Genomic DNA, 71,405 nt, shown 5'->3' with positions numbered 1-71,405 from the left:
AGTTTGGGTATAAAGGTCAACCACTGGTCAACATGACCGTTCGCCAACAGTAACCTTATCTCTTTCGAAAAAATTGGAAACCGTCAAGCGATAACTGAGGGGTTTCAAAAATGGAATATTCCCTATTAATTTCACCTCTCAATTAACTGTGCCACGATTATAAATAATGGAGGAATTCATCCCTTCCGTTTCACCCGAACCATTCTACCCTTTTATCTGCCTCACTGTAGCCCTAGCGCCGCCACTTATGATCTTTGAGCTCGAGGGCCACCCTCCCCCACCACTTAGCCCCGAGCACATGCACAAGAAGACCCTCGTGGCAGCACGAATGGGGATGAAAGCGACATCCAGTAAGGCGGCGGAGACCAAGAATAGGAAGGTTGTGAAGAAGAAGGAGATCCTATTGCTGGCACCAAAGTATGGCAAGACGAACCAGACGGCTCTGCCAAACCAAGCTTGTGCCTAGAAGAAGTACGTCATGAAGGAGGCGGACATCCAAGCATATGTAGATGCCAGGCTTCTCCAGGAGCAGGACTTCATCGACTGGAGGGTGGCCTTGAGCAACCCCTGGCCTCTGGAGAACTACACCCATGAGATGGTGGTCTTCATGCACTTCATTGAGCAAGGTCTGGCTCTCCCCACATTCGATTTCTTTCGGGGGTTGTTGAGTTACTACAAATTGGAATTAGTCCACCTTAACCCCAACTCGATTTTGCACATAGCCATATTTGTGCACTTGTGCATTTGTGCACTTCCAGCTCTTTCGGAAGCTATTCGGAATAAAGCCCCACCCCAAATTGGAACACATCGAAGTAGTCATGGGGAGGGGGCAGGAATCCAAGTGTAGGAGAAGATCATGGGCTCTTACTTGCATTACAAGCTTATTGACTCCCACTCGGGTTGGAAGGATAAGTGGTTTTACATTAGAAATCATGAGCCATGACTTCCCAAGGTGACTGGCCACCGCCTAGTGTGGAATAACCGGTGGTTGGATGAGCCGACTCATGGGGACAGCCTTTAGATTCCCGAGCTCCTAGAGAAGATCGTTGTACTCAATTTCATGTAGAGCAGGGGCTAACAGGAGTTGGCGTGGCCTTCAATTTCATGTAGAGGCGAGTCCAACCACTGCAGTGTGGTGGAACCACCCAGATTAACCCGGCTAAAGTGTACTCAACCTCACCTCAAATGCGAATGGACACTTTAATCGAATTAAAGTGGTAGTCCGTTGGGTTTCACCCGATAAAACCACGTGTTCCGGATCGAAACAAAGCATACTCGCACGAAGACGAGTCCGGAGATTACAACAATCTAGATAAATTATTACAGGTCCCAAATTTAGTTATTACAACTCGAGAGTTCAAAAGCATAAAATAAAGTTTTCAGAGTTCAAAAGCAGCGGAAAAGTAAATGATAGTCTAACGTCGATGTACAATACCATGGCGAAGCCTGCCATGATATCAATCACCATGATCCTCACCGACCGAGGATGGGTCTCACTTTTTAGCTGAGGGGTTTGTTTTGCCAAAAGCATCTAAAGTAGATCCTTACTTTCAAGTTTCAGCATCAGGTTCTAGTTAATTATCCATTCTAGGTAAGCACCTATTCTAAGCAAGCATGTGATCAAGCAAATTAATTAAGCATCAATATTAAATAATCATCCTTTGTTCCACTTCTTACTCAGTGCAGCACAGTGATCAAGCAGTCTCAAACTGTGAGAGGTAGACGATTCGAATCGAGTTTTTAAACCTTGCAAGGTGAACCTAACCCCACGACATCTGTGTACCACGACGAGTCCACTTCACTTGTCAGCCGTCCCTATCAATCCCCAGGTACGTATTAGGGCCACTTCCCTTGGATACAATGCCCCACGGTTCTGGATGACGCCGTACCGTGACTGCACTTGTACCCACATGCGGCCGTAGGGGAGCCAGGTTCCAGAGAGAGTGGGACGATCTGCTCATTTCCTGGTTCAATTAGGTACTAGGGTTCCCTATCCCATACTAGGTATGAGATTAGTACTTTCAAATACTTGACCATAAACACCGACACATTTCGCCCTTACTAGACAGACGGGGCAATCCACCAATCTAGAACATATAGTCCAGCCCCGCCCATCATCCTTATGGTTTCAACATAAGTAAATAGGAAACTCCTATAACTCGCGAGTGACGGGAAATCACTCGACTTTTACTGTGTCCCAATTTAGCATAGTGTAACACCCAAAATTTTAAACAATTCAAATTCATTAAAATTTGCTCAAATTAGGGTGTCATTTAAATTCTAGGCATTTAAATTCATTTTCTTTAATTTAATTAAATTCATCATAGGAGTTAATTGTGCATTCATGCTGGTGCATTTATTTTGATTGCTTGAGTTTGAATCAAAATTTGAATCTCCAAATTTGAATTTGATTTCCCAAAACTTTTTCCTTTCTCCCTCTCTTTTATTTTCTCTTTTACTCTCCTGGGCCGCATCCACCTTTCCTCCTCTTTCTTCTTCTTCTTTCGGCCCGGCCCCTTTGCTTCACCTTCCGCGCGGCCCAGCCGCAGCTGCCTCGCCGGCCCCCTCCTCTTTTTCCTCCTGGCCGGCCCAGCTCCCCACCACCGCGGCCCGCCGCTTCACCCCCTCCTCTTTTCTTCTGCCGACCCAGCTCTCCACCTCCGGCCTGCCGCTCGCCCGACGCCTCACGGCCCGCGAACGCGTGCGCCGGCCCACGACGCCGCTCCGGCCTGCTTGCCACCCGCGTCCGCTGACGGGTGGGCCTCACCCGTCATCTCCCTCCTCCGGCCGTATCCGGCTGGGACTCCCGCAACCGCCGCGCCGCCGATTCCGCAACCGGCCGCCTCCGCTCCGACTCCTTCGGGGAGTTTAAACCCGGGGCGCCCTATCTCTAAGCCCTCCGCCCTATATAAGCTGCCGCCCCTTCCGGTCTCCTCTGCCCGCATCCGCAGCACCCGAACCCTAGCGCCCCAGAGCTCCAAGCGCCGCCGCCTCTTCCCCGCCGTCAAGCGCCGCCTCCGATGAGCTCCGGTCGCCAAGGACCCCCAAAACGAGTTCGCCGTGTTCTCCTCTCTCTCCTGGTGCAATCCGCGCACCAAACCGTGACCCGGAGCGCCGATTCGGTTTACTCCGGCAACTCCGCCGCCGCTCGCCGCCGCTCGCCGCCGCTCTCTGCCGCTCGCCGCCGCCGCCGCCGCTGCGATGTCGCGGATCACCGCGACCGTCAGATCTTGATCCGACGGCCGGTCGCGAGTCAATCCAGCCGCGTACCGGTCAACCAAGCCGCGCCACGCCGCTTTTGCTCTTAAGCCCCCGCCTTTTCCGCAAATCAACCCGCGGTCCAGATCGCGTTGAAAAATATTTACAGATCTGCCCTCGCACTTTTCGGTTTAACCATTGATCTTTCCAGAAATCAACCCGCCGTTCGGATTTGAGTTTTTACGCATCAGACCTTCGGTTTATACGCGTAATTACGTATAAGCCCTCGGTTTTCGCGGATAGGCCCTAAAAGTTTTGTTTTTCTCACAGAAAAGTCCCTGGATCTTGTTTTGATCATATATTTTGCATTTTAACTCCGTTTTACGCGTTCTTTATATCCACGTGTTTGTTTTAAAGCGAAGATCAACTTTTCAAGCTTGTTTGCTCTGTTTAACTATGTTTGGTGTACTGTTTTCTTACTTTTTGCCCATGTTTGCTTGTATGTGCTCGTGTGACGCGTGTAGACGTCCCGCAGTTCGAGGGAGTTGCAGATCAAGCCTTCAAGGAGTACGAACAGAAGGAGCAAGGCCAAGAAGGCAAGTCGTTTCCTTGATCACTACCTTTTTGTCCTATACACCTTTACTTTCTCGTACTCAACATTTATGCTATGCACATGTTAAGATTAAATTGATGGGTCCCAATTAAGGTTCGCCTAGATTGATTTACCTTTGCCTTGACCAACCGGTTTACTTTATGTTGGGTAGCTTATGCTTAGTGCTTACTTGGTACATGGTGGTTTAACTAAACACAATGCTTAATCTTGCTTTACTTCTGTTATACCTTTCATTAAGACAAGATCATTATTTGGTTAATCGGAACATGGAGAACCACCCAGGAAAACAGTGCTACCACAAGACTAAATGGCTCTGGTCTTGGCTGATTAATTAGAAACCTTAGTCTGGGGTGACCTTACTCGTGTTGAGGCAAGAGGGGGGACTGAGTCGTTGCATTTTGCCTGGGATGGGTGGTGCACGCCAGACACCGAAACCTTAGCGGGTTGCCACTGACTAATGAATCTTTGTAAAGGCCTCGTAGCGTCCCTATGCAATCACACCTTGGAAGTGTGGTATGGTGCCTTGCAAACACCGCATGGTTGGGTCCAAAGTTCTTTTGAACTTTTACGCGACTTGTGGGTAAAGATGTGCCACCTCTGCAGAGTGTAAAACTGATCGATCAGCCGTGCTCACGGTTAGGAGCGGCCTGGACCCTCACATGATAATATTATCGGAAGATGGATTTAACTTGTTATCATTTCATGCATATGTTGCTTACTTTATTTATATTCATGTTTAATTTCGGGTGGTATGAACTTATACTTAATTAATTACTAATAAAACTTGACCAACTTAATTAAAAGCGAATGCTAATTATGCCTTAGCCATACCTTGAATTAGCCTTACACTACACTATTCCCCACGACTTGTTGAGTACCAACCATAAGTGTACTCACCCTTGTAAAACCGCTGTTCAGACCAAGCTAATTGGGACGAGGAGTATCTACACGACTTTGAGGAGTTCTAGGCGTACGTTTCTTCAGTCAGCTGCCTGTGGAGTCGTCGTCGTCTTTGGAGTTCCGCTGCGTAATAATTAGACTTTGTGTTTTATTGAGACTTTCGGTCATGTAATAATGGTTAATACTCTCTTTATTCGATTTAGCACAGTCTTTGTTATTCACTATTGTCGTACATGTGTGTAACTTGATCCTGGCGCACATGTATTTAATGCACTCGATTTTGTCCTTAAAAATCGGGTGTGACAAAAGTGGTACCAGAGCCGTGTTGACTGTAGGACGTTAGCCTAGTTAGAAAATGGTCATATTTAAGGATTATAATAATCTAGTAGCCATTCCTACCTTTCTTAATTTAAATCTACTTAATTATTCTTAAACTTGATTTGTCTCATCCTTGTTGCTATTTTAATCTTTTATTTTATTACCTTGGTTCGTTCAATATTTTATTCTAAAATTTTCTTCTTTCTGTTAGATGGCTCGCACCCGGTTGACTGCATGCAAGAGCACCCGTCCCCCGCGTCATGGCATCGCGTCGTCGTACGTTCCCATGGAGCCTAGGGACGAGGAGGAAGAGGAAGAATACTTCCAGCATCCGGGGGATGACACTGACGAGGATGCCGTGACCGTGGAGCAGGAGACCACACCGTCACCAGCACCGGCGCCAGCACCGGCACCAGCTCCTACACCAGCTCCGGCGCCCGCACCGGTCGTCGACTTGACGGATGAAGAGCCCGAAGCAGATCCCGAGCCCGAGAGATGGATCAAATGGGTGAAGGAAGATTATGGCCAAGGAGTGCACATGGCCGACATACTCAGGTGGACTTGTCATCACTTGGGGTACAGCATGAGGCCAATCTACAAGTGTGCTCGGTTCACCCACCCTCGCTATCCCACTTTTTGGGAGGTGAAGGTTGTCCTTCGTGAGGAGCACGAAGGAGGATGGGAGGTGAAGGCTGTTCACCATGATGTGACAACAAGGAGGACCATGGAGTCCGGCATTGCTGAGGCAGCTAGGTGGGCACTTGAGGTCCTCTCCCACAAGGAACGGCCGCGACTACAGCACACTTACCATCGGTTCCTTCCATCCCGAGCTAGTGGAGAAGCAAGAACCTTCATCGCTACTAATGATGGGGTTGACATGGCTACGGATTTCCTCCGCAAGTACACGTCGGCAGCTCTCACCGCATTGAATGAAGCAAACAACCACATCTATGAGCTTCAACGGGAGCTTCATGAAGTCCGGTGGGGGAGAGATGTGTATGTGGCTTCCGCGACGGGGGCACCGCCGCCGCAGGAGTATGCTGATTATCCCGCTTCGTCGCCGGCACCTAAGCGTCCCCGCTACGACTCGCCCAGTGCCGCCGCAGAAGACCTCTAGGAGTTAGGAGTGTTTTAGTTTAAATTCTTGTAATCGTTAGATGTCGCTCGAGTGTGTTAGGTAAAGTGTGCTTAGATGCTTGGTTTTGTGTTACATGTTTGAGTTGGATCTTTGTAATGAGTGCGGTATGTGGGGCAATTGCCACACGATACTGGTCTTAATAATAAAGTGCTTAGTTGGGTTTTATTTCTGTTCTAAATCAGCTTCTAATCTTTCTTAATCATGATCTACCATCTGTCTAAATCTATCTATCATGCAAGCTAAGCGACATTCAATTCTGTTCTCGATATTAACTGACACGCCAGTACTGTTTTATTTATATCTCGAGCTACAGAAGTCCAAATGACATGAAATCAGTGGGGTTAGTTTCAGAATTTCGTGGAGTAGTTTCTGTAAATTGTTCAGAATTTTTGGAGAATCTGTCTGGGAGATGTATGCGAATTAGCAAAGCACTCAGAATCTGAAACTGTCGACCGACACTGTCAGCTTGTTAATTTTGTAACTCAAGATCCAGAAGTCCGATTGAGGTGATTCCAGTTGGGTTGGTTTACAAATTTAATAAGTTACGACTGGGTAATTTTTCAGTATTTATGGACACTTCTTCTGACGGCCACACCTAATTAATTGGAGCTAACAGAATCTGTTTTACTTTTATATCCTGTCGCTTTATCTTTCTCAGTTATTCTTTCACACACCTATCTAAATCTATTGTCTCTAACGCTCAGATGGTAAACACCAGGTCCGGATCAGGAGTTGACCGTCCCGCAGTGCCTCGCTACAGGGACAACAGCAGCAATCCCAACACCGCTCCGCAACAGAACCAGCAAGCACCTGCAGGGATGGAGCAGTTTCTAGCAGCCCAGACTCAGCTTCTCGCCGGGCTGACCAACACCGTGGCGGCCTTACAAGCTCAGCTGAACAACAACAACAACAACAGCAACAACCAGCAGCAGCCGCCGCCAAGGGACAGGCACAGGGAGTTCATGAGCCACAAGCCCCCGACGTTTTCACATTCTCCGGATCCGTTAGATGCTGATGATTGGTTGAAAACCGTGGAGAAGATGCTAAATATCACCCAGTGTACTGACAGGGAGAAGGTCCTGTATGCTTCAGGACGCCTGGAAGGGCCAGCTGCTGATTGGTGGGATGCTTACACCGCCACCCATGCCAATGCTAATGGCATTACCTGGGAGGAATTCAAAACTAGCTTCAGAAGTCATCATATTCTTTCCGGATTGATGAAGCTCAAAAAGAAGGAGTTCCTTGCTCTTAAGCAGGGTAACATGACAGTGGCTGAGTACAGGCACAAGTTTGTCCAGTTGTCCCGTTATGCTCCTGAAGATGTTGCTGATGATGAGCAGAAGCAGGAGCTGTTCTTGGATGGGTTGATTGGACCACTCCAATATCAGCTGATGTCGCACACCTTCCCCAGTTTCCAGAAGATGCTAGACAAGGCAATTGGCCTGGAACACAAGAGGAATGAGCTTGGGGAGATGAAGAGGAAATTTAACTCCCAGTCGTCATCAGGAAGCAACACTCGCCCTCGCTTTGCTCCACAGCAAGGGACACCGCTCCGCGCAGGGGGTCCGAGTGGGAATTTTGGGCAGCCGTCATTCCAGCGCCCCACTCAGCAGTCATTCCAGCGCCCCAGCCCTCAGTTCCAGCGTCCAGGGATGCAGACTATGCAGACTCCGCGCCCCAGCTTTTCGCAGAATCGCCAGATGACCCCCACTGGCACTCCAGCAAGGCCCAATGCTCCAGTAGGCCCTACTTGCTTCAAGTGTGGCGAGGTTGGTCACTATGCCAGCTCTTGTCCTAAGAGAGGTGGGCCAACTACCCCCGTGCAGAACAGCAGTGCCCCTCGGCAGAATCAGATACAGCAACCGAGGAATGGGAACCAGACCCCACAAGGCAATCAGGGGCAGCAAAGCTTTGTTCGTGGCAAGGTGAATCACGTGGAAGCCGAGACTGCTCAGGAGGCTCCAGATGTAGTGCTCGGTATGTTCTTTGTCAACTCTGCCCCCGCATCAGTTTTATTTGACTCTGGAGCATCGCATTCTTTTGTCACTAGTCATTATGTAGCAAAGCATAATTTACCCATGCATACCATGAGGCGTCATATGCTAGTGAGTTCACCTGGTGGGTCAATGAAGGCTCAATACATCTGTCCACAAGTTAAGCTGAGAATAATGGGTATAGAATTTCCGGCTGATCTTATCGTCCTTGAGTCCGGTGGAATCGATGTAATTCTGGGAATGAGATGGTTAGCCGCTTTTGATGCAACAATTCAGTGTGCCAAGAGGACAGTTCTGCTAACAGGTCCTGATGGAGAGAAAGTAGAGTTTGTAGCTACTCTACCCTCAGCAGCAGATTGTGCAGTTAATCAGTTGGCTGTAAGACCTTTGCAAGATATCAAAGTGGTGTGTGACTACCCGGATGTGTTCCCCGAGGATTTACCAGGTATGCCACCTGACCACGAAATTGAATTTGCTATTGATCTTTTACCTGGTACTGCACCTATCTCCAAACGTCCTTATAGAATGTCTGTTGAGCAATTAAAAGAATTGAAACAACAACTAGAGGAATTATCAGCAAAACAGTTTATTCGGCCTAGTTCATCACCATGGGGAGCACCGGTTATCTTTGTGCCAAAGAAGGACGGTACTCAGAGGATGTGTGTGTATTATAGAGCACTGAACGAGGTAACCGTCAAGAACAAGTACCCATTGCCTCGCATTGAGGATTTGTTCGATCAGATGAGAGGAGCCAAGGTATTCTCCAAGATCGACTTGCGATCAGGTTATCATCAGTTGAAGATCAGGCCGTCCGACATACCCAAGACCGCTTTTACCTCCAGATATGGTCTCTTCGAGTACATGGTAATGTCGTTCGGGCTGACAAATGCTCCAGCTTACTTCATGTATCTGATGAATAAGGTATTTATGGAGTACCTAGATAAGTTTGTCGTGGTGTTCATTGATGATATCATGATTTACTCCAAGAGTGAGGAAGAACATGAGGAACACTTGAGGTTAGTGCTTCAGAAGTTGAGGGAACATCAGTTGTATGCAAAATTCAGTAAGTGTGAGTTCTGGTTAAAGGAAGTCTCTTTCCTTGGTCATATAATCTCCGACGGTGGAATTGCAGTGGATCCAGGCAAGGTCAGGGATGTCTTGAAGTGGAATCCGCCGCAGACAGTAACTGAGATCAGGAGTTTTCTCGGACTTGCAGGCTATTACCGCAGGTTCATTGAAAGATTCTCCAAGATAGTGAAGCCCCTCACTACGCTACTAGAAAAAGGAAGGGAATTCAAAAGGACAGAGGCATGTCAGGCAAGTTTTGAGGAACTGAAGAAGAGGTTGACCACAGCTCCAGTATTGGTAATGCCAGATCTGCATAAAGGATTCGACATATATTGTGATGCATCTCGACAGGGTTTAGGCTGTGTTCTGATGCAGGAAGGTCATGTGATCGCCTATGCTTCTAGGCAATTGAGGAAACATGAGCAGAATTACCCGACTCATGATTTGGAGTTAGCCGCAGTGGTTCATGCTTTGAAGATTTGGAGACACTACATTTTGGGGACTAAGTGTCAGATCTATACTGATCACAAGAGTCTTAAGTATATCTTCACTCAGAAGGACCTTAATCTGAGACAGCGACGATGGTTAGAGCTTATCAATGACTATGATCTGGAGATTCACTATCATCCTGGTAAGGCTAATCTGGTTGTAGACGCTTTGAGTCGAAAGGGTCATGCTAACTTAGCCTTAGGATTTGTAACACCCAAAATTTTCAACAATTCAAATTCATTAAAATTTGCTCAAATTAGGGTGTCATTTAAATTCTAGGCATTTAAATTCATTTTCTTTAATTTAATTAAATTCATCATAGGAGTTAATTGTGCATTCATGCTGGTGCATTTATTTTGATTGCTTGAGTTTGAATCAAAATTTGAATCTCCAAATTTGAATTTGATTTCCCAAAACTTTTTCCTTTCTCCCTCTCTTTTATTTTCTCTTTTACTCTCCTGGGCCGCATCCACCTTTCCTCCTCTTTCTTCTTCTTCTTTCAGCCCGGCCCTTTTGCTTCACCTTCCGCGCGGCCCAGCCGCAGCTGCCTCGCCGGCCCCCTCCTTTTTTTCCTCCTGGCCAGCCCAGCTCCCCACCGCCGCGGCCCGTCGCTTCACCCCTTCCTCTTTTCTTCTGCCAGCCCAACTCTCCGCCTCCGGCCTGCCGCTCGCCCGACGCCTCACGGCCCGCGAACGCGTGCGCCGGCCCACGATGCCGCTCCGGCCTGCCTGCCGCCCGCGTCCGCAGACGGGTGGGCCCCACCTGTCATCTCCCTCCTCCGGCCGTATCCGGCTGGGACTCCCGCAACCGCCGCGCCGCCGATTCCGCAACCGGCCGCCTCCGCTCCGACTCCTTCGGGGAGTTTAAACCCGGGGCGCCCTATCTCTAAGCCTTCCGCCCTATATAAGCCGCCGCCCCTCCCGGTCTCCTCCGCCCGCACCCGCAGCACCCGAACCCTAGCGCCCCAGAGCTCCAAGCGCCGCCGCCTCTTCCCCGCCGTCAAGGGCCGCCTCCGGTGAGCTCCGGTCGCCAAGGACCCCCAAAACGAGTTTGCCGTGTTCTCCTCTCTCTCCTGGTGCAATCCGCGCGCCAAACCGTGACCCGGAGCGCCGATTCGGTTTACTCCGGCGACCCCGCCGCCGCTCGCCGCTGCTCGCCGCCGCTCTCTGCCGCTCGCCGCCGCCGCCGCGATGTCGCAGATCACCGCAACCGTCAGATCTTGATCCGACGGCCGGTCGCGAGTCAATCCGGCCGCGTACCGGTCAACCAAGACGCGCCGCGCCGCTTTTGCTCTTAAGCCCCCGCCTTTTCCGCAAATCAACCCGCGGTCCAGATCGCGTTGAAAAATATTTACAGATCTGCCCTCGCACTTTTCGGTTTAACCCTTGATCTTTCCAGAAATCAACCCGCCGTCCGGATTTGAGTTTTTACGCATCAGACCTTCGGTTTATACGCGTAATTACGTATAAGCCCTCAGTTTTCGCGGATAGGCCCTAAAAGTTTTGTTTTTCTCACAGAAAAGTCCCTGGATCTTGTTTTGATCATATCTTTTGCATTTTAACTCCGTTTTACGCGTTCTTTATATCCACGTGTTTGTTTTAAAGCGAAGATCAACTTTTCAAGCTTTTTTTCTCTGTTTAACTATGTTTGGTGTACTGTTTTCTTACTTTTTGCCCATGTTTGCTTGTATGTGCTCGTGTGACGCGTGTAGACGTCCCGCAGTTCGAGGGAGTTGCAGATCAAGCCTTCGAGGAGTACGAACAGCAGGAGCAAGGCCAAGAAGGCAATTCGTGTCCTTGATCACTACCTTTTTGTCCTATACACCTTTACTTTCTCGTACTCAACATTTATGCTATGCACATGTTAAGATTAAATTGATGGGTCCCAATTAAGGTTCGCCTAGATTGATTTACCTTTGCCTTGACCAACCGGTTTACTTTATGTTGGGTAGCTTATGCTTAGTGCTTACTTGGTACATGGTGGTTTAACTAAACACAATGCTTAATCTTGCTTTACTTCTGTTATACCTTTCTTTAAGACAAGATCATTATTTGGTTAATCGGAACATGGAGAACCACCCAGGAAAACAGTGCTACCACAAGACTTATACTTAATTAATTGCTAATAAAACTTGACCAACTTAATTAAAAGCGAATGCTAATTATGCCTTAGCCATACCTTGAATTAGCCTTACACTACACTATTCCCCACGACTTCTTGAGTACCAACCATAAGTGTACTCACCCTTGCAAAACCGCTGTTCAAACCAAGCTAATTGGGACGAGGAGTATCTACACGACTTTGAGGAGTTCTAGGCGTATGTTTCTTCAGTCAGCTGCCTGTGGAGTCGTCGTCGTCTTTGGAGTTCCGCTGCGTAATAATTAGACTTTGTGTTTTATTGAGACTTTCGGTCATGTAATAATGGTTAATACTCTCTTTATTCGATTTAGCACAGTCTTTGTTATTCACTATTGTCGTACATGTGTGTAACTTGATCCTGGCGCACATGTATTTAATGCACTCGATTTTGTCCTTAAAAATTGGGTGTGACACATAGCAGCTACACGACTTAACAAACTAGTATTCAACACATAGGTACCTATGATCATGCAACTAGGGTTTCAAGCAACTCCTATGAACTTAAGTGCACAAACATAAGCAACATAAGTAGTGCATAAATTTAGAAAAATGGTTTATACTTTGGGCTTGCCTTCTTGCCCTAACTCAGCCTTGGGCTCTTCCGAACTTGGTTCGAGCCTTGATTTGCCTAGATCACGTTCAGCTCAATAGGAGGGCGTCTGTCTTCGCGTTCTAGGCCGAGCTCGTACGTTCCGTCAACGAGGTTAGCTTCTACACGAGATGCATATGCAAGATTTCAGTTACATGCTTTTATGCATAGGTTTCATCTTGTTAATTATTGCACAAGCATATGGTGTATTTTGGACCACATTCACTTAGACAAGTTTATAACATTTCTTTCCTTTTAGCCACATTCTCCTAGACAAGGTTGTAACCATTTGTTTTCTTGTAAAGTAAGGTGTGATGTGAATAAAACTCGTGGCTTACTTTGATGGTGATCGTGTACACATATAAGGTTTTAATAGCTTATAAATCATAAAAGAAAGGTGGGGTCATTTTAGGGTTGCTCAACATGTATTTGGAAAGTTATCGTGTTTCTGAATTTTAAACTACATTATCTTAGCATTTACCATTTTACCCTTCCCTAGTCACAAATGTTATGAGTGCAAATTGTCATTAATGCATGGGGGGAAAAAAAAGAAATCAATTGTTAACAGAACCATCTAGCCATCAACAAAGTAAAACCGTTCAAGAATGGCAACGGAACCTATTTTGCACACTAAGCCAAGCAAGCATGAAATGGCAGATTAAAAAAGAATCATCTGTTGAGAAATGATCATGAAATAAATGGCACTAACAGAAGATAACAATACAAAAGCTATGAGAGTTGGATTCACCTCAAAGTCAATATTTAATGTGGAAAATATAGATTAAACTACCATTAAGCACATTAAATCTAAAAAGGCTTGTAAATCAACTAGACAAGAATCAACTACACTTTACCTAGATTCTATGTGGAACACAAAGGCTAATAGAGGTGGTTTCATCATTTTATCAATTTTCCACTATTTATCATGCAATTAACAATATTAAGATAGCAATTAAGCATTTAAATCTAAAATAGTATGAACCTCATGGATGCATGTTACAAGGAAGCTACCAAAAGTGGTTTCACAATTTTTAAAGCACTATGTGATTTATAAAGCATTTAATGGTTTTCACAAAAAATAAATCATAGCACCTACCACATAAGAGTAACATGCACAAAAATCTTTTTTGAAATAAACTAGATCTCACAAGGAATCCAACAAAGTAAGATTCACATTTTTATCATTTTTCTACAAGTTTGTATGTATTTTGCAAGCTTGCAACCATTTAAATCCATTAAATAAAACAAAATCGAAACTATCTTCACATCTACCCCCGGAAAAACTTTCTCCTTCACAGATCTGCCCTTCTTTCACAACTAAGCCCCTGCACTTCGCGCTCAAGCCCCTGGGAAGATTCCCACCTCACACATTACTCCTATCATTTATCCCATAACCCCGTGCGTTTCTTTTTCCTTCACAACCATACCCTCACCCTTCTTCGACCTCTGGATCAGGGGCGCACGCACACAGGCGGGTCGCCTAGGCCGGCGGTGGCACACCCACGCTGGCGCAGTGGTGCCGATCCCCTCCCCAACGACTTACCCAAAACGCTCCCCACTCCCTGGCGCACCCCCTCCCCCTCTCAACTCGGCGTTCCCCAAACCCTAGCCCCTAGCGCGATGGGCCATGGTGCACGGCCGATGACACCTCCAGGAACGCGCGCGGCAACTCGATGAAAATAGGAAATGGACATGAGCACGAGCTTCAGGGCATCACCTTAGGTCGATTTGAGGCGCTAGACGAGGACGACGGCGGCCGGAAGATGGGGCGCCATGGTGGGGTAGAGGCGGCGGCGGGTGGAGTTCCTGGAGTTAGGGAAAACTTCAATTGCCGGCGGCTCCATGGACAGCGCACGGCGAGGAGTGGTTGAGGACGGAGCCAAGGAAGTAGAGTAGCTCTGCGCGAGAGGAATTTGGTGGAGGTGGAGGGAGATAGCTGGATTTTCGCCGGAGGTCGGAGGAGCTCAAGAACTAGACCATGGGGAAAGCTCCTGGAGTTTTGAGGTTTGGGAGGCTCTGGCTTGGAGGAGGGGCTGATTTAAAGGGCCAGGCGTGAGGAGATAAGGTCGGACGTGAAGATAAGGATCCCACAGCGTTGCTGCTCGTCCATTGGTGGCAAGGGGTGTTGCCGGAGTTTGTTGCCTACCTGGCTGCCATGCCATGCAGACGGGGCACTACCCAATCCATGGTGAGGAGAGGTGTAGGATACAAGGGGAAGGCACATGGGCGAGGTCGGGCGACCAATCGGTGAGGAGAAGCCCTGTTGGCGCAGTCGGAGTTGCCCAATGACGATCCTCGGCGTCTGTGCTGCGAACCAAGAGCGCACAGGTGCAGGCAAGGGAGGAAGATGGTGACTGACTTGTGGGCCCGCGAGAAAATAAAACGTGTCAACTTTGCTCCCTTATTTGACCCAGCTACACTTGTCCAAAAATTTCCCAAAAACACTCGTTGAAAAGACAAAATCACAAAGAATACAGTGTAACAAAAATCACTGCAAGAGTGGTTCTAGTTTTCACACAATTGACAAAACAAAATAGCTAAAATTGAACTTATAAATGAATTTTCAGCACAAGCAAACATCTCTGAAAAATTTGGTAAAAATATTGTAAACTCACTAAAGTGTATGTAGTATTTAAATAAAATAATAGGAGGCATAGTTGTATAGCAAAAATTGGGGTTGCTTCACAAACTTGGTTTTTCACAATAAACAACAAATTTCTGGGAACTTAAACAAAGCATGGCCACAATGTTCATTTATGCACAAGAGGATGTTCATGATGCTCAATGATGCACAAAAGGATGTTCATGATGCTCAAATATGCACAATGATGCTTGTGATGTGTGTCGTGCGAAGGTATCATGTTTAACGTGTGTTTTCTCACCGAATTTGAACTACGCAGTTGAATTTCCAAAAGTGAAAGTTGGAGTTTGAGGTATCTACTATCACCTTTATAAAGGCCAACAGGTGAAAACTCGACGAAATTGGAGACAGGATGGTAGGAGCTTTGGTGGAACGTCGGTCAAAGCTATTTTGAATTTGATTTGAAATTTTACCGAACTTCTTATCGATTTTGGAACATCCTCTACTCAAAATTAGAAGAAGTGCTATTTATGAAGGTTGTTTAAATGGAAAAGTTCTACCACTTTTATATTGGCTAAAATTTAAGTTCTTATATAAAATTTGTTTTTATTTGTTTCACAATTGATTCTCAACAGGAGGGAGTTTTAACACTTGGTTCTAAATCTGAGGTATTTTTGGACCTTAACTCTTAGCAATTTGGAGTTAGCTATAATCTATTCCTTAACCCCTCTGTTGATTCTTTGATTTAGTTTTTGAATTACCAGGGTTGTTGTCGGGACTACTCCCCAGACCCACGAGTAGGCCTCGGACGGCCCACTAAGGGATGTACTCGGACATGATCAGAACAAGGATGGGCGTACTCTACTCGGACTAGTCTTGTATGTTTATGGAAAACTACTCGGGCCGATACCGAGTAGAACTCTGTAATAGTACCCGACTAGGTCTCAGACTTGTAACCCTGCCCTCCCACGTATATAAGGCCGGGCAGGGACCCCCCTCAAACAACAATCTCAGGACCAGAACATACATCAATACAAATCAACACACAGGACGTAGGGTATTACACGATCTAGCGGCCCGAACCTGTCTAAATCGTGTTCCTTGCGTCACCATTGATTCCTTGATTCTTGACGACCTTTACCGCACAAAAGACCACCTAGGGTACCCCTAGGCGGGTTGCCGGTCTAAAACACCGACAGCTGGCGTGCCAGGTAGGGGAACTCGTCGAGTTTCTCAGCGCGAACTCAATGGTGAAAGTCATCATCAGGCCCGTCTTCTTCATCGAAGCTGGCGCCACCTTCATTTTCAGATCCTGGCTCTGCGTCGCCGAAGGCTCAGGATCATTCCGGCGCTAGATCGTCGACACTCAGGAGACAAAACCAGAAGAAGTGACCGGAAAAAATCAAGATTTCAAAGTCAACAGGCTCAAGTTCGACTACGCGTTGGATTCGACTTCGCCTCAGACTATGCCAACGTCTCGCTCAAGGGTTGGGCTCCGCTGACCCCAGCACTCAGGTTCGGACGAGGCGGAGCTACCCTTCCATAGGGTCGGGCTTCGCCGACCCCAGGCCTCGGGGTCGGGCAAGGCGGAACTACCCTCCCACAGGGTCGGGCTCTCCCGACCCCAAGCCTCGGGGTCGGGCGAGGCGGAGTCTCACTCAGGGGTCCGGCGCTCCCGACCCCAGGACTCGGGGTCGGGCGAGGCGGACTTCCACTCGGGGTCGAGCGAGGCGGAGCTACTCCCTCACAGGGTCGGGCTCAGCCGACCCCTGGACTCAGGGTCGGACTCGCTTCGGATTCGGCGGCCCCAGTCAGCATCCAAATCGGTCTCGACTTCAAAGCGGTTCCCGCACGGACTCCGCAACGCGACAAGAGTCTACCAAGATTTTCTTGCTCGAACCCGAGTTGAACTCGGGCATGACGAGGACGTTGACTCCAACTCATCTTACTCACCAGAAATACCATTATCTTGCCCAGCCCAAGGGTTGGTAATAACTTCGACACCACAAGGCAGATTCGTCCACTAGCCGGGATTGCGACCATCTTTCCTCGATCGTGACTACGACTCGCGCCTCGTCACCCATATAGACAACCTGCCATATCAAGAGGGTGTTCCACTCACGTCCAACCACGAAGGAAGCTACACAGAGATTGCTACATCAAGTTCCGGAAGCTACTACCCGGACAGGGAGATACTTGTTATTACTCCAATTAACAACCCAGGTACTAGCCAGAATAGAACCCCCAGGTGACTAGCACAAGTCGACAACATCTCTGACGATGAGTCTACAGCCGACAATGAAACTCCCAAACAGCGCAACCAACGAAGGGGGCGCAATGCCACTCGAGCTGAGCGTCGACAGTCGATGGCTACAAATATCCCTATTACAAATCTTGAACGGGATTTCAACGCAGTCTAGGCTCAGGAGCACAATACTCCACTCGCGGCTATCGCCTCAATCAACATTTTGACAACTCTGATGCCTCAAGATAAGGATAACCCAGCCACAGCTCAACTCGTGCAGGGGCAACGGACTAATCGCACAACTCGCGGAGCAAGCTTACAAGCTCCTCGACAAAGAATCACCAATCCCGTCCGTTCCTCGCATTACAGACGGAAGCAGGGGGGCTGCAGATAAAAATGTCGCCCCACGAAACGATGATGCAGTCAACCAACCCCGGCAACACAGCCAAGGTCCAAGCAAGTATAAAGCTCCTACTCAACAGAAGGATGTGGGTGAAGCCAGCTGCACCAACTCGGTTAAAAGTGTTTGCCCTACTCGGAAGAACCGCGAGTTATCCAACATCAGCGATCTACGAGAAATCCTCAACAGTCGGCGCGAACGGGAAGTCGACAGCTACAACCACTTTCCTGCTTTTACAAATCGGGTAATGAAAACAAAATTACTCGAAAAGTTCAAACCGACCGGCATTACCAAGTACGATGGCAAGCAATATCCAGTTCAATGGCTCCGCTGTTACTCGCTAGCCGTCCAAGCAGCCGGAGGCAACAACGACACCAAAGTCATTCATTTCCCCATATGCATGGAACCCGCACCACTGACCTGGCTCGAGTTACTCAAACCCAAGTCTATCGACTCCTGGGCTGACTTGACAAAGGCTTTTACCAACAACTTCGCCGGCTCCATGGCTAGACCAGGCAACAAGATTGACTTACAACAAGTTAAGCAGAAAGAGGGCGAGACCCTTCGCGACTACCTGAGATGGTTCTTTGAAAAGACGGCTACCATCGTGGACATTTCCAAAGCCGGCGTCATTGAGTGCTTCCAAAACGGACCCTACGATCGACGAACATACCAAGACTTCGGTCGCCGACGGCCAGCCGATGTCAAAGAACTCAAACTCATGGTGCAACAGTGGGTCGATAAAGAAGACAAAGAACGCGAACGGTTCGGTTCCCACCGTAACCGCGGACGCGACAACACCCACAACAATGACACAGATAAAACTCGTCATAACGATGCTCGGAATTCCTATCCAGATAATAATAATCGCAAAAGGAAGCCCAACAACACTGTTGCTGCCATGACCAGCTTCGGGAAAAAGGGACAGCGCAGAAATGATGACGGACCAACCTTCACGGAGCTACTCAAAAAGCAGTGCCCATGGCACCCGACTAGTAAGCACTCCGCATTGGACTGTTACAGCATGCACCGAGTCATGTAAGACTTGCCAGCACCACCAACTCCTGAAGAGTATGCCAAAAACAGAGACAAGGGTAAAAACAAAGCCTGCAACGATGAAGATGAAGACGGCGATTTCCAACCAGCCTCAAAAACTGTCAACGTCATTTTTGGTGGCATCCCTAGCACGGCATCCAAGCGAGCCAACAAACTCGTACTCAGGGAGATCATGGCTATCGAGTCGACGGACTCCACACCGCTAAAGTGGTCGGAAGTTCCAATTTCTTTCAGCAGAAAAGATCAATGGACAAAGTTTTTAGAACCCGGCCGTTTTCCACTAGTCTTGGATCCAGTTGTGGCGGGTTCAAAGTTAACCAAAGTACTCATCGATGGCGGGAGCGGCCTCAACGTTATCTTCGCCAAAACATTAAGGAAAATGTGCCTCGATGTCACAGACATGCTTACTCCAACGGATTCACCTTTCTACAGCATTGTGCCTGGAAACGCAGCCGTACCACTGGGGCAAGTTGTCCTCCCAGTCACCTTCGGAACTAAGGAACATTACCGCACCGAGTACATCAGATTCGAGGTCGCCGACTTCGAGACTTCTTATCACGCCATACTCGGACGGCCAGCACTAGCCAAGTTTATGGCCATACCACATTATGTCTACTTGGTACTCAAGATGCCCGGTCCCAAAGGCGAGCTCATGCTACGGGGAGATCTCCGGAGATCCTACGAGTGCGACACCGAGGCCGTGGAAATTGCTGTGACTACTCAATCTCCTAGTCCCATGCAGCAAGTCTTCACAGCTTCAAAGAAACTCCATCCATCTGAACTCGAGATCCCGGAAAACAAGTCGGGCTCCACAAAGGTGAAACCCGCCAGCGAGCAAGACTTCAAATCGATCGACCTCCAGACCGGTGATCCTTCCAAGACAGCCCTGATCGGAACAGGGCTGGATCCTAAATAGGAATTCGCGCTCGTCAGTTTCCTTCGGGCTAACCACGATATCTTCGCTTGGAAGCCGGCCGACATGCCAGGTGTGCCCAAGGAACTGATCGAGCATTCCCTCAATGTTGATCCCAAAGCTACTCCAAAACGGCAACGACTACGCCGGTTCGCTCAGGACAGACGCGACGCCATCAAAAAAGAGTTAGCCAAGCTACTCGCGGCAGGATTCATCAAGGAAGTCTTCCATCCTGACTGGCTCGCCAATCCTGTACTCATTCGTAAGAAAAACAACGAATGGAGAATGTGTGTCGACTACACCGACCTCAACAAACACTACCCGAAAGATCCTTTTGGGCTACCCCGGATTGATCAAGTGGTTGACTCCACCGCCGGGTGCGCCTTATTATGCTTCCTTGATTGCTACTCCGGCTATCATCAAATAAGCCTCAAAGAGGAAGATCAAGCCAAAACAATGTTCATCACGCCCTTTGGAGCTTTCTGCTACAAAACAATGTCCTTCGGACTCAAGAACGCAGGAGCAACTTACCAAAGGGCTATACAGATGTGCTTTGAAAAACAACTTCATCGCAACGTCGAAGCTTATGTTGACGACGTCGTCGTGAAAACAAGACACCGAGAGGAACTCATCGCCGACTTGGAGGAAAGTTTCTCCAGTCTCCGCGCTTTCCGATGGAAACTCAATCCTACTAAGTGCGTCTTCGGAGTACCTTCTGGCAAATTACTCGGGTTCATCATTAGCCATCGCGGCATTGAGGCCAACCTGAGAAGATATCTGCCATCACAAACATGCAGGCTCCAGCCAGCATTAAGGATGTGCAGAAACTCACCGGCTGCATGGCTGCTCTCAACCGGTTCATCTCGAGACTTGGAGAACGGGGTCTACCCTTCTTCAAGCTTCTCAAACGCCAGGACAAGTTCAAATGGACGGAAGAGGCAGATAAGGCTTTCACACAACTCAAAGACTTTCTGTCAAAGCCTCCTGTACTCACCGCTCCCTCGCCGAACGAGGACTTGCTCCTATACATCTCCGCTACTACTCATGTCGTCAGCACGGCAATAGTAGTCGAACGGTCCGAACCGGGCCATGCTTACAAGGTCCAACGACCTGTCTACTTCGTCAGTGAAGTACTCTCGGACTCTAAAACTCGGTATTCACCGATACAAAAGCTATTATATGCTATTCTGCTCACCTCCCGGAAGCTCCGCCATTACTTCCAAGAGCACAACATCACAGTCATCTCCGACTTCCCGCTTGGCGAAATCCTCCATAACAGAGACGCCACGGGTAGAATCTCCAAATGGGCAGTCGAACTTGGAGCTCTTATTTTGAGCTTCAAGCCAAGGATTACCATCAAGTCTCAAGCTTTGGTCGACTTCATAGCCAAGTGGACCGAAAATCAAGTTCCGACTCCAGTCGAACGACCAGAGCATTGGGTAATGTACTTCGACGGATCCCTCAAACCTGAAGGGGCCGGCGCAGGCGTCTTACTCATCTCCCCCAAGGGAGACCAACTCAAGTACGTGCTGCAGATATTCTGGGAAGCATCCAATAACGAAGCCGAGTACGAAGCACTGCTACACAGCCTTCGCCTTGCAATCTCCCTCAGCATCAAACGACTACTGGTGTACGGCGACTCCCTAGTCGTCATAAACCAGGTCAATGACGAGTGGGACCGAAACAAGGACAGCATGGACGCTTACTGCAAAGAAGTCCATAAACTGGAGAACAAATTCTCCGGCTTGGAGTTCCATCACATCGTCCACGACAACAACGTTGCCGCCGACGTCTTATCCAAAATGGGCTCAACTCGTGCAGAAGTTCTAGCAGGAATCTTCGTGCACGAGCTACGCAAGCCATCCATACCTGAACAGGTCACACCGCCAGTAGTCCCGACTACTGACGCCTCTCGAGAGATCATGATGATAGAAGTCGACTGGAGGACACCCTTCATCGACTACATCAAAGATCACCAGCTACCATCCGACAAGAATAAAGCCGAGCAAATCTCCCGACGAGTAAAGAATTACGTTCTAGTCGGAGACAAGCTCTACAGGAAAGGTGCATCATCTGGAGTACTCATGAAGTGCGTCACCAGAGAAGATGGCCAAGAAATCCTAGAAGAAATTCACAGAGGAATCTGCGGCAACCACGCCTCTTCGAGGACACTAGTTGGCAAGGCTTTCAGAGCAGGGTTCTACTGGCCAATGGCTCTGGCCGACGCCAAGCAACTCGTCCAGAAGTGCAAAGGTTGTCAATTCTTCACAAAACAGCAACATGTGCCGGCTTACAAGTTAGTCACAATACCTCCAACATGGCCATTTGCCTGCTGGGGGCTCGACATGATTGGCCCGTTACCAACTGCGCCAGGAGGATTCAACAGAGTACTCGTGGCAATTGACAAGTTCACCAAGTGGATCGAGGTCAAACCGGTCACTTGCCCCAAGGCAGACCGAGTCCTCGACTTCTTGGATGAAATCGTACACCGCTATGGTTTTCCCAACAGGATTATCACAGATCTCGGGTCAAACTTCAATAATCACGACTTCTGGGAATATTGCGAGAACAGCGGCATCGATGTTCGCTATGTCTCGGTTGCTCATCCGCGAGCCAATGGTCAAGTCGAGCGTGCCAATGGCATGATACTCGATGCTCTGAAGAAGCGACTACATGACGTCGGCAACACCAAAGGCGGCCGATGGCTCAAAGAGTTACCCAATGCCTTGTGGGGCCTACGTACCCAACCATGCAAGACTACAGGGGTATCACCTTACTTTCTGGTATATGGCTCAGAAGCCATACTACCCGCCGACATCATGTGGCAATCACCGTCCGTTGAACAATACGACGAAGAGCTTGCAATAGAAACGCGGCGAACGGATATCGACAGTTTGGAAGAAACAAGATGCGCAGCACTAGTGCAATCTGCCAGATACCTTGACGGTTTAAGGCGTTATCACGATCGCAACGTCAAGGAAAGATCTTTCAACTTGGGCGATATGGTCCTTAAGCGTATCCAAGACACGTCAGGATTACATAAACTCAATTCACCATGGGAAGGTCCTTATATCGTATCAAAGGTTACAGGACCCGGATCTTACAGACTCCAAGAGCTTTCAGGAGAACAGGTGCCAAACTCCTGGAATATAGAACACCTCTGTCGCTATTACCCTAGCAGCACTCGAGTACTCACTTCAAGGGAACTACTCGGGACGACCACTCGACTACCGACTTCAAGGGGTGTTTAACGCGCTATCAATACAAGGAAACTTGCCTTGATACAAACTCTTCATATCAATCTTTACTGAAATAAGAGTACATCAAGTTACATACGAGTACAAGGACTCGGCTCAACAAAGACTACAAGCAACTGCCTACTGGCGGGCTGCATTTAAGCCTCAGGCTTTTACTATATCACAAGGCCACTCAAGTCTGCCGACCGCAGGAAGGGCCTACACGCAAGGAAGCTGCGCAAAACACAGCCACGCCCAGATATCCTACCCAAGGCACGTCCAGGTACTCCATTACCGCCATCACCAGGACAGCGGCAACGTCAAAACCAGGAAGACGCGCCTAGAGGGAACCAAGGCTACTCTTTTGCTAGCCTTGCGAAGCCTACCTACTCTACGGCCGCACCTCCACCATCTTTCAAAGCGGGATGAAGACCGCGGCACTCATCACCCATCACTCGCTGCGAGTTCCAGCGCGTACTCCGCTGGATCAGTAGCTGCAAGATAAGGTAATTGATGAACCCTCCTACGAGGATTCTTCTAGCATCGCGGCTATCCCTACGAGCGCAAGAGCCTGTGGAGGCAAGGTGGCCTTAATCTACGAGGAATCTTCTAGCACCGGTGCGCTCTTTGCTGGCTCTCTACACTCAAACAGAAGCAACCGCAGGCACTCCATTGCTACTCAGGAGCTTGAGTTGGTTCGACCAGCAGATGGCCCTATTTATAACCGAAAGCTTCAACTACCACCGGCCCAAGAGTTACTGTGCACCCGTAATCAATGAGTCTGACAACTCCTGACTCTGCCCATGTGACTGCACTCATGCTGCAACAGATAAAGGAGCACGGTACACCCGTGCCTCCGCAACAGACAAAAGAGCACAGTACACTCGTACATCAACAAAGGACAGCCGAGTACAGTACACTCGTGTCCCTCAGAAGATGAGTACTCAAACAGCATTACGACTACTCGACACGGGACTACTACAAGCCAAGCTTCGCCTACACGACGAAGGCTCCGACTACTCCGACCCTAGGACTCGGGGTCGGGCGAGGCAGAGTTCCACCCTCGAGGGGTCGGGCACATCCGACCCCGGCCTCGGGGTCGAGCGAGGCGGAGTTCCACCCTCGAGGGGTCGGGCACATCCGACCCCGGCCTCGGGGTCGGGCGAGGCGGAGTTCCACCCTCGAGGGGTCGGGCACATCCGACCCCGGCCTCGGGGTCGGGCGAGGCGGAGTTCCACCCTCGAGGGGTCGGCACATCCGACCCCGGCCTCGGGGTCGGGCGAGGCGGAGTTCCACCCTCGAAGGGTCGGGCACAGCAAAGTTGCAATACTTCGGGAGTCAATAATATTTTTCACAAGACAATGATACACCGAATCCAAAAAGCTTGATATTTAAAAGTATCAACATACTCGTTACAAGAACAAGGGTACACACAAAAAACTCAAAGTTCTTCTAAGGAGACGAACTCCGACATCTTGGCTGCAATGGCTCCGCCTCCTCAAGGTACTGCACATAGGCCTCCTCTGTGCAGTTGCGAGCCATGCCATCACCAGCTGCCGCCAAGTCTGCCCGCGGGTAGTAGGACTTCACAACCGCAAGCACCTGTTTGCAAACAGTCTTGCAAAGTCCCGCTACTTTGCTCGGGGCAGCTCTTAATCGCTCTACTAGCGATTGCAGTCCTGCGCCTTCCTCCACGGGGGCTATGGCATTCACCAAATCTTCGGCTGCTCCAGACAGCTCTTGGAGTTCGCCCCGAAGTCTTCCCAAGGTCTGGGCATGATCTCTACATGCCACCATGGCCATGGCGAGCATCACGCCATTCTGCATCTTTCGGTCCCGCTGATGCTCGCACGCAGCTTCTGCTTCAGTGAGCGCGGCCCGAAGATGTTCGGCTTCATCTGCCACTCGGTCATGAGCGTTCCTCCAATTAATGACTTGATTCTTTGCAGACGCCTCCTGTTTCTTTAGCTCTACAAAGCAAAAGAATTCAGGCCACAACCAACTACAGTTGGACACACCCAAAGTAGTCGCAATACCTACCTTGATACTTCTTGTTCAAGGATTTATAGTGGCTCTCCAGTTTCTCCTGCAGAACGGTGTGATCCGCGCGTTCCACGGCAAATGATTTCGCCCCGACTTCATGAACTCGAAGCGCTTCTCTCAGTTGGGCACATTCCTGCTTCAGCTGATGGTTTCTTTCCTGAAAGAATTCGAGTACACTGTGGTGAGTTTCATGCCTCACGACTACTCAGATCATGAAGTAACATTGGCACTATCTACCTGGACGCCCTGGAACACATCCATGGCCCTCTGGAGCTCCAAGTCAGAAGGTGGGCTGAGTACTGGCCTTTGGGTACTATCCACAAGATGAGGAATTGTACCCAGAGAAGCACCTACAACATTCATCATATCAACTACCGACTATGATTACAATAACAAATTACAGACACTTACTTGGAGCAGTTGACTATCTGGATTTCTCAACAACAGCCAGCGCTCCGCCAGAGGATGATGATAGGCTAGCGCTCCTCGAGCCTGATGCAGCGGTGGGTTCCTCCACTGAGCGAATCACGTCTTGAAGCATCGACATAGTAGCTCCAAGACGGCCATCGTCAACCTCGGGTATCTCTTCCACAATGAACTCCTCCAGAGGAATAGATGTTGTAGTCAAAGGTTTCGGCACTATTCCTGTCTCCACAGGGATAATCTCCGGTCTCCATAGTATCTCTAGCAAGACAAGGAGGCTCACCGGGTTGAACGCGGCGGCAGTCGCACACGTTTTTTCTCGGCGACAGGCGGCCGAGTACTAGGAGCCGTGGGAACAGCCGTTGGCACCATTTTCGAAGTCAAGACCAACAGTACTACTCAAATGACTACAATTGGAAGGGGCAACGCTTACCACTGGCGATCACATTGGATAGCAAGGTGCCAGTAGCAAGTACTGGAGACACCTCCTTCGCTACTCCAGCAGGCAACCCCAAAACCACCTGGTCGGCAATGAGCGGCATGACAGCCGGAGGAGTTGACGCAGTTAACTCGGGGGCTACCGCTGCATCTGTTGATGGTACCCTCTCCGGCATCGTGTCAATGGCCTCATCACCGACTTCAGGGTCGGACGCGGCTATTTCTTCAGAGACAGCCTCATCTACAGCCTTCGCAAACCAATACAAGATTCACCACATCAATAATGCATCTCAAGTTCATCAGTAATATACAAGTTATCGACTACATACCTTGGTACCCCGAGACTTCTTAGTGGTTGCAACAGACTTAGCCGCAGCCATCTTGCGGACTACTCTGCGCCTCTTGACAAGAGGAGAAGGCTCGTCCTCCGACTCCTCGACGACGGCTTCCGACTCTTCTTCCAACTGTGCCACATAGCCGTCAAGAACTCGGGACTTCTAAACAACAAATCGGTGTCAGCAACAAGAATCTTAAGTCAAAGAAAAACAAGTCAGGAGGAAAACCTTACCACTTCTGGCTCATACCAAGATTCATACTGACGAAGGGCTGCAGGGATTACTGGTACTCCGTGATAGTTCCTGAAAAACTTAGCCAGCAGCGCCTCCACGTCGTCGTCAGATATGTCCTCCTCAGACATACGCGATGGATCCTTCAGACCTCTGTACTCACTCCCCGGGTGAGCACGTTTCTGAAGTGGCTGGACCCTTCTCTTCAGGAAGCTGGCTGCCACGTTGATCCTAGTCAGTCCGAGTGCTTTCAACTCGGTGATCTGCTGCATTTGGAGATCAAGCTCAGCGGTGTCCTCGGGCTCGCTTATCCAATTTTCCGCATGCTTGGGCGCGTGACCAGTCACCACAGGCAGGCGAGGATCATGGTTCCCGATGTAGAACCACCTTTTCTTCCAATCCCCATGGGAGTCGGTAAGATTATACTCAATATAAGCATTCAAGTTCCTAAGTTGGAACCTAGCGCCTCCAAAGACCTCCGTCCGCTGGGCACTCGGCTGAGGCTTGCAACGGAACAATTTCCTGAATAGCTCGAGACTTGGAGGTACTCCCAGGAAAACTTCGCATAGATGTACAAATATAGCCATGTGCAGTACTCCATTGGGATTCAAGTGGATGAGCTGAAGATTGTAGTACTCGAGAATACCTCTGAAGAAGTCAGAGGTGGGCACGGCCAGTCCCCTTTCCACGAAGTGAGCGAGCATCACCGTCTCCGCCGGATGCTCCTCAAACTGCCACGCATTGGGAAATGTGGGGCGCCACTGCACGATTTCCTTCGGCTGAAGGAGCTTGGCATCGACTAGCGCTTGGACTCCTTCTTCCTTCATCACTGAGTGTTGCCAAGTTGCCCCAGGTGGTAGCGGAGTAGTTTGGTTTGTCGGCCCCACCTTCGGCGCCGGCAGTACCAACTCCTTTCCCTTCTTGGATCTAACCTTGCCCGTCGCCGGAGCCTTGCCTTGGATCTTCTCGGGTTTCTTGCCCATCTTCTTGGAGCACATTCGATGGACTCGACCTCAAGTTAAGGAAGAGGTTTCCACTCGGATCTATTCTCAAAAGGCAGCAATGGCGGAGGTAGCAGCACCAGCGGTGGCGACACAACGAGCGAAGGCTCAGAGGAGGAGGACGAAACAGATCTAATGCCCATATGGCGTCACAGAAACCGAAAAGGGCCTTTCCAGATTTATCTCCGCCGACTCCGGATTCGCCGCGTTAGTTGCGCAACGGACAGATTAAATCGCGTATTAATTGCAATAAACACCCAACGGTTACTACATTCAACGGATTGCTGACCACTTCAACGACAGGAATCGCCTAAGTGCTCGGGGGCTGCGGGTACTGTACCCATTGGTCAGTTTTTTCTTTTTCAAGATCTCCGAGGGTAAAATGGACAAAAGCTGGTTTGACCCTAAGCCTGATTGTTCGACTCAACCTAAGGCTCGGGGGCTACTCCATATGGAGTGCGATTGACATCGCACTGCCATATAAAAATTACTCGGGACGGAGACAGCTCGAAGCTGCAGAAAGAGTACATTCCAGCCACGCGACAGTACTCGGGCACTTCAGTCCGCAAAACTACTCGGGTAGTGCGTGTAGTGCCCAAGACTATGGCGCACGACTACAAAGTACTCGGGGGCTTGTCGGGACTACTCCCCAGACCCACGAGTAGGCCTCGGACGGCCCACTAAGGGACGTACTCGGACATGATCAGAACAAGGATAGGCGTATCCTACTCGGACTAGTCTTGTATGTTTATGGAAAACTACTCGGGCCGATACCGAGTAGAACTCTGTAATAGTACCCGACTAGGTCTCAGACTTGTAACCCTGCCCTCCCGCGTATATAAGGCCGGGCAGGGACCCCCCTCAAACAACAATCTCAGGACCAGAACATACATCAATACAAATCAACACACAGGACGTAGGGTATTACACGATCTAGCGGCCCGAACCTGTCTAAATCGTGTTCCTTGCATCACCATTGATTCCTTGATTCTCGACGACCTTTACGCACAAAAGACCACCTAGGGTACCCCTAGGCGGGTTGCCGGTCTAAAACACCGATAGCTGTCACATGCAGTTGCGCTGCACCTGGGGGTATGACTACTCGAGCCCCAAGGACTCATCCCGGATGTCATGAGATGACCTGTCTGTGGATGAGGTGATGGCACAACTAAGGCTCTTCTTCAAACACAAGAGAGCAATCCCAACAATTGTGCGAGAACACTGCACCGCCAACCTACAGATGTGGGTGGCTGCTTCGGAGGACTTCGTGCACGAGGACTGTCTACACTCCGATGACGCTTTTGCAGCGTACCTGCAGTGGTACTTGCCGAGGACACATACATCATCATGCATGTTCCCAGGCAGGCACCGACAGAGACCGCACCTCTGACGCAGACCTACCCGCATTCCAAGGATGTGAACTTCGACATCGCGGTACGCTTTTGCATCATTTGCTACTCAAACTGCTTTGGATTATGTTGCACTTTGCATGGAATGTGGTGTGCCTAACTTGAACTATGTCATTGGCAACAGTACGGCATTATTGCAAAGGTGCAGGTGACGATGAAGTCTGACATGGAGCACTGCTGGACCATGTCTCCGCAAGAGCACGAGTCCACGTACAAGTGGACAGAGCGCCTGTGTAGTAGGTTTATACGGGCCGCCAGCTGTCGTGGTGGTCACACCGACGTTGTACTTCCACCATGGGCTGCCTACCCCGGGTCATTTTCAGCACCACCTATGCAGCACCCCAGTTTGTCTTCTCCTGCACCCGTTCGTCCGGCGTACCCCAAGGCATCTTGTGCACCACAGGCACATGCAGCCACCCCGGGGCGTCGACTACTCCACGTGCACTGTCTTGGGCAGCTGCTGCAGCAGGTCCTTCCACTTAAGCGCCAGGTCCGCAGTATGTGACCCCCACAGGTATGTGTTCGTTACTTTGTCATTTTCCATTGACCAATTGTTCTCCAATTGTTCATACTATCTTATATATCACACAGCTCTGCAGTAGTACCGAGGATATAGTGCAGAAGGACCGTCTTCAGCTCCACTTCATGTGGATGACTTCGGTGCGTCATAAATACATGCTTTCTATTCCATTACAAATATGGAACGAAATTGACAATAACACTTCTTGGTTCGATAACAACGTACACAGGCCGTGTAGGGACCGATGAGGAGTCCGTAGAGAAGGAGATCCAGAGAACGAGTTTAGCATGGGTGGACTCCATTTTCAGCTACGACACTGAGGAGATAGGTCCTTCGCAGTTGGGTGACACGCTCGTGCCTTCGACACAGGGCTCCACCCAGGACTTCGCGACACCAGTTACAGCCGCACCAGGACATCTGCCTCACAAGGTTGCCCCTCTGGAGCCCTTCACGTACAACTGGTTCCAAACCAGAACAGCGCAGCGGGCAGCGAGACATGGTCATAGTGCTCCTTGTTTCAAGTGAGGACGCATTTAGTCCATAGGATCTCCTTTATCTTTTGTAGGCTTGTGCAGACTATGATGTGTACGATGTTGTAGACTATGATGTGTGCTCCTTTGTAGGTTACATTTTGTAGGTCGGTGCAGAGACTTGATAGCTAGGCCAGTGCAGGCTATGATGTCCATGCATGTCCTTTTCCATTTACCATTATGGATATGGTCCATGGACCATGTCAGTAGCATTCTAAATATGAGACGTTCAGGCAATGTTCAAATGCACTACTAACACTTCCCAACCTGAATCCACCATTTGTAGTGAGCTTGCATCTCCCTCTAAGAAATGTCATCGTGGAGGGATGAGCAAAATGGGGTTCCACCATGGAATTAGCGCCCCAAATGCCACTACAGCTTCCGTGCGTGGTTGCAGGTGTGGGAGGATCGCATACCTAAGGGGAAGAAGGGGTGTAGGTACTTCAAGTGTCCTGACATTAACGATGATTTCAAGGTTAGGCCATTCATAAAAATTTTAAATATGTTTTCTACATACCGATACTTTGAACTAATCAGGAATGAACATGCAGGCATGCATATTCATGGAATGGATCGACACTAGGCCTTTAGGGGAGGTGCCCATAATCCCAGTGGTGCTAGAGACCAAAACCCAATACTATGGTAGGCTGGAACTGGCTCGAGACGTGGCACGTTCTGCTCGGCTCGAGCAAGAGTGACGCATCCGCCAACAACAGATCCATTTGAAGAGATCCATTTGAAGGGCAAGGAGGATGAACTGTAGAGGAGGCGCGACCAGTTAGGTGCTTGCGAGGCATCACTGAAATTACAGGAGGAAGAATTCGAAGCTCGTTAGGCGCAACTCCTCCAGGAAGAAGAGAGACAGAAGAAGATGAAGATGCAGGAGGCAGAATGTTCCTCCAAAACAGTGAGGAAGAGGAAACTTCCATGGTTCACCCAATAGAATATTACTTCTCCTCCACCAATTTACATTACCTAAGGTATTTTATCCTAGAGAAGGTGCTCTTTAGGTTTGTCATGATGAGCGCCTCGGATGCCATTGTACTGTTGTTTGTACCGTGATAACATTTCATCTCCATGCTTTGAGTACTAAGATTCCACACTAATCCTATTATACCGCTCTGCGACCAGTACAGTACTCAAATAGTGGTAAAACAGTGTTGATGTGAACCCTCACTGAAAAGCCTACACTATAGACTGCAAGGATCCTGAACATGAAGCCTTCTCAAGCAGATGGGACTCCACACTGAGCCCTAAGTCCCTGCAAAGCCGATATCTAGCCTTTTTCAGGATGATTGAACACAACGGGGTACTGAGCACATGGGGGCGCAGTGCATCTCCATCTCAACACTCCTTATATTGGACCTCCCTCTCCCGTATCCTTCCACACCATTGAGTAAGAGGAAGAACAATGGCATGGGAGGAGGGGATGCTCCTAATCCCACCATCACTTGGCCCAGTTCTTTTGGCCCAACGGAGTATGAGGCACCCCTTGACGACCCTCTGGAGGATAGGGCTAACTACACCACTCCAAACTCTCTTAGGCTTTATGACGACCGCCATGATGCGTGGCCAATGTGTCACCATAGCATGGCTTGTGTCGTCTAGCTGTATGATGGCTACGGTGATGCAAGCCTGCGTTTCTTTCAATGCCTGTATGGCTTGGTGAGTCAAGTTATTACTTCTTTACTCTTCCTAAGCTTCTCATGCTATAAACTAACATCACGTTCAGTCTTATCTCGATGAAGGAAACTACCGCTACGCGAAGTGGGTCGATCCACCACTTCCTGAGCCAACCCAAGAGTACATCCACTATCTCAAGTGCAAGATTTTTGACCTCGAGCATAAGATCGAGGATCTGCAATCCAAAGTTGATGCAAATCCTTGGGCGGTTAACATCGCAGGTGACTTGATTTGTACTGATCCATGGTGCACGTGCCCATACCACCACAACAAGGATCGCCCCCTGTCTCCGGCATCCTTTGGGGATGCTGGATACTATGAAGCTAGGCCCTCCCAGCTCTCGCAAAGCCAGTTCTACTATAAAATAGACATGGCTCTATCCCGGCTATTTCAATTAACTAAGGCAAACTAGTTTTAACAACGGCACATGTTTAGGATAGCATCCTTGCCGCACATGCCACTGCAATCTATATTTAATTGTTCACCCTAAAGTTGTTGTTGTTCATATGTTGTGAGCGAATTTCGTTTCTATCTGTTGAGTTAATTCAATTTCAATTATTTCCTAGAAGCTCTCTACCTCTCTCAAATTACGAAGTTTCATATTGCAACCAAAAGTGACATATCTGAATATTTAGTGCTTCCAATGTAACTAGATATTTTTTATTATGAGACAAAATTACATGAAAACAAACGGCTATAGTTGCCAACACACACTAAAACCCGGACGCTGGAGGAGGGAGCTACCTACCGCTGTTTGAAACGCTGTTTCAATCGGCGATACTAGGCTATCGTCGTTTCAAACGACGCTACCTGCGTCCACCGCTCTAACCGCCATTTCAAATGGCGGTTTGATCTAGCGGCAGAAGGCTATTTCTAGAAATTTTTGGATCACCTATTTATTTTTACAAATGCGTAAAATAAGAAATATAAAAATATAAAAAATTCACGTAAGCAACCACGTCGTCATCCACGTAAGCAGCCATGTCATCATCCAAGTAAGGAGCCACATCATCATCCATGTAAGCAGCCATGTTGTCAACCACGTCGTCATCCATGATTCCACGTGGCAGCTATTTGTGACGTTTATTTTCGTCACTAAAGCTAGGCTTAGATTGGGCCGGGTGGGCCTTAGGCTATTCTATGACGGTTAAGAAATGTCACGGATTGCATCAATCTATGACGATTACGAAAAAATATTGATCTATTTAATCTGTGACGCTCAATACATGACGTTATCTGAAACCGTCACAAACATTGATTTATGATGATTTTTCAGTGATCTGTGATAAAATTTATTTGTTATAGATTAAATGGTTTCTTGTAGTGATCATTATTCATTACTTCCCACCATAAACCAGGTATAGAAACTAGCATGGCTACCCAACATATATAAAAGTAAAACTCAAGTTGATAAGGAATAATATGGAGAGTAGGTAAATTCTTAATTAGGACCCATCAAATTAAGACTCAAGTGTGCATAGCATATGTTTCATCATCATATATAAATGGTGTATAGGATAGAATGTGATCAAGGGCACAACTTGCCTTCTGGTGTTTAGAGTCTTCGTAGTCTTCTTCATGAGATCTCGCGAACTGCGCTCCTTCTAGCGTCACACAATCATCCAAAGCAACTAAACAAGCAAACAAATACATCTAATAAGAAACAGTACACCAAACAATAATTAAAAACGTACGGAAACAACACTTAGATACAATTAAATATAGATTTGAAGGGCTAGCAAGAAAGATCTGGAAGACATATAAAATAGTGCTCGCAAATAGGATAAGGCTAAGGTTTAGATCTGCAAAACTGAAGGGTTCGGGTTAGATTGAAAGGAACTGGAAATTTCTAGGGGGTTTTTGGTAAAGTTGCCAAGACACAAGGAGAAGGATAAAGAATTACAGGGTCTTTAGGGGTCTAATCATAAAAGCTTGGACCTTTTGCTCCCATGGCGGCCGGGCGATCTTGGCGCTCTAATCGCCGGCGCTCCGGTGACCTAGGGCTTCGGCTGGCCAACAGATTAGAGAGAGGAGGTCGAGGGGATCTCCCCGGTGCTCACTAGCGGCGGATACAGGCGGAATCCAGCCGGAATTTGGCTGGCGGGAGACGATTAAAAATGGGGGCGCGGAGCTTCACACGGGCGGCGACCTCCGACAGTGGGGACGCGTCGAGGGCAGGCCACGAGGCTTCGGTTTGGTGCCCTAGAGCTTGCGGCGGTGGTGGCTTTGCACAACGATGCACTGCCGCGGCGAAACAACGAGCGGACGCCTGACGACGCTGGAGCTCAGGCAGCAGCGCAGAGCAAGGCGACGAGGGGTGAGGCGGAACGGAGCAGCAGGTTGAGCAGGGGAGCCGCACTATTTGTAGGGGCACGAAACCCTAGGGTGGCGAGGCGCGCACGCCTAGAAGAAGGCAGCGACGGCGGCACTGCTGCTCAACTCGTGGAGCTGGCTGGCGCTGGTTGAGCTGGGCCTGTTGGGTTGGGTCGGAGCGGATCGATCCCACGGGCTTGGCCTAATAGGATAGAGAACTTATTTTTTTTCAAAATTAATTTCCCGTGTAAAGAAAAATCTAGAAATACCTAGATAATTCATTTAAGCCAAAAAATACTTTGAAAATCCCAAAAATTCTAGAAAAATTCTCAGTGGATTGGGACACAAGAATTCAAATAAAATACTTGAAACCTGTGAAAAAGAAATCTAGAGCGTTCTAATAAATAGATTTAGCTCTAAAAAAGAATGAATTCTAGATAAATCCGAAAAAATTATCAAAGAACCTAACATTCGTAAGAACACATTTTAAACTTTTTTTTACACCCAAGAAATAAGAAATGCAACCGGCATGAATGCAACACACATAGGTTATGTTCATTGAGTTAATTTAGAAAAAGCTTTAATGCCTAATAAATTCACAGAGGAATCTTAAGGCTTTAAATGAACTCAAACAAAATCTAGAGAATTCTAATTAATTTTATTAAATTGCAAAAGGTTACAAAATATCAACTCAATATCCGAATATGAACTATCCAATTCGTATTCTATTCAAATTAAGCTATGATAAAAAATGCTATCCAGATCCTCTTTTGATGATTTCTATCCCCAAATGCAAAATCATTCCATCGAAAAGTGCCTAAACAGATTTTTAAGTGAGGGAAAAAAATCAGAATATGACATTTCTTCGAATAGAAGTCCGAGTCTCATAATCCACGCGCGTATCGACAGATCAATACGCAAACATCTTTACCTATTATTAAAGCAAGTAACGTTTCTGCCTGGATTTTTCATACGTCGTGGTCATTTTGCAAAAATACCCCTAACGTTTCGTGAAATCAACCCGCAGTCCAATTCTTCTGAGTATAGGGGGGCTCGAGTGGAAAAAATAGGAAAACGAGGGATTAAAGCGAAAAGAGTTCCACTCCATCGTTCCCCTCCCCTCCCTCGGGGGATCAAAATCTGCCGCACTCCGTCCGGCTCCGGTCCCGTCCCTCGGGGGATGTAGACGCCGCCGCTCCGTCCGGCCCTCCACCCAGCTCCCTCGTCCGCCGCTCCGTCCGGCCCTCCACCCAGCTCCCTCGTTCCCCTCCCCTTCCTCCACCGCCCTCCCTCTGGGGATCTAGCCGCCGCCGCTCCGTGCGGACCTCCACCCTATGTCCACCGACGACCTCCCGCCATCCTCCGACATCGACGTCATCATCCTTCGTCGACTTCCCGCCGCCGCTCCGTCCGGATCCGGGGCCTGCGGTCGGTTCCCACCTTCGCCCTCCTCCCCATGTCCATCGACGACCTCCCCTGTCCTCCGACATCGACGCCATCATCCTTCGTCAACATCCCACCGTCGTTCCGTCCAGATCCGGGGCCTGCGGCTGTTTCCCATCTTCGCCCTCCACCCCATGTCCACCGACGACCTTCCGCCGTCCTCCGACATCGACGCCATCATCATCTTCAGGGACCCGCGCGACGCCGACCGTGTGGACCCGGTAATGGCCAGCGCTTCCTCGAGGTGGCAGCGAAGTGGGCAGCGATTGGAGTGGAGGCTAGACTGCCACGAGAGCTCGCTTCCAATTCGGATCGGCATCGAGGCTGAGTCGGGGCCAGACTGCCAGGAGAGTTCGCTGCCGAACCGGATCGGAATCGAGGCCGACTTGGATCGGAATCGCTGCCAGGAGAGTTCGCTGCCGAACCGGATCGGAATCGAGGCCGACTTGGATTGGAATCGAGGTTGCGTTCTTGCCTGTATATACATAGCTGCGTGGTTGGGCATCTTCGATGTGTTTGTGGCAGACTGCCAGGAGCCCAGGTCCTCCTCGCCGTCGAGAAACTGCTCTGCAACACGCTCATAGATCACCTCCATCGACGCCAACAACTCGTGTGCCCTAGCGTGTTCGGCTTCTTACTCTACTTCCACAAAAGGTACGTAAAAAATTCCTAAATGATGATGTAAGTAACTACTTACAAGTGAATGCTCTTCGATCAATATTTTTTTCTTATGTAATAAAGGTTTGTTATTTGAATCTTTGTAGGTCATCAGCGCGTATATATGTTGCATAAAGGATCAAGCCCATTTAGAAAGTAGGAATGATGTTAAATTTTACTTTGAGAATCTCTTTATTTCTGTATTGCTAAAAAGGGATGGCAAGCTTGGAGTAGGTGAAGATGGTAACCATATCACAAAGATTGTGAGAAACTATCTTAAGCATGAAATGGTAATTTCTATCTCTTTAGTTGACATGTTCTAAGCTTGATAGATTTTAATTGTTAACTGTTCATGTCTGGTACTAATTCAATTCTTCATTTTAGATTCTTATTCCAATAAATATCAAAGAAAAACATTGGTATTTGGCTATTATTAACACACAGAAGTGTAAAATACAAGTACTTGACTCGTTGTGTTGGGACTTCAACCGAGGTGACCTTGCTGATACGGTCAGTTTCTACAGCATTCATACTTGATCCCACACTTAAATGCATTTTTACTGATATTAATAATTTAACAGCTACAAGGACTACAATATCATTTGAACATAATTGGAAGGCAACAAAACTTGATTAGTCATAACTGGAAAGACCTCCAGGTTATTTCCTGGATAATCACAGAACAACTACAAGAGCCAATGCAGAAAGATGGGTATGTTCCAAAAAAAAATATGCTAACATATATAAGATTATTTATTTTCTTGTTTGGAGTACTCAGTATTTTATAACCATGCAGCTCATCTTGTGGACTGTTCATGCTCAAGTTTATGGAATACTGGACTGGAGATTCACTATCTCATCCTATTACACAGGTTTTTGTTTTTTATTTTATGGAATAACATAAAGTCAATTTCATGCTAATTTTTTACAAGTTCTAATAATGATTGCTACCATGCAGGAAGATATTAATTATTTTAGGTTCAAGTTAGCAGGTATACTATTATGTTGGAAAACAAACACAGCACAAACAACTCCTCAAAATATCTCATTGTTGGGAAGTTCAGATGGCCAAAAAGAACCCAAGGCATCAGATTCATTATCAGAGGAAACAAAATACCAATCATTAATGTCTGTTCTTTCTAAGATCAGTGTACATGAGTTAGTTGGCGGCCTTTGTGACTACATCAAATCAATTAATTGTCCAGAAACATTGGAGTAAGAACCTTCTAATTACTACTGTGTATTTTTTTATTAATAGCAGAATACAATCTACAACATCTCTGTTTAGAGTAGCTGACGATATAACAGCTCTAACTATCAGGGAGCTTTTAGCAAAAAAAAATTCTATGTTAACTATTTCATGGTTATTTGTGTGTGTGTTCCCATATATCATGTTGCAAGGTTTCTGGTGTATTGTTCCTCCTGTCATGTTCTGTTCTGTTTTGTATGTTTTGTTATTAGTATAATGGATATCTATACTTTCAATAAGACAATTTTTTCTTTGTCTGGACTATGTAAAGCAAACTTTTTGTCTTAATGCAGAAAAGTATGGGTGCGAAACTCCAAGCCATATTCCATTAGCTTGACTCTCAGGAAACTGCAAGAAATACTGAAGGAAGATCTGCCCATGGACCGTGATTGTTTTAATTTGGTTATTTGAAAATTCATGTTTGATGACATCCAAATGATGAACAAAACCAAAGGAACAATATCAAAGCATTATCTAGACATGCGGTTTTGGGTATGTTCTTATAATCTAATCTAAATATATTCTTTTTTCCTCAGGTTTGTAACCTCTTATTTATTTTATAGATAATTACTGATTTTGGACGACACCCAAACTTCCGTAAAAAGATAGACGTGGAACAACTCGCAGAAACCGTTAGTAGCTGGCCTGGTGTTAATTATAGTGTTTCAAGATGCAAATTGGTAAGACATCACTTCCCTATACCTATAAGCACAACCTATAAGCACAGTTCTTGCGATTATAGCTACTAGCCGTCTTGTAGATTTTAATACTCTTGTTCTAACAACTACCATTTTGCAGATTCTTATACCAATAGTACAATTCAACAAAACCTTTATTCTGCTAATACTAAACCAAGATACAAGAACCGTCTATATTTTAGACCCTACTCCACTTGACCCTGTTTACAAATACAACCCAAATGCAAGATATGTGAAGAAACTTTTATGTATTGCTGAATTTTTACCAAAAGCCATGTCAAAAGTATGCCCTGGATCTAGATGGAATGAGGATGTTTTCCTATGACGTCAAATAATCTTATCTGATGTTCCGATCGAAAACAGGTTAGCATTCTTATAACGTGAAACCAGAATTAGTTTGTTTACTTCTCAGACAAAAAGGAAATTAAATGCTTGTTTTGGTGGACATATGTAGTAACTCTTCAGTTTATTGTACGAATGGTTATATTCTCTACCCAAAAGCTGCACATCTGTTTAAACAAGAGTAGTTCTATCTTCAGTGTTCAACATATTATGAAAATATATGTATTAGAATAATCACTGATGTTCTTATCTTATCAGAGAACTATCCGGTTATCTTGTTTCTCTCTTCATGTGCATATGGAAAGATGAAGAACTACAGTTGCCATTTTTAAAGGTTAGTGTCATGAGAACTTGAAATATTACTATTTATTATTTACACACTTATATGACGCTAATTATTCATTGTTTGCATACATATATGCATGTACAGGATGGCTACGATCTAAGAAAGCAATTTATGGCACAACTATTAACTTACAAGGAGAATGAATGTGAAGACAATATGCCTGCTGGTGTTCGAGACTTTCTTAGGTGTATCAATGCTACTCAAAGTTAGAAATAGTTATGCAAGCACAGAGAATGTATGAGATCATATTGAAACGGTTTTATTATTACCATTAGACCTTTTTGTTTGTAGGAATAGTTATTATTCGCTCATTTGTAATATGTTAGATTCGCTTCATAATATGTTGATGCGTTGCCTCTGTTTCAAGAAAAGCCCTATCTGGTACTGTAATCATGGGTCATGGCCCATCATAACCCCATAAACCTAATTGGGGTACTTTAGCCTTCAGTCGCAATGATGAGCGCGATCTTGATCTCGCGAGAATAATGTTAAAATCCCTCCTGCCATGGCTTTCAAGCTCTGCTTGTCGAAGAGGCTTTGCTTTATTCCTTGGGTTAAACCAAAGGTTGATGATATATACCATAAAAAAGAAGAGGCTTTGCTCTTATGACTATTGTCAGATCGTATGCTTGTTTAGCGTGTCACACATGGCTAGACCTTGCGTGGTCCAATATCCTAATGTATTGTCTCGGAGATGATAGAATTGAACATTTCTTACGACCTGTTAGATTCAGTAGACTTAACTATTTTTTAAAGTATGTTTGTCTCACTTTACCCATTTAGTTAATACGAAGGTATTTGGCCTTCAGTAGACTTAACTATTTATTCAAGTATGTTTGTCTCACTTTACCCATTTAGTTAATATGAAGCTATTTGGCCTCTAAATTCTGTCAAGCTATTTGCCCTCTCTGAATTTTATAAATTCTGTCAAGCTATTTGCTCTCTCTGAATTTTTGCATAAATCATCAACTGCTACATAATTGATGAGGTTACTAGGAACATCCCCTTTGAGCATGGAACTCCACCTCACCCGATCCTTGGTCCAGGCGTCGGATGCGCCCGACCCCTTGAGGGTGGAACTCCGCCTCGCCCGACCCATCCGACCCCTTGGTCCCGGGGTCGGATGCGCCCGACCCCTTGAGGGTGGTACTCCGCCTCGCCCGACCCCATGTCCCGGGGTCGGGTGCATCCGACCCCGGGACACCCTTGGTCCCGGGGTCGGATGCACCCGACCCCTTGAGGGTGGAACTCCGCCTCGCCCGACCCCTTGGTCCCGGGGTCGGATGCGCCCGACCCCTTGATGGTGGAACTCCGTCTCGCCCGACCCCATGTCCCGGGGTCGGATGCACCCGACCCCTTGAGGGTGGAACTCCGCCTCGCCCGACCCCATGTCCCGGGGTTGTCCCGGGGTTGGATGCGCCCGACCCCTTGAGGGTGGAACTCCGTCTCGCCTGACCTCATGTCCCGGTGTCGGATGCACCCGACCCCTTGGTCCCGGGGTCGGATGCGCCCGACCCCTTGAGGGTGGAACTCCGCCTCGCCCGACCCTTGGTCCCGGGGTCGGATGCGCCTGACCCCTTCAGGGTGGAACTCCGCCTCGCCCAACCCCGAGTGAAGCAATGCCTCGCCCGACCTTGAGTCCTCGGAATCAAAGCTGACTTGGGGCCAGACTGCCAAGAGAGTTCGCTACCGAACCGGATAGTAATCGAGGCCGACTCGGATAGAAATCGAGGTTGCATTCTTGCCTGTATAAATAGCTGCGGGGTTGTGGCCAGGAGCCCAGAACCTCCTCGCCATCGAGATACTGCTCAGCAACATGCGCAGAGATCACCTCCATCAACGCCAACACGTGCCGCAAGCTTCTTACTCTACTTCCACAAAAGGTACGTAAACATTTCCTTCACCTTAAAAGGTGGGAAGAAATAACCCTGGATTGGAGGATCTTGAGACACAAGTCACGTAAACAAAGGAGGACCAGATGCAGAGAAATTCCTTGGCTGAATCACCATTGCAACTCTTGGATCCCAAAGAACAGAGAAGGAAAAGAGATAGAGATAGGTATGCACGGATGACTGATCAAGAAAAGCAGGAAAAACTCAAAAAACGTCGTGAAGCCTATCATCAACAAAAAAGAACAAGTACAAATTCAACTCAGATAAAAAAAATGCTCACAGGTGATTGATCAAGAAAAGCAACAAAAAATACACAAAAAATGCAGGCATGAGAGGGAAAGATATGCAAACATGCAACCAAATCAAAAGAAAGCAAAGTTAGAACAAGTTTCTGCTAATCGTGCACGACGACGTGACACTCTAAGCAAAAAATCAATTGCAATGGAGAACCCTGCAAATCGTAACGAAAACTTCACAGCTAGAACAATGGAAAAAACTCCTGCCCTACCAGATGAAGACTGTTCTACGAACACCAAAGTCATAGATGATCTAGAATCTCTAAAACAGCCAACAAACATGAAGGAAGGTAATACTCCCAATTGCATATATGACTCTCACAATCAGATAAAACATGCATCAATTTTTACAATGTTAACAATCTTTCATGGACAGATATCCCCTATTCAATGTGTCCAGGCAGCAAGGATGGAGAAGAAACAAATCAATCATTCATTGATGATGAACCATATGGTAAGGATATATACTAAATTTATATTCTCATCATGCAATGGAAAACATCATATAATTCACATAATTCTATGCAGCTGACGATGGAGTTGTATATGAAGAAGACACCGATGAGGAGGATAACATCATTTCCGGTCAAGGTATGATAAACACGTTAAAATATTTTCACATCACAATGTGAGTACTTCTCTAATTTCTTTCATCCTACAAATCACAGCAGAATGGGAAGATATGGAGGTAGAAATAAAGGAAAATGAGTCAACCGTTCCTGAGGATTCAAACATCAATGATCCATATGACATCGTCTATAGTAACATACCAGACAACACACACATGCTGAAACCTGTTGAAAATTGCAAATATTGCGACGCAAAAAAATTTCACCACGAACCTGAGGGGTTGTGCTGTCGAAAAGGACAGATCAAACTTGCAAATCTTGAGACACCACATCAGCTCATGAGACTATGGACGAGCAATGACTCTGATGCAATACATTTTCGAAAGAATATAAGGTTTTTCAATGGCCACTTCTCATTTACTTCTCTGTACTGTCGCCTCGATAGAGATACAACTACCATGAGAAACAGCGGTATTTACACCTTCCGAGCACATGGTCAGATCTATCACAACATATGCTCATTTGCAAAAGATGGTTCAGATCCTAAGCATCTAGAACTCTACTTCTATGATGACGATCCAACCCTAGAGCATCGTTACCGCTATTGCCGCAAGGAAATGTACGAGCAAGACCAACATGTATTACTCATTATAACCAATACTCTACGCAACAATCCATACTCTGAACAATTTAGGAGTTTGGGACAGGAAGAAAACCTTGAGGACTACCGAGTGATGTTGAACCTCGACCAAAGATTGGACCAGAGGACATACAATGCACCAATCACATCTGAGGTGGCTGCAGTATGGATTGAAGGAAATGAACGGAGGAATACTTTTGACAGAAATGTAATACTACATGGGAACAACAACGAAATACAAGGAATCCGATCATACACTGGATGCTATGATCCATTGTCTTATCCTTTGTTCTTTCCAAGAGGTGAATTGGGATGGCATGCCGATATCCCAAAGGTTGGAATTACTACGGAAGATGTGAAGAAAGCTCGTGCTAATCAAAATAACAAAAACAATGATCCAGGTAACTATTTCAAATATTAGTCTTCATAATTACATATACTAATGAAATAATTGCCTATGCCACTAACAATCAATTTTATATGTCCAACACAGATTCAAGTGGTAGAATGTGGGTAACCATGAGAGAATACTACTGCTATAAATTTCATGTGCGAGCCAACATATTTAACCCAATACTATACGGCGGACGGCTTTTCCAACAATTCATCGTGGATACATACATCAAGATTGAGAGCTCACGACTGGACTTCATATGGAATCATCAGAAAGAGATAAGGGCGGATCTATACCAAGGCCTTCTAGATAGCATTCATGCGGGACAAGACAGGGGAGATGTGGTCGGCAAACGGACAGTGCTTTCATCATCATTTATTGGGGGTCCTCGAGACAAGATGCGTCGGTACCTAGACGCCATGGCTTTAGTTAGAAAATATGGGAAACCAGACATATTCCTCATGATGACATGCAATCCCAACTAGGAAGAGATCACGAATGAACTTGAGTTTGGTCAAACACCACAAGATCGCCCTGATCTTGTTGTTCGTGTTTTCAGAGGAAAACTAGAACAAATGAAAAAGCAGTTGTTAGAAGAGCACATCCTAGGCAAGGTGAAGGCCTATACCTACGTTGTAGAGTTCCAAAAGAGAGGTCTACCGCACGCTCATTTCTTGCTTATAATTACCGGAAAATATAAGCTAACTTGTCCAGAGCAATATGATAGACTAATCTCGGCAGAGCTCCCAAACAAACAAAAATACCCAGAGTTGTACAAGATGGTTATCAAACATATGATGCATGGACCTTGCGGTACATTGAATAAGAACTGTCCATGCACGAAGAATCGAAAATCATGCAAGAACTATTATCCAAGGCAATTTAACGCTACTACCATTCAAAGCAAGGATTCTTACCCATTATACAGGCGACGAGATGACGGCCATAATGAAATAGTCCGAGGGCACAAACTAGATAACAGGTGGGTAGTTCCTTACAACCCTTACCTCCTGCAAATGTTCAATTGCCACATAAATGCCGAGGTATGCTCAAGCATAAAAGCTGTCAAATACCTATACAAATACATCTACAAGGGACATGACCGCGCGTCTGTATGTGTAAATGGGACAAGTGAAAAAGAAGATATCGATGAGATTAGACAATACAGAGACGCGAGATCGGTGACACCACCAGAGGCACTATGGAGGATATATGGCTTCGAACTAAGCAAGACAAATCCTCCAGTCATGCAATTGCAGCTTCATCTTCCAAACATGCACATGGTTTCATACCATGGAAAAAAAGAAATCACGGAAGTAATCAACCGCGAAGGTGTTGAGAAGTTAATGCTAACGGCATACTTCGAAGCTAACAGGACACACGAAAAAGCACGAGGCATCTTGTACCGTGATTTTCCAAAACATTATACTTGGCAAACCCAGGGGAAGTTTTGGCAACAGAGGAAAAGGAAAACGTTGTACCAGGTTGGGAGGATCGTCTCAGCACATCCAGCCGAAGGAGAAAGATACTATCTTCGAGTTCTCCTGAACCATGTGAAAGGCGCAACCTGCTACGAAGAGCTACGAACAGTTGATGGCCAAATATTGCCATCATTTCGTGAAGCTGCAGAGAAAAGGGGCCTCATTGAGGCAGACAACACGTTAGATGATTGCCTGACGGAAGCAGAGTTATTTCGGATGCCATCCTCGCTACGAAGGCTATTTGCGACGATTCTTGTGTTTTGTGAGCCCGACGACATCCGTGCACTATGGAACAATCACATCGAAGCAATGTCGGAAGACTATCGACGAAACTGCAAAAATGCAAGAACGATCGAACAGATGGTATTAATAAATATTAAGGATATGCTGCAATCGATGGGAAAAGACATACGATCATTTCCTCTTCCAGAGATCGATGAGCAAAATGACACAAAAGACAATACACCTAGGGAGATCACCGAGGAATCCAACATCGAGGTGGACCCTGAGGACATGGAATTGCCTAAACACCTAAATGATGAGCAAAAGGCCGCCTACAATGAAATTCTAACAGCAGTTGACCGTGATGGAGGAGGGCTATTCTTCGTAGATGGACCGGGAGGAACGGGGAAAACTTTTCTATACAGGGCATTGCTTGCAACAGTCCGTGGACAAGGAAAAATAGCTTTAGCAATAGCAACCTCTGGTGTCGCAGCTTCCATAATGCCCGGAGGAAGGACAGCGCACTCAAGGTTCAAGATACCACTAAGGATAGATGATGGGGCTATTTGTTCATTCACAAAACAAAGTGGGACAACCAAGCTACTTCAGGTAGCATCGCTAATCATTTGGGATGAAGCATCGATGACTAAGAGGCAGGCAATAGAGGCATTGGACAAAAGCATGCGTGACATAATGGATATACCAAATCTTCCATTCGGTGGGAAAACAGTGGTATTTGGGGGAGATTTTAGACAAGTTCTACCGGTTGTACGAAAGGGTACAAGATCACAAATAGTAGATGCCTCACTACGCAGATCTGAACTCTGGAATTGCATGCGTCACATGAAGCTTGTGCGCAACATGAGGGCTCAAAATGACCCATGGTTTGCAGAATACCTACTGCGCATCGGCAATGGCACTGAGGAGACAAACAATAAAGGTGAGATACGTCTGCCCAAAAATATATGTATTCCACGCACGATGGATGATTCCGGACTTGATAGACTCATCGACAGCGTCTATCAAATGAACAACGCTTGCCTAGAGGATCCAAATTACATCACGTCAAGAGCCATTTTATCCACGCGTAATGACTGTGTAGACCGCATTAATCTGAAAATGATTGAACGATTCCAAGGAGAAGAGATGGTCTATCACAGCTTTGATACTGTAGAAGATGACCCCCATAACTACTATACCCCGGAATTCCTAAACACACTAACCCCAAATGGACTACCACCACATATGCTGAAGCTCAAGATTAACTGTCCAATAATACTACTCAGAAATATCGACCCAGCTAATGGACTATGCAATGACACAAGGTTGGTGGTACGAGGATTCCAGAAAAATGCAATCGATGCAGAGATTGTGCTAGGACAACATTATGGGACACGAGTTTTCTTACCTCGAATCCCGCTATGCCCCTCTGATGATGAGATGTTCCCATTCCGTTTTAAAAGGAAACAATTTCCTGTCAGACTAAGTTTCGCAATGACAATAAACAAAGCACAAGGACAGACAATACCAAATGTAGGCATCTACCTGCCTGAACCGGTTTTCTCTCACGGTCAAATATATGTCGCGCTTTCTAGAGCAACAACGACCAAGAACATAAAGATACTAACAGCTGAAAATGATGATGAAGATGAGAACCACAAGCAGGACAACAAAATCAAGCCGTCAGAGAAAAATAAGAAAAAGAAAAAAAGGAAGAGCAAAAGCGACATGTCAGATAAGAAAGAGGTGAATCAAAAAGACACAACCGATAGATACACGAAGAATATAGAGTATTCAGAGGTCCTCACCAAATAAGTACTTGTCGACCAACCTGTAGAGGGACACAATTCCTGCAACGATTGCAAGTCTTACTCGCCTCAGCTTTTTGCTGCCGAATCGGATCGGAATCGAGGCCGACTTGGATCGGAATCGAGGTTGCGTTCTTGCCTGTATACATAGCTGCGGGATGGAACTCCGCCTCGCCCGACCCTTGGTCCCGGGGTCGGATGCGCCCGACCCTTGGTCCCGGGGTCGGATGCGCCCGACCCCTTGAGGGTTGAACTCCGCCTCGCCTGACCCTTGGTCCCGGGGTCGGATGCGCCCGACCCCTTGGTCCCGGGGTCGGATGCGCCCGACCCCTTGAGGTGGAACTCCGCCTCGCCCGACCCCGAGTGAAGCTCCGCCTCGCCCGACGCTGAGTCCTGGGGTCGGGAGTGTCCGACCCCTGAGCGGAACGTTGGAGTTGCCGGTTTTGTGAATGTGTGGGATAACTGTTGTTGACATTTATTATTTCTGTTTCAAATAGGTGATTCTCCTGCAAACAAAAAAAAACACACTTTCTAAATGGTATGCCTTGATTGCTGTACTCGGAAACATATGGATTTCCTTGCTGTCTGCTTGCTGTCAGGGAAGAAGAGCAATGATGGGAAATATGTAAAGATAGACAAGAAAAGTGTCCCTGATGGTAATTAAAGTGACAAAAAGTTTTTATTGGGAAAATTAATTCCTTATGTCTGAAAAATACTCCATTGATTGTTTTCGATTATTTATTTGTGCTAAGCTTGATGGGCAACATTGGGCACAAAGACCGTAGATCTTGCAAATGAAAATTCTTGTTCAAAGTTCAAAAATGGTACGAACAAACGTATAATAACGTGACAGCAAGTAATGACCCGTAGCAACGCACGGGCATTTCTGCTGGTATATCTAAAAACAAGAAAAAGAAAAAGAAAAAAATCCAGAGTATCCTTCCGTCGAAAGAAACCAGGGGATGTAGTACACCGCAGAAAACGAAACGAAAAACAAATAAAAATCCAAACAGTCTAGGGTTTTGCGTCTTTACGTCCGAGTTATCCCCAGGCCGGGACGCGCCGGCCCTTCCCCTTCCCCTTCCCCTGCGCCTCGCCCCCACCCCCTCGCGGCGGCGGCGGAGGCAGCGCCCGTGCGCGGTGAGCCGGAGGGTCTCGACGGTTGGCACCCCGGGGTCCGCGAAGCTCCGTCGCCTCCGCGCCATCCGTCCCGCGGGCCGTGGCGACGGCTCCCTCGGCTTTGGAGGCGTCCGTGGCGGCGGCACCGGAACCCTAGCGGCTGGCGAGGTTAGTCTCACTCCCTCCTCCATCGATACCCGTCCTATTGCGCGTAGCGGTGGCCGGTGTCTCTCGCCGGGTGCGCAGGGTGCTCATGCGAATTGCCATCTGCGGGCAATGGGAAGGGGGGCTTGGAGTAATTGGGTCGGGGCTGGAATTTCGAAACCCTAGATGCGTTGATTTTCCGGTTTCGTGATTAGGTGACGCCGGTGTTATTTGAGGCGCGGCGGTGGGTGATCTTGCGGCTGGAAGCCCTGTTTTACCGGGTGCCATAGATTCAAATCGCGGTCTTGCGAGGTGTGTGTTCCAATAATTGATTAGCACCAGCGGGATTGGCCATACATGCGAACAATTGGCAAACTGAATTGTGGATTGGGGTTGCTCGGCGATTTGTAGGGCATTAGGTCATGCCAGGATTGTGTTTCTGTCAACGGATTGGTGGCTCTTGATCCTTCCCTGTTGACTGGTAGGGTAGCCCGCTCGAGTTAGAAATATGAGTTTTCTAGATTTCCTGCTCTGCCAGGCAGGTAGTCCGTAGCAACCCCAATTGAGTACTGAATTGCTTGATTTAGGTTGAAATCGTGGCTTTACATGGTGCTTTAAATTCGAATCGCGGTCTTGCAAGGTGTGAAATCCAGTAACTGGCTTCCACCATTGGGGTTTGGTTATACATACGAAAAATTGGCCAGTTGGGGGTGCATGGTGGTTTGTAGGGTATTAGGTCATGAAAGGATTGTATTTCTGTCCACGAATTAGTGGCTCTTGATCCTGTCTTGTTGACTAAATGAGTAAGGGTAATTGGCTTGATAGGGGCATGAGTTTGCAAGGCAGGCAGCTAGATGCAACCTTGGTCAAGTGTCCTGACTGGCTTGAGTTAGGTTGAAATTTTGTTTTTACACGGTGCTGTAGATTGAAATCGTGATCTTGTGAGGTGTTGGTTCTAATAACTGATTTCCACAATTGGGATTGGCTATACAAACGAGTAAGCCGGCAGTTGGGATTGTGGTGCATGGTTGTAGGGTATTAGGTGATCCAAGGATTGTATTTATGTCCATGAATTGGTGGTTCTTGTTCTTTTACTCGCACGATTTTTAAGATGTTTGGGTCTCTGATGGGTAGGTAGTCGGTAGCAATATTGGGTCTTGAAGATGGGGATGGAGAATGCTGGAATGGAAAGAAGGATGAACTATTTTGTATATCTGATCTGGCTAATTTTTTTAACCTTTTTATTACTTTTCATTAATTATTAATAGTGGGATGCTTTCTTTTAACAGATAGTAGTGTTAGGCATTCTTAAATTTTGAGTAGCATGTACCATGCACTATCAGATAAATCATCACCAAATGTTTAATGTATTTGGGCATGGTTGTGTATTATTGTGTCTTCTAGCATGCTAGCAAACTAGTATTATTTTCCATTTTTTCTAATCATTCTTGGAATTTAGCTTGAGTGTACCTTTGAAGTTGCAGTGTGCCACATCGTCCCTTTTTTTTCTTGGTAACTGTCATAACACCAGGTGTATCTTCTCTATTCAGAGACTGACTAGGAGTTCAAGAAATAAATTCTTCATCAGTTCATTTTGATTGTAACTGAACCTACATGGCTATGGTGCCAAGTGATTCGTCACATCATGGAGTTGTGGACAATAGTCCCAATGGCTTTACCCAGGGTAGGCGTGAGGAAGCCAGGAAACTCGGTCCATCGTGGTATTTCAGTAGAAAGGAAATAGAAGAAAATTCTCCATCCAGGAGGGATGGCATTGATTTGAAGAGAGAGAATAGCCTTCGAAAGTCGTATTGCAGTTTTCTGCAAGACTTGGGCATGAAGCTTAAAGTGTAAGATTGGATACATTGATCTACTTCTATATTTGTTGGCTATCTTTGCATTTCACTTTCTAAATTTTAAGAACACTCATTTAAATGATGAAATGAAGTGATACTTTAATGTTGCAGTAATGCTAAAGTCTTTTCAAAATATGTTTGTTATATCAGCTATTTAGCTTATGTTCTTATTATCAAGTAATTTGAGTGGACATTGTCATGGATGCACATATCTACAATTGTTTATGGGATCAACATAGTTTTGATCAAGATATTCATACTGTCACCGAGAAGAGAAATTTGTGCAGCTAGTATAATTTAAATTTTGTTATACTTGATAGTCTGACATTTGAGAAATGGATTGAGGTTTTGCTAGTGTTCTAAAGCATGGCATTTTCTTCAGTGGTTATAGTCTTGATGCAAATTGTATTGCTAATGCGAATCCATCAATGTCTCTTAAGTGTTTAATGGATTGTATTCTCATCGATTTTGCTGAAGTAAATCCTTTAGCTCATACTTTTATCTCATAAAGTTCCCTCCATCTGTTTGCTGTTTGTAGGCCTCAAGTGTCGATTGCTACAGCTATGGTATTCTGTCATCGCTTTTACCTTCGCCAATCCCATGCGAAAAATGATAGACGAGTGAGTGTTATTCAATGCTTATCGAGTTGTTTTTCAATTGCTGATAAAGCTTCCCTTGAGCTTTGATGGTGCTATTAAGTTTAGTTTAAACAAATGATATGCATTTTCCATTTTGTATGCCTGATGACTATTAACAGGATCTTGATGCTTGATAAGAGATTGACAAACTCAAATTTTCACATTACCTTTTGTATGTTAGAAACCGAATACTACTAGTACGACGTAAACTCTTTGCTAGTGTCTGTTTACTCCTTCAAGCTAAGTTTGATCCTGTGCAGTGTTTTTTTTTAATTTCTTTACGCCAGTATGAATGGAAAATGTGCGATATGTTGTGAATAGCTTCGTGTAAGAGAGTTTAATTTTCTTATGTATAGAACTTTCCTTTTACTCACACTTCTAGTAGAACAGAAATTCTGAATTACTATAATCGTCCTTTCTATTATACTCTTTCTTACTTTTTTTAAAGAGTTTCTTACAAGAATTAAACAAAACTAAAGAAAGAGAGAGAAAAAGTTTGGCAAACTTTTTAATGCAAAATGATCAATTGCTTCGGAATCTAATATCCATACAGATAATTGCCACAGTTTGTATGTTCTTGGCTGGAAAAGTTGAAGAAACACCTAGACCTTTGAAGGATGTCATTGTGGTTTCTTACGAGATTATTCATAAGAAGGATCCTAATGCTGGTCAGAGAATCAAGCAGCAGAAGGTAATGGATTAGTTTGTCTGTTATATTGATCAAGAAGTACTAGCACTTGATTTTGTCCTGCATGATTATCACTGTCAAACTTAATTGTTGCATACTCTTTACTTGATAACTAGTATGTGTTTAACTTTGTAATTTGTTTCATCATACACTGCTACAATGTTGTTATATTCTTGTATAAGCTATCCATTCACATAATTTACCTGATGCAAGAAGACATTTGATTTTGTTCCATTTCTGTATCTAGATTCAAATCTCACTCTTAAGTCTTTACTTTTCCTTCTGTGTTTAAGGTGCACATGCTACTAATATCAATGTTTAACATTTATGACTCTTATTTTCTAATCTAACGAAATAAAGATGTTCATCAGTAATTGCCTGTGTGCGCTTCCATTATCAGCTTGTGGTTGCTCAAATCATCCTCAGGTGCTACCAGAGCTGAACAATCTAATTTCAAAGATGCATTTTTTATAAATAAATTATGCTCCTTTTTATCGAGCACGAACAATGTGATAGTACTCTCCGCTTCCTGTTTGTTAATCTGTGTAGGATTTATTTTCTGCATGCACTTGTTCATATTTAATTCAAAAGCAATATGCCCCCCTTTACTTAAGTGTTACTTCCACTGATATTAGTGCTTAATATTTCCTCTTGCAGGAAATATATGATAAACAAAAAGAACTTATTTTACTTGGGGAGCGAGTTGTACTTGTAACACTTGGGTTTGACCTAAATATTCACCATGCTTACAAGCCCTTGGTTGAAGCAATAAGGAGATTCAATGTTGGTGGTGCAAATGCACTTCCTCAGGTTGCCTGGAATTTTGTAAATGATGGGTATGCTAATGCTACCCTTGCTGTCTTTTGAAATTGCAGTTCACAGTTGTGTATCTACTACACTTTAAAATGTTGTGCACTGTACAGGCTGCGTACTTCGCTTTGCCTGCAATTCGAGCCTCATCATATTGCAGCAGGTGCTATCTTTTTGGCTGCTAAATTTCTCAAAGTGAAGCTTCCATCTGATGGTGATAAGATTTGGTGGCAGGATTTTGATGTCACACCACGACAGCTTGAAGGTTGGTTTTATTTGTAAAGTATGAAATGTTTCCAGTTGCTCTATGTTGTTTATTTGTTCTGCAAATGGTTTGGCATGCGTTGATTGAATTGTTACCATGAGTTTTAGTATCATGAAGTTTCTAAATTCCTTCAAACCGAAATTTTCACGGGAAGAAAAGATTAGATTTTTTTTATCATTGTTTCTAAAGCTGAAAATACATTTCGTCCCACATGTTTTTTTGGACTTTTATAATGTCATAATACCTTTTCTGTGTCTTAATTCATTATACAATCCAATTTCCAAAAAACTGTACATGTTAGCCATTTGCATGCCTTTGCAGAGGAAATTAACATAGTTTTAAGGCTATTCTAAGAAAAATAGATACAACCAGAAGTATACATAGTTTAGCCTAACAAGCGTTGTCAAATAAGGGCTTTGCATCAGGCAATTTTCTGGGCATGCTATCCACCCTAGATATGGGCTTGTTTTTCTCTTGAGAGTGTCCTTGGCACACCTGAGTGTCTTAGAGCTTCCTGACACTCTAATTTTGTTCACCGTTTGATCTGCATCCCACGACCAATCGTTATCTTCTTCCTCCAGCCTTTCACCTGTTTCTTCCTAACGCAGCGCGCACCCTGACGGGCCCGCTGCCCCAGCCACAGCCAGCTTGTATATTTGTAGGTTCTACGTGCTGCTATATTACGGCCTTTTTGTTTGTGGGGTATATTGAAGTTGTCTATAAGTGATATTTTTTAGTGTACACATTTCTTTTTATAATTAATGTTAACCTTTTAGAGCTATGCTATATCTTTAGAAGAGCACTGTTCCAAATGCAATTAGGTTTAATAATACACAAAACAGCAATCATCTTCTAATTCTTAATGGTCACTTGTCACAAACCATTGTGCTTAGGAGGCCAAATACCTTACTGTTTGGTTGGAACCAAGAAACAACAAAAGTACTAGCAACTTTCCAGCTGTCAGAAATCTAGTAGCCTCTAAAGATCAGGAAGTAACTATGCACTACATGGAAATTCTTATTATTATCCTAATTATTAGGTATTATTTTATTAAACTATTGGCATGTGTGTGTTTGTAAGGGTGTCTCACCGTTTCTTCTTAATACAAACTTAGTTATCATTATTATTTTATTATAACAATGTGGTCTGACATGCACATATCTCATCTGACAATAAAAACATTCCTGTCGTCCATGATTGCAGAGGTTAGCAATCAAATGTTGGAGTTGTATGAGCAAAACCGTACGACACAGGCACAAGCATCACAGGGAAGTGAAGCTGAAGGGAGCTCTGCTGGTGCGCGCAATCCACATTCATCTGTAAAATCTGAAGCAAACTCCAAGGAACCATCTGCTCATGGATATCATCAGGCATCCAAACTGCCAAATTCTTCCTTGACAGGTGCTCCAGGTCACCATGATGTTGGACACTCGAATTCAGACAAGCATATTTCTGGCCCGAGAATGCTTCAAAATGACAATGGTAACCATGGTGGCAGCAAAGATAAGAGCAGCAAGAGTGGAATTAAATCTGATGCTGGAACGGACAGATCTCATCGTGACAAAAAATCCTCACCAGGACAACATCATTCCAAGTCCAGTCATGAGTTTCGTAATCCAAAGGAAGAACACCAACCACATCGATCACACGATAACTCTAATGAAACAAGAGATGGTGTTCTTGGTGGCAATGAAGCTCCTGGTGTGTCATCCTCAAGGATGGATGCTATGAATAAAATTGACAAGGATAAGGTAAAAGCAGCTTTAGAGAAGCGAAGAAAATCAAAAGGTGGAGTTGCTACAAATGTAAATGTGATGGATGATGATGATCTACTTGAGAGAGAGCTAGAACATGGTGTTGAATTGGCTGTTGAGGATGAGAAGATCAAGCAGGATAAGAGGCAGAATTTGTCCCATGGTAGCATGCCTCCACCGGATCTTCAACATGTTGACCTTGCAATGGAGAATGGCCACAATGGCGAACAGAGTGTGGCAACGACTGCTGATGATGGGGAGTTTCCAAGGAACAGTAAAGAACAACACCCTCAACCATTTGATAAGCAAAGTGATGGTTATGAGCACAAGTCCCAGCAGGATGATCACATATTGAAGCATGACAAGGGCCATGATGCTCAGCTTGCGGGAAGACATGAGCAGAATGGAAGAGATGACTACAAAAGGCCTAAGCTTGAAGGCGCACAGGATAACCAAGTGTGATTGTAGACCGGATGCAATTTGGCATGGAATTCATTGTATGATAGGTAATGCTGAGCATGTGTCTTCACCAGTGCCTGAGGATGTTGCAGTGCCTTGCAAAAACTGCTGATCTGTGGAACATCAAGATGTCCACGGCTTTTGCGTATATTTGTCCCCCGTAACTGATGGCAGTTTAAAACTGTTCCTAGATCCGCACCATGGAACATCTTGAAAGTCGTGCTAGCAATATCAATGTTTCAATGAACATTGGAATATATGCACTGAAACACGCTTCTGATAACAGTTCGTTCATTTCTTCTATGTGATGTTTCAGTTAAAATGATGCAAATGTTTCGATGTGGCGTAATAAACTTGCCTGATAAGGCTCATATATGTGCTGCATTCTTTTAATTCCCTTTATCAAATCTTACCTGGTTTTATAGATAGTGTTTGCAATTTGAAGTTCATATTCTGCAGTTATTTAAGTGATCTACTACTTGCTTATTAAAGTTGAGTTCAAGATAATTTAAATCAGCTTATATATTTTCAGCAGATATGCAAAGTTTGGGCTACCTAGTGCTACACTGACAAAAAATATGCCAACTGTAGCACATGTTATGTCTATGCTTATGTTTTGGCCTTCCAGATGTGTCAACCGGCACAAATATCAGCAGGAAACGGTTTGATGGTTGTAAGTACAAAAGTTGTGGTGAGATTCCGTTGAGACACCACCAGTGTAAACAATTAGAAATACGCTTCATTTTCCTTTTACAGTAGCAGCTACATATGCTCATCATATAGCACACTTCTCATTTCCAGATGGCTCGACAAAAGAATGCACCATAATCCCATAAAGCTGAATGTTCTCCAGACACCTGAAATTGGCGCAATCATGCCTCCAACCAACTGGCTCACACGAATGTCCACAGGCCACAGCATAAATGGAGCTGAAATGCTAGCAACAGTTGAACTGAGCACAAATCAGAATAATGGAGCCGATGAAATGCAACAATTTCCACCCTCAGGTGACACCAAAGTGCACAACCAACCATCCCTTAGTGTTATCACGAATTTCCGGATCGTCCAGAGCTATTTAGTTGATGTCATAAAGGATTCGCCGCAACCACATTCCTTTTGAATTGGGGTTGATAATCACAAACTCTGACCTGTCACCTGTGAAATATTATATTATCATCACCAAGCTATTATGTGTGCCGAAGCGCAACAAAATTGGTAGGAAATAATCACACCTAAGAGGATAATCAATAAAATCCATTTTGGTTCCAATAACGTGTACAAGAGCTTTTGGGTCAATTAGTATATTGACTCCTTTATCTTCCACAAGCTCATCAAACTTCCACCTTTCATCTGAAAAGTGAATCACTAGCCATTAGAAATTAGAGCCCTACAAGCAGGTGACAACTAATTGAGTCAATAACGCTATTGCATATTTAGGGGGTCTTTGGATACCCCTTGCTAAACTTTAGTAGCTAAAATTTAGCAACTTTTAGCTGCTAAACTGCCAAACACCCTTGCTAAAGTTTGCTAAAGTTGAGTTGCTAAAGTTTAGCACTTTAGCAAGTTTTTGGTTGCTAAAACTTGCTAAAAGGTGGGCTGGACAACCTATACCCCTCATTTATTGTTTGTCCGGTGCATTCATTAAGGGCAAATAAGTCTTTATCCATCTCATTAAATGTTATTTAGTAAAGGTATCCAAACAGCCGTGACTAAACTTTAGCAACTTTTAGCTGCTAAATTTTAGCAAGAGTAACCAAACAGGACCTTAGTGTTTCGGTACAGATCATACCGCGTTTGACAGTTTTGGGGCTGCCTACAGTTTTCACAAAATAGTAGGTTTGGCTTTCGTATATGGCCAAATTTCATTCTAAAAAATCTTTTCTTTATGTGATTTTTTCTTTATGTTACTGAAGAGCACCCAACCTGCGGCCGTGTCTCCCCCACCCCCCCCCCCCCCGCGGCGACCGGGCGACGCTCGTGCCACCGCCGCCAACCCCCCACCGCCTCTTGTCCTCACCTCGCCGCCATCGGAAGCCCGTCCGGCCCTCGAGGATGGCAGCGGCGGGGCAGACCAACCAGTCTCGGGTCTCAGGCGCCGGGGGGGGGGGGGAGCGGCACTGAAGACCTTGGCCGGCGGCGCGCCGGAGCGGCGGCGGCCCGGATCCGACCCCGCGTGGACAGATCCGGCCTCCCCGCTCCCGGATCTGCCACCCTCCCCACTAGGCGACTGCGCGAAGGTGGACGACCGCGTCGGCTGCGCCGCTCGAGGCAAGGTCATCGGGGAGAAAGGAGGGTGTGGCGCGCTGGAGGAGATGGGGGAGGAGGAGGAGGAGGAGAAAGACGGTGTCGCGGAGGAGAGGCAGCCCGCTGACGGTGCCGGCGTGGAGGAAGGCCACCAGGAGGAGGCGACATGGAGGAGAAGACGCAGAGAGATGGACGAGCGGAGGAAGAGGAGATGGAGGAGAAGGAGAAGGAGGAGGAGGAAGGAGGAAGAGGAATGGCGGAGGAGCGGGAGGAGGTGGAGGAGGACGACGAGTGGGCGTCGTCGGGTCTGTGGAGGCGCGCGATAGTAGCAACGACGCCGGCGCGCTGCAGTGCTTGGTGGCGGCGTGGTGCCGTGGCTAAGGGTGGCTTGCACGGGGCCTCGCTAGCGGCACCACGGTGGTGCGGCTAGCGGCAGACTGCGTAGGGGGAGCCAGCTACGCCATGGAGGTGTGGTTGGCGACTTCGGGTCACCTGTCTGTAGGAAACTTCCTATGGCCGTGCGATGAGGAGGCTGGCAGTGCAGGCCAGCATGTGGAGAAGGTTGGAGGCCGGCTTTCGGAATGAACGAGTGGAGCCGTCAGAGGAGGAGATGCAGAGGTAGCCCCAGAGGAGGAGATAGGGAGAGGCGGGGTGGCTGGTGGCGGCCCGTGGAGCGCGGAGGTGGAGACATGGCGGCGGGGCATGTGGAGGCACGGCGGCGGTGCCAGCCTGGCTAAGCGACCGTGGTGGTGGTCTGTGTGTGCCAAGCTGAGAACGTGCAACGTCGAATTGGGATGCTCCGGGCGAAAACCCTTGCCGGCCTTTGTGCCAGTGTGGCTGACGGCGGTGCGTAGGGCGTCGTTTACCCTGTTGGGGGCGTCATATTGGAGCTCCAATCCTCCTACATGGGGTTCCTCCGGTTGAAAACTCTGTCCAGATTCTAGACGAGCGATGACAGCGCCAATGGCGTCATGCCGTTCTTGAAGGCGTTGTCTCTAGAGACTCGATTCGACTTGGCATCGCGGATCCATTGTCATAGGCAGCGGCAGCTAGTGGTGGCAATCTTGCCGTGTGACAAGCTCGAAGGGGGTTGCTGAGCTCACATAGTGGCAATCACAGTCATGGTGGCGGCCAAGGGTAGTCTGTTCGATTGTTGGTTGGTTGCCTGTAGTGGATCACGGCGGCTGGCGTTGCTTGGCAACGGTCAGTTCGGCGTGGGACTGCGTCCGAGGATGACGCTCGCGACAACGGCACCGTGGGATGACTAGGTTTGCAGCGGACCGTGGCGGGTTTCTCAGCTCTGCTGGGCCATCCTGTGCGGTACATCGTCGGAAGACGGTGCAACCGGCAGACTTGGCTTGCTGAAGTGGCGGCGAAGGCTATGTGCGCGGGTGAAGTAACGAGGAGAGGCTGATCTGCAGTGGCAGCTCAGCGGTTTGATGGAGATCTGGGGAAGCGGGGCAGCATCGCTCCCCACACTGACAGCGATAAAATAAACAGATCCGTGACGTGGAGTACCGGGGCGGGCGTGGCGAGACCCCCGCATGTGGTGAGAGCGAGATGGAGTCCAACAGCGGATGTGGCGAGGTCCCCGTGGATTGCGAGACAGCCTACGAGAGATCCGGATTCGGGGGTATCACTCTATCAGGTGGAGTGTGGTGTCTGTAGCGGCACTTCGGCGGAGGGTCCCGCATGGCGGCAACCTCCTCGGCGGGGTGCAGTCTGTTTCCGTCGAGTTCCCTATCAACGTAGGGCTACCCATGGAGATTTCAGCGACTACATGAGGGTGATTGTTGAAGGGTGCCACAAATTTTACAAAGACTCTGGTTCTGCTGCCACGATGAGTGGAGTGGTTATCCGTGTTGACGTCCCAATCCAACCGGACAGCCCTTTCTTTATTTTTCTTTTCTTTTCTTTTCCTGCCTATAGCCTTCCAGAGCTGTACTTGTATTACCTTCTCTTTTAATTAATACAAGCCCGGCAATCCCCGCCGGGCATTCAGTTTCAAAAAAAAATTCATTCTAAAAAGATGTACTTAATTTGCTTATTGTATTCGAAGGCACATGTTTTAGTAAGTACATATTGTAAAAAGGAACCTTTGGAGGGTTAACCAGCTAGGGTTCCAAAAAAGAGAGTGAATCCCATTTGTCTACTTGGTACCGACCCGTTCCTTGTGATTTGTGGAAGTGCTTGCCCGCCTATATGCAGCCACTAGGTGGTACTTTCAATCAAATAGACTATTAAATAAGTGAATATACTCTTTTGTTAAAGCGTAAAACTGCAAAGAAAGTTATTTTAATACTTCAACCTAGATCGTAATAACATTACTCCTAACTATATTGTCAATAGAATAAAGGTGTTCGAAACTAAAATTTCAGAGTATATAAGAATGTTGCTCAAAACTTAATATCAAACTCAAAGTTAGGGCTATACTAGTGCCATAGTTGTTCATATGTAAAACTATCATACACAGTAGAAGAAAAAAATAATCATTTGGAGAACTTTTAATAATATCTGTAGATCCACTGCATATCTAATTTTGTACCAAAGAAACACCAATTTTTTGTGTTTACTGGAATGATTAGCTATATGCTGGAAAGCTGAATCTTGTTAAAGATGAGAAAGATGTAAGTTAAACCAAATGCTCTCAATTTATTGGATGTGAACGAACTTCTCTAGAAGGTTTCCACCCAATCAATCATTTTATTTACTATTTATGTATGATAGAAAAAATGGACTTCAGTGCAAGAATAAATGGACGATACATCATCTAAATTGAATTTATGTACTCAGCTGGCAGTTATTAAATGGATTGAGTGCCACTTTATTTCACACATCCTTTTTACATGTTATAATAACTTCACGACAAACATATACTGAGTTTTCAAAGTTCTCTGTTAGGATCTGGTACCGGAGAACAGAACAGCATGCCAGCATAGTTTAATGTGTACTAACACAAATTTCCTTTCGTAAACTATAGGGAAAAAAAGAAAAATGGAACCGTAGTGAGGTGTTTCGCGAACGCACCGCCGGGAGCAGCGCGCAGGAGTCGACAGCTTTCGCGGTCGCCTCCCGGTCCTAGACTCCTAGTCATTGCTCGGTCGCGGGGAGGGCCGCGCAGTCGTTGGCTCGTTGCCAGTGCCACTAGGTCACTTGTCGGAGGCTCGGAGCACGCGCCGGGTGGCCGGGCCGATCGACTCTCCCCAGCTCCGAAAGTGCTCGGCCGCGTCTGATCCTGTCCGGACCTGACGAACTCGAGCGTGCCGAGGCCCGAGGGCTGTGCCGCCGCCGCCGTCGAGAGGGACGGCACGGTGGGTAGCGTGTCGTCGCGGTTCTTTTCCACGGCCGGGAACACCTCCTCCGTGCACGCGGCGCGTGCGACGGGTGGCGCGTGCTCCCTCTGGCGCATGCCGCGACACATGTCAATCCTCAGTACATCCTACCATCCACCCTATTGCAATAACATAGTCCCGCACTTCGGGATGGAGCACGGACGGCGGCGGGTAGCTCCTCACAAAATACCAGGCGGGCATTTTCCACAAAATCGGCACCATCTTCAAATTTTTTCTTCTTCATGTAGGAATATTTTGGAGCACATGAAACATGATGTAAGAAAAACGAACATGTTTACTGTAGATCGGGAACCTCCCCTGAACCGGAATTGATAAGTCGAGAACCCAAGATGCCTCCTAGAAAGCTGTGCGCTATGGTGGCAGCCCCAGGGCTGTCGGACGGTCACGAAAAGGATGCGACGTGACCCGTGGTTGGACGCGGCAACACCCTAGACTAAGAGGAGTTGATGTCTTACAATCAATTGTAACCACATGCCTTCACACAAGCCTAAGATGGGTAAGGTCCCGTTTAGTTCCCCCAGAATCTAAACTTTGACACTATGCAAAAGAAGATTCCCCGTCACATCAAACTTGCGGTACAGGTATGAAGTACTAAATATTGACGAAATTAAAAACTAATTGTACAGGTTGTACTTTGCGAGACAAACGTTTTAAGCCTAATTAGTCAACGATTGGACAATTATTACCAAATACAAACGAAATGCTACATTGTGCTACAATACCGTACAATAATTTTAGCGACACCAACTTCGCCGAACTAAACAAGGCCTAAAGCAGCCCGAGGCCAAGTAGATGGCAGACCCTAGATGCCGGGCCTGCATGCATACTGCACTCCCTGCCTTCTCTGTCATCGCCTTCAACACAGAGGAAGGTATGCCTTTATATCTAGGTAAAGGCTAAATCGCTCCTCGTGACCTGAGGAAATTCCAATGTGGTTAAAATTTCCTTAAACAAAAATAAATGGATGAATGAGGTGCTTATATCATCTTTTCAATAACCACCAGCCGAGGGAAAAAAGTTCTATTCACTCATAGCTAAAATGTTTGGGGAACGCTGTGTTTATTTCTTTTTTACCTGCATGCCTAATTTCAAATTGGGCTAGAACTCCAGCTCCATCCATAGATGGAAACAAATGCAAGACGGTTTTGGTAAACTCAATCCTAAATCCAGTGCCGTCATCTGGCATCAATCTGAGCCCGTGGAATGAGATCCGCCTGATGAGACCGAAACCGGAGGCACGGATGGATAATTTAGATGAGCAATCCCTCGTTTCTCGCAGACTTACGACGGTATTGGGAATGGAAATTCCTCTCCATAGATACCCCCATATAGGCGAAGCTGGGATTCCGTACCTGGGAAAGAATCAGCGCCAGGCCCGGATGGAGATGAGCACCGCACTCAACGCCAGCCCAACACCGACGGTGCGGAGGGCGACGACGGCGTGCTTCGATTCGATGGCAGATGGCTGGAGGCGGCTCTGGCCACGGCGGCACGGCGCCGACGAAGACGCAGAGGGCGACGAGCCAGCGATTTTGCCTGTTGTTATTACAGGAAAACATTGCCACGTCCCACATGTTTTTTTAAAAAGTCCTTTCCACGTCCCTCGTCCATCGTCATAATCTGAGTTTCATCCTTCACGTACAAAACTACTTTAAAATCCATTTGCTTTTATGCCTCAACTGTTTTGAGGTGGTTTTACATGACGTGGCATTAAGTTCCACATGTCTTGCGGTGAACCCCACATGCTAGTTGGCATTCTTCGAGTCTCTTTGGTAAAGCTTCAAAAATAGCTTCACAAGTGACTTCACTAGGAACCTACCAAATGCCCAATTCCAAAACAGCTTCCAGCGAGAAGCACCACGGAGCTAGAGTCATTTTTCGGTCTCGTTTGGCAGGTCTGTGGCTGTAACTTAAACGGCTGATATCGTTTTAAAAAATGTTTGGCAAAATGACTTCTCATGCTCTTTCATGAATGGATGAAACTGGTCAAATGTCAAATATGCCCTTACCTATTAATTTGATAGTACAAATTTTTTATATTTCCCTTTATAATGTCATTTTATATGAAATGAAAAAAATCAAAGAATAGAATTATATATTAATCAATGATTTGTGACTTGTTATGTAATTAATTGTACACGCTATCTTTTTATTCTTCTTTTTAACGCATGTTTTCTTCCTTATTATCCGTCCGTTCTTTCTTTCTTTGCCCCCGTCTCTTTCTTTCTTTTCCTACAGTCCGTCCGTCCCTTTTCTCCTCGCGAGTAGAACCTCGCCACCCGTCGCTCGATTCGGCTCCGCCGCGCCGTTCCCCACCGTTCCGCTCCATCCTCCGCGCATTGCTCCCTTGAGCCACCGCTCCATCCTCACCACGCCACGCCGCGCCGCGTGTCTGCCGGACCACGCGAAGCAGAGGGGCGAGACCGCCGGATGCAGAGGCGGCCGACACAGGGAAGCCGGGCTGCGCTTGCGCCGGCCGCCGGGGACAACCAAGGAGAGGCTACTGACGCGGGGAGCTAGTCCATAGCACCCGCGGCAAGGCGTGGATGCCATGCGGCCGGCGGCAGGTGAGCTTATCAGCTCGGGGTAGCTGTGGCAGATTTGCCGTAATTTCGGTCAAGTTCAGGGGTTGCTTGGTCCAACCAAGGCGCGGTCAGGGAGGGAGGGAGCCAGTTTTTCTAGTTCCGGCTCCGGTCCCAATTTTGTGAACGAAATTTTCGGGCCTTCTCAGGTGAAAGCTGTTTCTCATGATAGCGTTTGGTAGGACTTTACGTAAAGTTGTTGAGGAAGCTATAGATGTCCATTCAGGCCGCCCGTCCCGGTCCGGCACGGGCCCGGCATGGCCTGTTCGTTTTCGTGCCGTGCCGGGCCTGGCCCGTCACGGTAACACCGTCGTGCCGTGCCGGGCTAGCCCACGGGCCGTGGGGAAGGCCCATGCACGGGCCCGTGAGGCCTTTTTCGTGCCGGGCCGGCCCGAAAAGCCCGTCCATTTTTACGGGTCGGGCCAGCCCACAGCCCGTATTCAAGTGTTGGCATTCAAAAATCACAGACACAATCACAATTCAAAATTTTTCAAGTTTATCAAACATTCAAAAATCAAAATGGAAGGTTAATCAAGTATTCAAGTGTTGGCATAATCACACATGACACATTCATCACATGGACACAATCACAATTCACACAGTGACATAGAAAGTCAGAACTCAGAAATCATAATAAAGGAATTATTAGAGCTGTTAACACTTGATCTGTGTGATCAAGTGTTGGCTGCCTCATTAAAAACCTTCCTAGGTAAAAACTCACCCTTGTGAGAAAATCCTAGGAAGGGAAAAAGAGTACAGCCAGCTCAGTTTCAATTCAACATTACAAAGAGTTTGAGACACACACACAGACTGACAGACTCACAGACATAACATCTAATGAACAACTGGCCAAGCCGCCAAGCCAACACCAAAACTCCAACAAGCATTCAGGCAACACCGCAACAGACCAACAGTCCAAGTCTCCAAGTCCAACAGGCAACAGGCTTCAGCCTTCAGCTTGCTCCTGGTCCTGGGGTAGGCCTAGAGGTGCACAAGCACAACAGGCCAACAACATTAGTGTTTGCAATTCAAAGTGTTTAACAAATGAACAAGATGAGTAATGAATTAGTAATGGACTTACTGACTAGCTTGGCCTTCATCCATGTCTGGGTAGGGGCTTTTGTAACTTTCCTCCAATTCATTGACCTCCTTCTCAACATCATGTTGGGCTCTTGCATCTCCAACTCCCAATCCTTGAGGCAGGTCAGCATCTCCACCGTCTCCGGCAACAACCGTCGGCGCCGCTCCTCAATCACCCTGCCAGTTAGACTACAACAAGATTCCGAAGAAACAGTGGAAACTGGAACAGACATAACATCTTTAGCAAGTATGGACAAAATAGGATAGGATAGCTTGTGCTCATGCCACCAACTAAGTATGTTGAAGTCATCGTCATAGCAAGTAATAGTATCACTTTCCAAGTAGGATGACAGCTCTGAAGCAGGAGATATAGGAGGTGTAGATGAAAGAACAGGAGAACCACATGTACCAGGACCACCAAAGATCTTACCCCATGCTGTTCTTTTCTTACCAGTAGCAGCTGAAGGTTGAGCGGGCCTTTGCGATCGAACTGCACCAAACTTGTTTTCATACTTGTTAAACAACTTATGTAATTGAGTTCTTACCTCAGTGAAATAAGAAGAGTAATCAACACCAACTGTCTGAGAAAGAAGTTGGAGAACATTATGAAAACCTCTCACCTTGGCTCTAGGATCCAAAATGAATGCAAAGGAATACAACAGAGGTATGTTCTGCCAATACTTGAGAAACTTAAGCTTCATGGGAACAACAATATTTCTGAGCAATGGATCAGAATCTTGGCCATGCAAATGGCCAGCAATCTCAATAATATGATGCAACATCAAAGGACTTGTTGGATAGTAAACACCAGATAAAGCAACAGGGGAATCATAAAATATTTCAAGGAACAGCAAAATTTTCTCAGCAATTACCCAATGGTTTTCAGTCAAAAGTGGCTGGCCATTGTGCACATAATGAGCAGAAATAAAGACAGAAAAGACATTCTTATATGGTAGTAGATGTTTGAGCATGAGATATGTAGAATTCCATCTCACATCCATATCTAAACCAAACTTACGAGGGCGTACCCCCTTGACAATGCAGATTTTATGAAAAGCTGCAATGCGTTGATTAGAAGAGTTTAAAAAAGAGATTGCAGTCCTAAAAGCCTCAAGATAAGCCTTGATCCTCTTCAAACCAGACTTGACTATGAGATTGATAATATGACATGCACAACGTTGATGCAAAAGACCAACAAGTGCTTTATCAGTATCAGAATCAGAATCAAGAGGTTCAGGATCTGGACCTAGATAACCAACAAATTTGGGAATAAGTGTGGACATGGCAGAAGTATTAGCAGAAGCATTGTCAAGTGTGATAGAGAAAATTTTATCTTGTAAACCAAACTCAGAAACAACTTGTTCAATACGCTCAGCAATGTTAACACCAGAATGGGAGCAATCAATCAACCTAAGAGCAATGACTCTCTTCTCTAATTCCCAATCAGCAGAAACAAAATGTGCAACAACACTAAGGTAGTCCTCCTTGGCATTCCCTAACCAAATATCAGAAGTAAGACAAACAGAAGAAACATGAGACTTCAAAGTATCAACAAGAGAAAGACGACGCTCGGCAAAGAACTCGGCAAGATCTCTAGAAGTGGTCTATCTAGAAACTTTAGCAAAACGAGGGTTATGAGCACGCTGGATGTACTCCACAAATGCCTCTGTCTCACCAAAGCCTAGGGGAAGATCAAGTCTAGCAATCAACCGGCACAATTCTTTGCGAGCAAGATCGGGCTTGTATTCCCAATTAATAATTGAGCCATCAGAATGGAATTGCAGTTGTGACTGAACAAGAGAAGAATGGTTTTGTTTAGCCAAGCACATCTTCTGGTGCCGGAGCAAATGGCCAGTACCAACACAAGACCGGCCAGTAAGAATGTGAGAACAATGACGGCACTTGGCAGCGTACCTTACCTTCTTCCTGTTGGCGCCTTCCTGGAACAACTCCTCAAAGTCATTCCAGGCAGCAGACCGCCGCTTCCCCTTGCGGACACTGGTGCCCGTTGATGTAGTTGGGGTAGAAGATGGGGTAGAAGGTGGAATAGTACCTCCGGCACCGGCAGCATCCACATTGACGGGAGCAGCAGAGCTACCAACGAGTGGCACGGCTCCGGCAGCCACGTCGTCCTTATTGTCGCCTGGTAGAACAGAACAAGAAGAGGATCAGGAAGACAGGAACAAGAAGAGGATCAGGAAGATAGGAACAAGAAGATGATCAGGAGAACAAGAACAAGAAGAGGATCAGCAAGATGTTACCTGGCAGGCCACAGGCCCTTAGGTCATCGTTGATGGTGTAGTTCTCATCCATCACGACGACCTCTTGGGGCAGGCGGCAGCCGGGGGCCGGGGCGTCCCTCAGGTCTCACTGTCTCAGGCCTCAATCGCTCTGTCACTCAACGGCGCGCGGCACCCGACGGGGCGACGGATACCTGCAAGAAAAATAGGAGAACAAGATCAGGAACAACTAGAGGATCAGCAGATAGCAGAACAATAAGAGGATCAGGACTCAGGAGGACAACAAGAAGACAGTTACCTGCGACGCCGGAGCTCGGAGCAGGAGAAGAAGACAGTTACCTGCAAGAAGAGGATCAGGAAAACAAGAACACGATCAGAAGGATCTACATCAGAAGAACAAGAAATGGATCAGGAGGATCTACTCATCTACATACCTGCGACGCCTCAGCGGCTCAGCCCAGGCTGGAGAGGACGACAGGAACAAGATCAGGGGAACAAGAAGAGGATCAGGAAGATCTAGATCTAAGGATCGGGAGGATCTAGATCTAAGGATTAGGAGGATCTAGATGTAGATCCAGATCCAGGGAGGTGGGACGGGAGGAGTCAAGGAGCGGGGAACGGAGGAGTCGAGGCGAGGAGGCGGTGCGCCGGTGCCGGTGGCAAGCCGGTAAGGCAGAAGGCACCAGGGAGGCAGGGAGGCAGGCAGGCGGTCAGGTACTCCCTGCGGAGGCGCGGACGCGGACGCGACGCCTCAAGAGGTGAGCCGGGAGCGGAGGACAGGAGGAGTCGAGGCGAGGAGGCGGCGCGCCGGTCGCTGTCGGCCGTCGCCGACTCGCCGGGACAGGAGGAGCTGAGGAGGCGAGAAGCTTGGAGCGCAGGCGCGCAACGGAGGAGACGAGGAGGCGAGGAGGCGGCGGGCGGAGGGGAGAATGGGGGTAGGGTTTGCGAAGGGGGGGGCGTCGCCGGCCGCGAGGGCTTATATATGCCCCCCCTCCCGACCGTTGCTGGGCCGGCCTGCTGGGCTGCTGCTCGTTTGACGGGCCGGCAACGGGCTGGGACAGCATTTTTGTGCCGGGCCGTGCCGCCCGTCGGGCCGAGGCAACGGCCCACGTCCGGCACGATGATGCGGGCCGGGCCAGCCCGAGTCCGAAGAGTTACGGGCCGGGTCGGGTTAGGTATGGGCTAAAAATACGTGCTTCGTGCCGGGCTCTCGGGCTGCGGGCTGCATGGCCAGATATAGAGGAAGCTACTTTTGAAGCCCTACCAAGGGGCCTTCTACTGCGTTCAAGAGCTAAAATTTTTGGTTCTTCCGGCTCCTCCACCATCCCCCACATGCTACAACCAAACTGCCCCTCGAGATGGTGGAAATTACACCCAAAATTGCCACCGCCTCTCTGAACTCCCCTATGTACGTGTCTACCTGAGTGCTGGCAGTTGGGATGGGCGCGTGGCCCGCCACCCCTTCGTCGGCTACCGTGGGCGCAGCGCTCGCCGTCTTTGGCTCAGCACGAGCACGCTGCGGCTGAGGGAGACTAGACTGGCGGGGGAGGGGAGTTACGCGGGGACCTGGATCGGTGGGGAAGCGGTGGGTCATGGGCACGAAGCAAGTCGAGGGAAGCAGCGGCTGCCGGCACCTCCACCCTAGCCTGACCCTGCAAGTCCCCTCCGCTCACACCACCAATCCACCGTCCATTGCTTTGGACCGAGAGAGAGAGAGCAGATGAACAGCATGCGGATGGGGATGAGGATGCTGGAGAGCAAAGAAAAACAAGGAACGGATAGGGAAGAGGGAAAAAGGGAGAAAAAGAAGGAGGATGAACGGATAAGGAGAGTAAAAGGAAAAAGTTGAGAAAAGAAGGAAAAAATAAAATAAAAATTACCGGCTTAAATCTATAATTATATTAATTAACATTTTTTTATTAATTGGTTCTATTTCACGTGAAATCTCTCTGCAACAAAATTAGATAGCCGAGGACATAATAGACATTTGGCATCTTAATCAACTCATGATAAAACACAAGGAGCCATTTTACCAAACGTTTTGTAAAACGGCTCCATCTACCCTAGAGAAGCCGCTCCACCAGAGGAGCCAGAGCTGGAGCCATTTTAGGAGGAACCGAAACCTTGCCAAAAGGACCCTTCCTCCCCTCTTCCTCTTTCCCAAGGATGCTAGGGTGAGCGACAAACCTAGCGGCGCGTGCGGGAATGTTAAGGACCGCCGCAGTTGCGGCTGCGCGTCCTGCGACTCGGCAGGAATGCGCGGATCACTGCTACTGCTACGCATCCTGCGGCTCCCGAACCGGCATCAGCGCCCACAGCCGGTGGTGCAAGGCGTCCTAGGCCCTTGCCGCCGCCATGGCAATGGAGGTCATCGAGAATGACGCCTCGGTGCGATGGTGGTGGTGGGGCCTAGTGGAGCGGACAACCACCATGACGAGCTCTGGGCCCCAACCCGCGTGGAGTCCTGAAGCACGGTGAGGGAGGCTGTAAAGTAGGAGTAGGCGGCGGCGTATGAGCCAGTGGTAAAGGAGGAAGGAAGAATGTCGCCTTGTATGTGGGGCTTACCACCACGTGCTGCAGATATGTGGGACTGAGGGATATGGGTACCTTATAGGTCCCCACCGATCAGGATACTGGCTTGACCTGACAAGTGGGCCCGTCCGACCAGAACGTGCGCGCCAAGGACGTGAAGATACTTGGAGCGCAAGTCAAGGAGGCTGGGCGATTCAAATCAGCTCGGATACTACGGGATACTTGTTGTAACTTGACTCAGATTGCTTTCCATGTAACAACTGACTGGATTAGATTCAAACCGACTTGTAACCCTAGGTCGTCAGCCTGTATAAGGTGGCCAAGGGAGCCTCCCGAGGGCATCCCATCCTATCCAAATTATTCCACGCACGAGTGCAAAAGCAATACAATCTAGCAAAATATAGGACGTAGGGTATTACTCTCCGGAGGCCTGAACCTGTCTAAACCATCATATTCTCATGATTACCTTCGAGTTCTTGGTCTCGCAATTTTCCCTGCCTACAAATCAACCACTTGGGTAACCCCCTGGTGGACTGCCAGGCTACTAAATCCGACAGTTGGCGCGCCAGGTAGGGGTGATTGTGAGATTCTTCCCAACGAGCTCGATGGCATCTCGCCCCGGCGTCATCTTCCCCGAGAGCATGAAGGACATCCTCACCAACCCGATCCAGCTTCGCTTCGGGACCATGCCGGCAGACTCCGATTCCGCCACTTCCTTCGTTGACTCGGTGTCCATTGCCAGCTCAACATCTGTTGGATCTGCGCCAACAGAACAAGATCTTCACCCGAGGATCATCACGCTGCTTGCCTAGCAGGTCGGTGATCTCTCTCTAAGAGAGGGTCCCGCACATCCTCGTGGCAACCTACCTACCCATGCCCTCCGACCTGATCGCGGGGCTAGATCGCATCAGCAACACCATTAAAACGCTGACCTGTTGGCCTACATATTCACCGCGCACTCCATTCATAGCCTTGATCACTGAGCAGCTGGCACCAGGGGACAAGATAGAACACGAGAAACTAGCTCGGTGCAGTGCAAACTACATCATCATTGGGAAGGAGCTCTACAGAAAGGTCGCATCCACAGGCATCTTGATGAAGTGCATTCTGCGTAGTGAGGGCATTGATCTCCTTCACGACATCCACTCGGGCACATGCGGGAACCACATCGCTTCAGGCACTTTGGTCGGCAAGGCGTTTTGCTCTGGCTTCTATTGGCCAACAGTTGTAGCCGACGCAAAGGAACTCGTCCAAAGGTGCAAAGGGTGTCAGTTCTTCTCCAAGCAACAAATCCTACTAGGCCAAGCCCTGCGCACCATCCCACCATCCTAGCCCTTCGCATGCTGGGGGCTAGATATGGTCGGACCTTCAAGACCGTCTAGGGTGGCTACACTCATATCTTTGTGGCTGTTGACAAATTCACCAAATGGATTGAGGTCAAGGCTGTCATCAGCATCGAATTGGCTAAAGTCGTCCAGTTCATGGAGGAGATCACACACCGCTTTGGAGTTCCAAATAGGATCATCAAACCTTAGCAAACAGTTCACAACCTCATTGATGCATACTACTCCTCAGTAGCGCACCCACGCTGCAACGGATAGGTCGAACATGCGAATGGGATGGTCCTCCAGTCCCTCAAGTGTCGCATCTTTGACGACACGTCCAAATATGCCACCATGTGGCTACGCGAGGTACCCCTTGTCATCTAGGGCCTATGGACCCAAAAAAGCAGGGCTACTGGCTACACCCCTTTCTTCATGGTGTATGGCTTAGAGGCCACCTTGCCATCTGACGTAGCCTTTGGTGCCCCACGCATCTAGTACTATGAGGAAGGCGAAGCGGGAAAAAGCCGGCGGGTTGACATCGATAGCCTTGAGGAGCACCGAGTGGCAGCTCTCATCCAGCATGCACGCCACGAGCAGCAGATATGGCGCTACCACGATCGGAACGTTAAAGAACGATTCTTTAACGTTGGCGATTTGGTGCTTCTTCGCCGGATCCAGTCCACCAAGAACATGCACAAGTTGGCAGGCCCCTGGGAGGGGCCCTTCATCATCAAATAAGTAATTCAGTCAGGCACCTATTGACTCCAATGGACGGAAAGCTCATGCGTCCTGTTGACATCGGATTTTGGTCAAATCCAGATGGTCCGGAGTAAAGAAAAATGATCGTATGCTGACATACATTTATGGGAATCAGCAAGTATGGCGTACATACTTGCAGAGACATGCATGGACATAGTGGCTGCATACGTCATGAAGATTATTTGCATGCACACATACATTGGAAAATTACATCAGGCTGCATGGTGTCCGGATTGATTAAATGAAGCAAGTAAAGATAATTAAGGATAAAGCAGCACGCGGGATCATGATGTCAGCATATTCTCCTTCTGAGAGTCGGATTCCTTCAAGGGAATTTTGGAATTGCTACGTGGTAGTATTTCAGCCAATTGGGAATAAAATATTTCCTGATCCAGTTGCCTTTGGCCGAGACAAATACAAGGGACGAGACAGAAGCTTCATCGGGAAAGATTCTATAGAAAGGGAATTAGAGTCCATATATCTTAATATTTCTTTTTGTTTAGATATTTAGTGTTAGAAAAGTTTGTGTATAGCTCAGTCACCACGAGTCATTAGTCTAGGGTATAAATATGTACCCCTAGTCATTGTAATTTTCATCACATGATCAATACAACATATCTACCTTTTCAGCTTCACGCCATTGCATTAGGAGTAGGAGTAATGTAGATTTTCTTCAGTGAGTTCTTTCTGGCAAGCGGGGCTGCATCGACTTCGATCTCCGGCAAGCCGCAAGTTCCCACCATCGGATATCCTAGACTCCAACTTCCGAGCACATCGCTGTCGTTGGATCTAGTTCTTAGCTACAAGTTATCGAGTATCTTGGATCTTTGACTTACGGCGCATCGCTTCTATCGCGATCCACGGTATTCATTAGTTATCGGTTTTGTTATATCTTGTAAGGCTACATCATTTGATCTCTTGCTAGATGTGGTAGAATCACAGTTATCCTGCCTTAATTCATCTTGCATCGGTTGATATTTATTTAATCTATCATCTTGCTATCTAGTTTGCTTTAATTAGCTTTAGATTGTATCATCACAGACGATAGATCGCTTAATAGTCCGTTGTATCTTAATCTTGGTTACCCCTCGAGTGCTGTTGGAATCGAGTTCCATTGTGATTAGATTCATCGGCTAGCGGGGTTTAGATTGACGTCCTGCTGAGTGTTTCTAGGCTGCAACTACCGGGAGCATTGCTGTGGTTTCACCCAGAAATATTGGTAGTAACGTTAGTTCAAATCTCATTGGCTTGTGGCTCTAGCTATGGTGGAGCAAGAGCTCAACAACGCTCTGTTTCCTATCGGCTTTCTAGCCGATGGTTTCTATGCTTCATTACTACCAACTGTGTTGAATCGGCTGGATAGCCAATGAACCACTCACGCTCATCAGGATACTGGAATCGGCTTCATAGCTGATAATTTATTCATCATGCATTATTCTGCCACACTATCATAACTGTTGGTGCTAGGATCACATCGGCCTGATCGGCCGGTTGCCTCGAACTTCAGAAGGATTATCTTCACCTTGTTAGTTGAATGATCAAACTGACTGGCACGCCCGCGTACACCACGCGCGCCGATCTACAGGACCTGCACTAGAGTGAAGCAAATCTCCCAGGCCTTTCGTGTGTTAGTACGTGAATGTCACCGTCCGATTTTTGCGTCAACACACTTTTGGCACGCCTACTGGGACCCGGTTGTAAGACTCACATTTTTATT

The 71,405-nt window shown here is 47.1% G+C and overlaps 4 protein-coding genes across 4 annotated transcripts; 3 read left to right on the top strand and 1 right to left on the bottom strand.

Annotated features, from left to right (window-relative positions):
* Positions 1-6,985: 6,985 nt before the first annotated feature.
* Positions 6,986-8,472, top strand: LOC140222269 (uncharacterized). Its single transcript, XM_072292437.1, has 2 exons — positions 6,986-8,144; positions 8,438-8,472. The coding sequence occupies exons 1-2, from the start codon at positions 6,986-6,988 to the stop codon at positions 8,470-8,472; spliced, it is 1,194 nt and encodes a 397-aa protein (XP_072148538.1).
* A 32,399-nt stretch (positions 8,473-40,871) lies between these two features.
* On the top strand, positions 40,872-42,814 carry LOC140222268 (uncharacterized). Its single transcript, XM_072292436.1, has 5 exons — positions 40,872-41,016; positions 41,103-41,180; positions 41,255-41,317; positions 41,395-42,336; positions 42,429-42,814. Exons 1-5 carry the CDS (start codon positions 40,872-40,874, stop codon positions 42,812-42,814), a joined length of 1,614 nt encoding a protein of 537 aa, XP_072148537.1.
* Positions 42,815-46,889: 4,075 nt separating this feature from the next.
* Positions 46,890-53,997, top strand: LOC117848745 (cyclin-T1-4). The gene is made up of 7 exons (XM_034730269.2): positions 46,890-47,127; positions 48,654-48,953; positions 49,498-49,579; positions 50,151-50,288; positions 50,943-51,121; positions 51,209-51,360; positions 52,564-53,997. The coding sequence occupies exons 2-7, from the start codon at positions 48,718-48,720 to the stop codon at positions 53,574-53,576; spliced, it is 1,800 nt and encodes a 599-aa protein (XP_034586160.1). The 5' UTR covers positions 46,890-47,127; positions 48,654-48,717; the 3' UTR covers positions 53,577-53,997.
* A 6,536-nt stretch (positions 53,998-60,533) lies between these two features.
* On the bottom strand, positions 60,534-65,145 carry LOC117848081 (zinc finger BED domain-containing protein RICESLEEPER 2-like). The gene is made up of 6 exons (XM_072292435.1): positions 65,094-65,145; positions 64,752-64,975; positions 64,508-64,622; positions 64,202-64,327; positions 62,834-63,979; positions 60,534-60,706 (listed from the first exon to the last, which is right to left on the bottom strand). Exons 1-6 carry the CDS (start codon positions 65,143-65,145, stop codon positions 60,534-60,536), a joined length of 1,836 nt encoding a protein of 611 aa, XP_072148536.1.
* Positions 65,146-71,405: the final 6,260 nt, after the last annotated feature.

Source organism: Setaria viridis, chromosome 3, assembly GCF_005286985.2.
Source record: "Setaria viridis chromosome 3, Setaria_viridis_v4.0, whole genome shotgun sequence".
In the NCBI taxonomy this organism is placed as follows: Eukaryota; Viridiplantae; Streptophyta; class Magnoliopsida; order Poales; family Poaceae; genus Setaria; species Setaria viridis.
Note: the sequence above shows the minus strand (reverse complement) of the source record. Positions and strands in the feature narration are given on the sequence as shown.

Excerpts from the sequence above, each read along its gene's own strand:
- LOC140222269 (XM_072292437.1), top strand. The coding sequence starts at position 6,986 with ATGGAGCAGTTTCTAGCAGCCCAGACTCAGCTTCTCGCCGGGCTGACC. Across the intron at positions 8,145-8,437 it reads GGCTCCAGATGTAGTGCTCG|TGTGCCAAGAGGACAGTTCT; the intron begins GTATGTTCTTTG and ends GCAACAATTCAG.
- LOC140222268 (XM_072292436.1), top strand. The coding sequence starts at position 40,872 with ATGGAGAACCCTGCAAATCGTAACGAAAACTTCACAGCTAGAACAATG. Across the intron at positions 41,181-41,254 it reads CATTGATGATGAACCATATG|CTGACGATGGAGTTGTATAT; the intron begins GTAAGGATATAT and ends AATTCTATGCAG. Across the intron at positions 42,337-42,428 it reads TAACAAAAACAATGATCCAG|ATTCAAGTGGTAGAATGTGG; the intron begins GTAACTATTTCA and ends TGTCCAACACAG.
- LOC117848745 (XM_034730269.2), top strand. The coding sequence starts at position 48,718 with ATGGCTATGGTGCCAAGTGATTCGTCACATCATGGAGTTGTGGACAAT. Across the intron at positions 49,580-50,150 it reads ATGCGAAAAATGATAGACGA|ATAATTGCCACAGTTTGTAT; the intron begins GTGAGTGTTATT and ends ATATCCATACAG. Across the intron at positions 50,289-50,942 it reads AGAGAATCAAGCAGCAGAAG|GAAATATATGATAAACAAAA; the intron begins GTAATGGATTAG and ends TTCCTCTTGCAG.
- LOC117848081 (XM_072292435.1), bottom strand. The coding sequence starts at position 65,145 with ATGGATGAGAACTACACCATCAACGATGACCTAAGGGCCTGTGGCCTG. Across the intron at positions 64,623-64,751 it reads AAGGCGCCAACAGGAAGAAG|TCACAACTGCAATTCCATTC; the intron begins GTAAGGTACGCT and ends TCTCTTGTTCAG. Across the intron at positions 63,980-64,201 it reads TGGTGTTAACATTGCTGAGC|TCAAGTCTGGTTTGAAGAGG; the intron begins GTATTGAACAAG and ends TCAATCTCATAG.